The following is a 70,658-nucleotide window of genomic DNA, read 5'->3' on the forward strand; positions in this document are numbered from 1 at the left end:
AAGACTTGAAACCAGAGTCAACTCCAAAGTCCACCATTACTGAAATTTTGCCCAATGGGGTCATAATGGACAGGGAAGATCTCTGGCATTCAGCTTTGGGGGCTGTCTGGGATCCTACTTGTTGGTTAGAGGGGCAACACGAAAGATATCTGTGCCAAGTGACAGTGGCCCAAAAGGAATTTAATAATGAGAAGAGTGTGTGCAGAGGTAATAAAACTGAAAAATGTTCCGTTGAGCGTTCGATGCTTAATGTACCACAAAGCATTCCTGTGAAAATAAGACCTCGTAATTGGGATTCATATGGAAAAGATTCTAAACACAATTCTGAGTTAATAAAAACTTCAAGAATGTTTGTACAAAAGAAAATATATGAATGTGATGAGTGTGGGAAACCCTTCAGCCAGAGTTCATCCCTGCTTAAGCACCAGAGGATTCACACTGGGGAGAAACCTTATACATGCAACGTATGTGACAAGCATTTTATTGAACGCTCCTCCCTCACTGTACATCAAAGAACTCACACAGGAGAAAAACCCTACAAATGTAATGAGTGTGGGAAAGCCTTTAGTCAGAGTATGAACCTTACTGTTCATCAAAGAACTCATACCGGAGAGAAACCTTATCAATGCAAAGAGTGTGGGAAAGCATTCCGTAAGAATTCATCCCTTATTCAACATGAAAGGATTCATACTGGAGAGAAGCCCTACAAATGTAATGATTGTGGAAAAGCTTTTACACAAAGCATGAATCTTACAGTGCACCAGAGAACTCATACTGGAGAAAAACCCTATGAATGCAACCAATGTGGAAAGGCCTTCAGTCAAAGCATGCATCTTATTGTTCATCAGAGAAGTCACACTGGTGAAAAGCCCTATGAATGCAGTGAATGTGGGAAAGCCTTTAGTAAAAGTTCAACTCTCACTCTACATCAGCGAAATCACACTGGAGAAAAACCCTACAAATGTAACAAATGTGGTAAGTCCTTTAGTCAAAGTACATACCTTATAGAACATCAGAGACTTCACTCTGGAGTCAAACCTTTTGAATGTAACCAGTGTGGAAAAGCTTTCAGTAAAAATTCTTCCCTTACTCAGCATCGCAGAATTCACACTGGTGAGAAACCTTATGAGTGTATAACCTGTGGAAAGCATTTCACTGGAAGATCATCCCTAACTGTACATCAGGTTATACACACTGGAGAAAAGCCCTATGAGTGCACTGAATGTGGAAAGGCCTTCAGCCAAAGTGCCTATCTTATTGAACATCAAAGAATTCATACTGGTGAAAAGCCCTATGAATGTGATCAGTGTGGGAAAGCTTTCATTAAGAATTCATCCCTTATAGTCCACCAGAGGATACATACAGGAGAGAAACCCTATCAGTGTAATGAATGTGGAAAATCTTTCAGTAGGAGTACAAACCTTACAAGACATCAGAGGACTCATACGTGAGAAAAGTTTTCACCAACTCCTTCATTTTGATTGATCTTTTGATACTAATCAGATGTCACATTGATATAGATACTTTGTAAATATAACTAATGTGGTAACCTTTTAGTTGAAGTACAATATAGCATACCAGGTAATAAAACCATAGTGAGTAACCATATGAAAGTGATGAACACTTGATTCAGATCTGAGTGAACTTCAGATTTGTGTAGCTCAGATGTAAATGATGAAGACATAGGCTAAAGATAAGCTCTGTGTGTCACACTGGGAAATCATCACAGAGTTCACACTGAATGGATCATGTGCTAGTGATTAACTGGACAGCCAAAAATCTGGTTGAACCCAGTTCTAACCTCCCATTTGCTTGAACAAGTCACAGTCTCTTTATCTGGTAATGAGAGATCTGGCATATAGAAGGTTTATAGGAGCTGTATTAACCAAAATGCCCAACACGAAAATGCAGGGAATTTTTTGGTAATTGCTGTTGTATTTGCTATGGAGTATTTTGGGGTGTTTTAGGTTAAAGTTTTCTACCTCTGACTCTTATTGTCCTTCGATCCCTAAATTTCTAACTCTCTTAAAATGTAGGCTAGTGGCTTCTAGGTGGCAGATAAATTGTGCATATTTTAATGCCATAGCATGCTGTTTTGAATTCTCAGCTAATAGTCATTAAACTGCTGATAAATAAATGTACTATATTTAGATGACAATGTGACTTAAATATTGTCTCTAATTCCCTAGGAATCAAATACATATCATTGTGTCTTATTGGACAGACATGGAAATGCAGATGAATTAAATACAGATGAATTGAACATTAACTGTGCTGGACAGTTTTATGTCAACTTGACACAAATTAAAGTCTTCTAAGAGAAGGAAATCTCAATTAAGAAAATGCCTCCATAAGACTGGGCTGTAGGCATGCCTGTAGGGCATTTTCTTAATGAGTGATTGATGTGGGAGGATCCAGCCATTGTGGTTGGTGCCATCCCTAGGCTGATGGTCTTGAGTTCTATAAGAAAGCAGGTAGAACAAGCAGCACTCCTCCATGGCCTCTTCATGAGCTCCTGCCTCCAGGTTCCTGCCTTGTTTAGTTCCTGTCATGACTTTCTTTGGTGATGTACAGTAATATGGACATGTAAGCCAAATAAACCTTTTCCTTCAAAAGTTGCTTTGGTCATGGTGTTTCATTACAGCAATAGAAACCCTAAGAAACTAATAGACATAGGAATTAACAAATTAATAAAACCTTTGCAATTCAAAACCTACTCAGAACTGCCACAGTAATAGTTTACACATCATTATAGTATTAGATTTATTAAGCATATATTGACTAAGTCCTAAGAGATAGATTTTGTGGGAAAATCTCTGCAGGCTTTCTGGATTTCAAGGACTGTTTAGTTCAAGAGACATCATTCATAAGGGTGAGTTTTATGGCCTAGAAAAATGCTCACGGTTTGGGGGGAGGAGAAGTCTAGGAAAAACAAACAGTATTGAGGGATATGGGAGGAGCTTGGCTCAACAGTTAGCAAAAGATTACCAGGTTGTAAACTACATTTCAGCATTTCAGGAGAACAGACAAATATCTTCTCCCTTTGGAGAGAGAAGCTTGGCTTCTCCAGTCTTATCTCAGGGCTTATCTGTGTGCTTATTTTTTGCCCTCTACAAGATATAATGAAAAAACTAAAATTAAGTTTATATTTTTTCAATTTTTCAGCAGCTATGAATGTGGCAGTGTGATGAGAAGAGAAATGATACCAAAATGATAATGACACAGGACCCAGAAAAAATTGCCAACTGGTTAAATATGACTATTTGAACAAGAGGAGTCTAGAGTGATTTGAATTTCCTATCTTGTTGAGTTGGATTTTGTAATTGTAAACATAACATATCGTGTTTTGTGGGACAGTGATTAAGGCAGAATTTAGCAGAACTATTGACGCTGGAGTAGTGCACCTAAGCTTTGAAGTAGCCTTTTGTCAGGGATTGTTACCTGAGATTTTATGTGATTATTCTTTTGAAGGATTCTCAGAGCCTGTGTATATCTTGGTCTCCAGACATGCTTGGGAAACCAGGAAGTCTCATATGGCTGAGTATTACTTGGATGATAAAAATTGCTTACATGATGGCTCTTTCATGACAACCGATAAGTGCCTGAGAAGAGCTTCTAGGAAGCTGTCAGTGTTCAGCCCTTGAGGAACTGATCCCCCTGGTGCTGAGAAGCCTAAATCCATCCTGCAGTGTCTCTCTGTATTTGATCAATTGTCTTGCATAATGCAAAACGCCCCCAAGTGATGGTCTTAGTTTGTAAGTGTTCCTGCTTGGGTGAAATTGTATCATAGGACTCAGAAAGAAGCCCAGGAACCACACAGCTATGAAGTGAGAAGGTATCTCAATGGTAGGGCATCCTGAGACATGGAATCCTAGGGACTACACAACCCTTGGGTTTCCCAAGGAACAATTTCTCAATGGAAGGGCATCTTGAAACATAGGAGCCCAGGAACCACACAGCTCTGAGTGGAAGATTCCTCAGTAGAGGCAGTGTAGCTCCCAGGGGAGGGGAGCCCCAGCTGAGCTGAGGCGTTCAGGAGCCTCAGCTCCACTCCCCTTCTTCAATTCTTTCCTCCTCTTCATTGCCTCTTGGCTTCTTTGGATGAGAGGCACACCAGGCAGTCCATCTCATAAAAAAAATTATTTGAGGGCCCATGGAGATGAGGGATGAATTAGGAGTGGCTACTTCTGCTCCTGGGAGTAGACAGCAGGGAATTGAACAAAAGCTGAGAGTTATACGGATTTCTTATGGGGCAACTTTTAAGGACAGGGATTTCCAGAGTGAGGTTTGGTGGGCTCCTAAGAGTGAACAGCAGGAAATTGAACAAAGGCCAGGGTTTATATAAAAAATTTTTAGGGGGCATGGCTTTTAAGGATAGAGATGTCTAGATTGAGGATTGGTGGGATTTCAATTCCGGAGCTTGGGGAGCTCAGGGATTGGTGGGGTTTTCTGTCCAGAGATTAGTGGTTGTTTCTGTTCATCAATTAGTGGTTTGCTGAGGTCCATCCTTAGCGTGAGGGGTGTCCTGGGAAAGGCAGGAATGGGAGCAGTGCTAATTCAATAATAACTCAGAGTCAGTAGTGGATGCAAGTTGTCAGTTCAGGTTCTCTCTCTGTTCCAGAGGATTCTCGTCATTGTTCCTCCTTCTCTTTCCTTCTCATTCCTTTTCCTTTGCTCTCATGTTTCAGCATTCTCCTGACCAGAGAGTCTGAACCCAGTCTTTAAATTTACTAAAGTTATGTCATCAAGGCTTTGATTATTATTAGTAATATTTTTAGAAATTCTTAAATTTACATTTATTTTATGAATCCCAGATCATTAGTTTCAACCCTTGCTTCCTTAAAACAGAGAATAAACACAAAGCAAAAGCACATTTCCTTATATGTTCACACAGCCTGTTCTTTACAGGTAGCTGGGCACAGCTTTTGTAGTTTCCTGGTGCAGCAGACAGCAGTCTTATTAACTACGTTCATGTAAGAACATAGAGGTGACATACTACTAGGGTTAAGATGATTTCTTACAAAATTTATGCAAGTAAAGTATCTAGCTCATGGATTGGTGGGTTTTCCTGTTCAGGGATTTCTGGCTTATTTTCACCACTACCACTCCTTTCCCCGCATCAGGACCATGGGTTAGGATGGGAAGTCCTTTCTGGCCACAGGTGACTTTGACTAAAGCTGTTCAGGGAGGCTGGAAAGGAGGTACTACCAAAGTGGATGGATCCTGTGAGAGAGATTTTACTGTGGTATCCGCATCAGGACCATGGGTTAGGATGGGAAGTCCTTTCTGGCCACAGGTGACTTTGACTAAAGCTGTTCAGGGAGGCTGGAAAGGAGGTACTACCAAAGTGGATGGATCCTGTGAGAGAGATTTTACTGTGGTATTTCATAAAGGTCTTAGGCTGATGCAAGAAAAAAGGTACTCCCCTCTCCCCCCCCCCCCCCCCCAGCTCTTGTACATATAGAAGGCAGCAGACTGAGTTGGGAAATGATGTATCAGCACCAAGGACAGCGGCAGGCTGAGGCATCACTGTTTTGACAAATACCATTTTAACAACTTCTGTGGGTGCATCATGAGGTAGCCATAAATTGGGGCAAGAAGGAGGGTCCTGCCTGTGCTTTTATGGCTCCTGTGACACAGCCTCCAACATTTGGCTGTTAAGAGGTCCTGCATCTGGTTCTTGAACGTATTGCAGACTATTTGATCACACTGTGAATACCAAAATTGTGTTATTTACTGAAAATGGCTGTTTCTGATTGTGATGTGGCTTGGCCCTTAGTACACCTTTAATTCCAAACGATGAAGTTAAAGTTAGTTTGTATAAGAAAGCAGCCATGTTTGAAAGTGATATAAAAATTTAGAGGCAAAGAGATTAATCAGAGAAAGATTTGACAGAATCGGAAATGCCCAACTCTCATGAGAACAGAGAGGAAAGGGAATCTACTTAAGTGGCAATGCAAAGGGGGAAAAGAAAGGAGGCAATTTGCTGGAAGAGATGCACAGAGAACGTTGCAGAGAAGAACAAGCTAGACACCAGTGAAGACAGAATGAGCCAGAGAATGAGAAGGATCCAATAGATCCTTAGATCCACTGGACAGATTGCCAATGTTAGTATAATGCCAAGTAGAGCAATTCAGGAGAGGCTGAGAGAGAAGTCATATTGAATCAGTCAGCTTGGAGAGGAGTTTGAGCCAGAACAGCTGAGTTGAATCAGCGAGCCAGGGATCAGAAAGAACAAGAAAGGATGAGCGTATCCTGCAGTAAGTCTCAGAGGCTGAAAACACTCTAGGCCTAGGTAAGATTGTGCAGAGGCTAGAAGCCTAGGACTCCACCCAGGTTAGCAGATGGAGGAAGTAAGCCTCTGAGGCAACAATTACTCTGGCAAGTAAAAAATAATTTTACCTGAAGAAAGGAAGAAAGGAAGGCAGCCTGTATAACCGAATTTTAGCATACCCATTGTATCTGCCATGAACTCTGGAGTACTAAGACCAGGTAGCCTTTGTAGAATGTGAAGTAACCTTTGGAAATAGTGTTTGTTACTTGAAATTTATGGAGTTCCTCTTCCCAAACGAGTCACTAAAGTTTGTCATAATTTATTCCCAAGAAGTACCTGGCAAACCAGGAAGTTTTGTGTGTCTGAGAATTGCTTAGGTAATGGTTCCTCAAAAAACTCCTAGATGAGATGAGATGTTTTGGTATTTGGAAATTGGCTTCCTAAAGGCACCTTTGTGTAACAATGAAGAGGCAAAGTGGGAAATTCAGTCCTTCAGAGGATGATCAACCTGAAAGGTCCAAAAACTTGGGAATAAAAGTTTTCAGTTCCCCAGGAAGCATAATGGGCTCTTCGGGAGGAGCCACTTGTTCCGCGCCCCTTTTTGAGTCCCCTCGCCCGCAAAAGAGACATGTGAGGCAGTGTTCAGGTGGTTACTACAACGAGGCTTTATTCTTGTATCAGCAGAAGCGGAAAGACCCAAAGCCTGGGAAAGGCACTGCTATATGTACCCTAGAGTGGCATGTTCACTTCTGATTGGCTGTTCACGCATCATCCCATATTACGCCCCGGGGATGGGCAGTGACTTTGGCGCGCTTTTGCCTTTTACACCTGTGCAGATAGTTGTTTACTTGTGGGAGCACAGGATGCCCGCGCCATCTTGTAATGGTGAATGTTGTCACGCTCACTGCGGCTCCTAACATCTCCCCCTTTCTATTTTATTAAGATGGAACAGCCTTTTGCCTATCAAGCGCAGCACCAACTCAGTGAGGGAAAGCAGAGGCCTGATCCCCTGTGCAAAATGAGATATTGTAATGGGTTTCTTCTCTTGTCGTCGTGCAATGAGTAATACTTCCCATACCCATCTCGATGCCTTTTGACGGGGAAAGGGAGCCTGCGCCCTGGGGCGCCACCAGGAGAGGAGGTTTTTGGCATCAAACCTTTGTGCAATCAGGCATACTTTCGGGAAATCTATCCACGTTCGTGGAACATTCCCTGTTGAGTACCCACTCGCAAACACTTCTAAATATTCAGGTACCACAGTTATTCAGGCAAGGGCTGGCTGGACTTAGACCTCTCATCGACCCAGTGTAATGGGCTGAACCCTTGGGGTGCATCAACTGAGGGTCTCAGTCATCAGATACTTTCTTAGCATAAATAGCCAAATTTCAGGGGGAGATCCTTGCTCCAAGGCTGCGAGTGCTTGGGCGATAGCGGCCTTGTCACATTTTTGTTGGGCTCTGAGCTTACAGACCAACCATAACATGAACACTAATCCACAACATAGGGCTGCACCAAACAGACCTATCCCCACCCTTTAAGAAAGAAAGAAAAGGCAGAGGTAAGCCAAGAAGTAAAATCGCCAGGGGTAACAGGGTCCACTCGTGTTCCATCAAGGCTCAAGATCCGGATCTGCAATTGCTGCTGCATCTGGTCCAGCTCCCCAGTCCAACTCCCTTGTAAATAAGCAGAAAGATTATGGCTTTGAACAAATGCATCATTCACAAATCTCAGAGGTATACTACATAGACGTGGGGTTGCTGACACGCAGCTTATTTGAACCACATCCGTGAGCTGCTCCACATGGGCTTGGAGCAAATCAACTCTCTGATTAACCAACAGGATGCCTGATGCCAGGTATGCATCCACTTTCTGTAGAGTGCTCAAAGCCTCAGAGGTCTTTTCTGAAATTTGATTAAAAACAGTAGCTGCTGTAACCTGATCAGCCAAGGCCATGCCAGCTGTCACAGCTGCAGCTGCAGAGATGGCAACAACAGTGATAATGGCTGCAGTTATATCAAAATCTCTCTTCTGTCGAAATAAGGTCAAGGTCCCAGACGTCTGAACCGGGAATAGGGATCCAAGTGGTATACTGGCTATTAGGGGCTGCTTATAGACAAGAGCAGACCGGCACTGGGACATAAAGCAAGTTACATAGGTAGAAGTATTAAAGGAGTTGTTGGATAGGATGAAAAGAAATGGAGGATACACACAAACTGGAGTGAGGCATTACAGTTAAGGGTATAGGAGAAATTCTGTTTAGCAGAAGCGGTGCCTTTTAAGAAGGCAAAGGCATAGGTTTTGGAAAAGCAGTTAGGATAGCCATCTAAATTCACTATATATACTAGGAACCCAATTTAGGAGAGTCCAAATGAGAACTGAGAGCGTCTGCAGATGAATCCTTCGGGGGTCATTTTCAGGAACCGCGAGTCACCGCATGGTTGTCTTCTTCCTGTGGAAAAACACAAACCGCTCCCCTGGATCTTATTAAAATAGGATCCGGGCCTTTCCGTTGACCAGTCAAAACATCTTTCCATTTTATCATTTCTTTTGGCCTAGTTGGTTTTAGGCAATGGCGATCAGCCGCTGTATTGCCCTGATTGTCCAAATTCAAAAAATTGAGAGTAAAAAATGCCAGAGAAACAGTAGCTCATGGCAGAGCTTCCTCAACTTCTCCTTTTTGTTTTATCAAATAAGTTTTAAGGGTACGATGAGCATGCTCAATGATGCCCTGTCCCTGAGGGTTGTAAGGAAGACCCATCAGGTGTGTCACCTCCATTTGGCAACAAAATTGTTGAAATTTTTGAGAAGTGTAGGCTGGTCCATTGTCCGTTTTAAGGATTTTAGGCTTTCCCCAGGCACTCCAAGCCTTGAGACAATGTTGAATAACATGGGCCGCCTTTTCTCCGGTCAATGGAGAGGCGAACGTAACTCCAGAACAGGTATCAATGGAAACATGCAAATATTGTAATTTGCCAAAGGATGGGATGTGAGTAACATCCATTTGCCAGATCTATAATGGCCTAATTCCCCGAGGGTTAATTCCGGTATGGGGAACAGGTAGGAATTGACAGCAGTTTTGGCATTGAGTCACAATATCTCTAGCCTCCTTTCTAGTAATGTTAAATCGACCTTGTAGCATCTCAGCTGTCACATGAAACCTTTTATGAAAGGCTTTAGCCAAATCTAATTTTGGTGAAAGGGCAATTGCAATCAACTTTGTGGCTCGATCTGCCAGGTCATTTCCACAGGACATAGGTCCTAGTAAGCCTGAGTGAGCACTAATATGAGTTATAAAGACAGGGAATCTTCGCTTAGCCAGGGTAAGCTGAATCTTTTGAAAAACTTCTACAAGTCTGCTAGATGTCTTAATTAACCCAGCAACTTCTAATGCTTTCACTGCATTAACCACATAGAAGGAATCTGAAACAATATTTAAGGGACCTGGAAAGATTTCCAGAACCTCTGACACCACTAGGCATTCCACAATTTGAGGTGAGGTTTCATGGTATTGTTTGGATGTAACCTTATCATTAACCACATAGGCACCCACTCCTGTTTTAGACCTGTCGGTATAAACTACCATTCCATCTGGGAGTGGCTCCTGAGACACAATATGTGGAAATATGATAGCTTGAGTTAAGGCAAATTGTAAGATGGAATGCTTAGGATAATGATTATCTATTTGACCATTGAAGGAAGTAACCAGCACTGCCCAAACATCAGAGGTCACCGTTAGTATTTGGACTTGATGGGCAGTATAAGGCACTATCAAAACCTTAGGCTCCCTTCCAAAATGGGTAATGGCTGCTTTTAGTCCATGAAGGGCAAGCTGAGCGACTGAATCTGGATACCTTTCAATAATCTTTGCGGGAGAAGCATTGGGATGAATCCATAACAAAGGCCCCTCCTGCCATAATACAGCGGTTGGTAAGTGTCTAGTTTTAAAAACACATAAGTCAAAGGTTTTGGTTTCATCTATGTGTTTTAACTGGGCATCTTGTAAAGCATTTTCTACTGCTTGCAGAGCACGGCTCGCAGCCAGTGTTAAGGCCCTCTGTGAGGAAATATGAGTATCTCCTTCCAAAATATCAAATAAAGGTTTCAGCTTGGCCGAGGGAATTTTTTAAAAATGGTCTTAACCAATTTATATCACCTAATAATTTCTGAAAATCATTCAAAGTATGTAAATGGTCTCTATGAATCTCCAATTTCTGAGGAATTATCTTTTCTGGATAGATAACCGTCCCTAAAAAGGAGCCAATTTCTGAAAATTGAACTTTCTCAGTAGCAACATGTAGACCCCACTGTATGTAAGTAAGTAAGTAAGTAAGTAAGTGGACCTCCCAAGCCTCGACAGGCTCTCAACCAGTCTTGTAACCCTCTGGCTCTCTGAGGAGCAATGGCTGCATGGCATTCAGCTGTGGCATTTTCAAAGATCATCTGTTCAATTAATGGCATTGCTTGCTCTGGTTCCCCAAAGATTCTGCCAGCTGCCTCAGTCATGCGGGCCACAAAGTCAGAAAAAGACTCATTAGATGTCTGAATTATCTTGGACAAATAAAAGTTACTACCTTCCTTCCTAGGGAGAGACTTCCATGCCTTTATTGCAGCTGATGCTATCTGTGCGTAGACCTGCCCGGGATAAGTGATCTGGTCGTTCGCGTGTATGCCAACTCCAGCCAGCATGTCAAAAGTCCATAATTGCTGTCCCTCAGTGTTTGCATTAATCTTGGCTTGTGCTTGCAGTGCCTCGTGCCACAAGGCCTTCCACTCTAGGTATTGGCCCATATTGTTAAGTACCGCCTTCACTGTGTCCTGCCAGTCTCCTGGCGTCATAGCAGCTGTACTTAATCTCTCCACTTGGGATACAGTAAAATTAGCTCCAATTCCATATGCATGTACTGCCTCAGCTAATTCTTTGACCTGCCTATACTCTACTGGGGCATGAACACGAGTGCCTTCTGCTGCTTCAAAGACCAGAAATGCAAGCTGTAGCTGTCTCCGATCTCCTGGGCTGAGAAATGAATTAGAGACACTCCCCAGGGCATAGGCTGGAGGCAAGGGCGGGCCCGAGGGATTCAAGGTCTTTCTTAGTCTTATCCCAGAACGGCTATCCTTTGCACAGGCAGCTGCTTCCTCCTCTAGGCTCTCCTCCTCGGAGCTGCCAAGGTCTATGGAGGCAAGCTCCTTAATGGGGTACAGGGGGGTCCCCCCGAACTCCACTCTCTCTTCACCAGCCGGTGAAGGGTCCTTAACCTTAACAGGCCCTGCAGTGGCCCCTGTTCCTTTTGAGTACTCTTTTCTATGACCAGGCTCCTTGGCCTGCCTCTGTTGCCCAGGCTTTTTTGCCTTCTTCTCCTTTCCAGGCTCCTTGACCTTGTCTTTTTCCCCAGGCTCCTTGGCCTGATGCCAGCTAACACGCCCTGTTTCTGATACTCTGGAGTGGACCTCTCTTGAAACCTCTTGACCTGCACTATTAGCTGTGCTGCGAGCTGGATCCCCACAACACAAGCTAAAAGCAAAAGCAACACAAGCAAGAGGCCAACTAGTGCGGCGGCGGCAATGGGTGACAATCAGCTCACAACAAAGGCTTCCACCCCAAACATATCTCTCAGAGACGTACCTTGATCCTGTAGTCTTTTAACCCACCCTGAATCTGGGGGGGGGGGGGGGACGGGTCTCCCGCGGCGCCTTGAAATTCCCGGGTTTCGGCACCAAATTGTTCCACGCCCCTTTTCGAGTCCCCTTCACCCGTGAAAGAGACATGTGAGGCAGTGTTCGGGTGGTTACTACAGCGAGGCTTTATTCTTGTATCAGCAGAAGCAGAAAGACCCAAAGCCCGGGAAAGGCACTGCTATATGTACCCTAGAGTGGCGTGTTCACTTCTGATTGGCTGTTCACTCATCACCCCATATTATGCCCCAGGGATGGGCAGTGACTTTGGCTCGCTTTTGCCTTTTGCACCTGCGCAGATAGTTGTTTACTTGTGGGGGCACAGGATGCCCGCACCATCTTGTAATGGCGAATGCTGTCACGCTCACGGTGGCTCCTAACAGCCACTGACTGGGCCTTTGCTCAGTTATGGCCCTGACTTAGGGAAGGAAGATAAATCTGGAGCTGACTGAGGTCCAGGGATAATTTGCTCAAGGAAATAATAAGGCCCGAACTGGGCTGGCTTCCAAAATTCTTCAAGATATCACCAAATATAAAGAAACTAGCATAGCAACCAATCAAAATGGTGCTACTGTCATTGCTTTGCCCCCTACCAATCATATTAGAGGTTACATATTTCTTCTGGAAAAATCCCCCTACCCCTGCATAAAAGGGGCCTTCAAGCCTCTCAAGTCATCACCATTTTGATGAATGGTTGACCCCTTAATACTGGTTATTTATCTCTGTTTGCCCCTGTATATTATTTGAGTCTAAGGTCTTCCTTCAGCAATTCTTGGACTCTAACAGATGCTGCTTCTGAAAAGCCTAAATTCATCCTACAGTGCCTCTTTCTTGAAATTAATCAATCAACCGAGGTAACGCTGAACACCGACAGCCCTGAGAGTTGACTCCTTAAGATATTGTTGAGGTAGTGCACTTGCCTATATTTACACTAATTGGCCTGGTTCCATATCTACCCACAATACCAGGCTAGAACAATAACTTAACTGCAAACATTCCTATTCACAGTACAGTGAGTAAAGGACACCTGGTCCCGGTTGTCAAATAGCTCCTACTTCAGGGTGCCCAAGGGAGTGAGCCAGCTGATAGCAGAGTAACAAGAATAATGGGAAAATGGCAAAACCACGAGTACACCTAGGAAATTCTGGGGGTTTAGTTATCTGAGAGCAATTTTGAGTGACAGGAAATGGAGCTAAAGAAGATGTTGTACCCTACAGCAAAAGTCTTGATGCTAGGCTCTGCAACACAGCACTAAGAACTAGGAAAAAGTAGCCAGTCTTGAAGAAGTCAGATTGGTCCTCTATAAACTTTAATTTGCATATCTATAACTCATAGGGGGAACAGGCTGGAAAACAGTTTTGGTGTTTCCCAACCCCTTTCTTAGCCTAGATTCTAATAAAAGAAAGTCCATAAAGGAAATGGGTGTGGCCTGGTAAATGCTGGGAATAGTAAGAAAAGCTCATTAAGGAATCCTAGCTAGAGCCATTTGAGAGCAAAGGTGTCACTACACTTTGTTTTCAGTTGTTTTCACCTTTGAGATAGCCTCATCCAGGCTGTTGTTGAACTCAGTGTGTTGCCTGGCTCTATTTCCTGAGTTGCAGTTGTACTAGGTATCAAAATATATTCCTGCAAGCACTCTACCAACTGAGCTACCCGCTAGTGTTGTTTAGAGGTTGTGAGTGTCTGTGTGTGTGTGATATACACAGCAGGTACCTGTGCGCGCGCACACACCCCCATACACATACATGCAGAAGGCTACCCATAGGATAGTCATTCCCCCACTGACTTCCACTAGCCCCAGCAGAAATGAATCATATAAATGAAAGTTTCACTACGTTCATCAGAAAATCTGGAAGACATGTCTCCTCCTAGATAGCCGAGGCACACACTGTGGATGCCCTGTCACCTTTCTTCATCAGCAGGAATGGGATTCCTGGCCCCACCTACTTATCAGGCCCTTGCTCAAGGTATTTCATAATCAGTGACTGTTTTCTTCTTTCTTAATGGTGTAAACCTTAGTGCTTTTGGTTGTTTTAGATAATAAAGTGCTTAGGAAACTGCCTAACACAGCTACTGCTAAATGCTGTTTAATTGTCAATATATCTGAAAACAGATGTCTAAATTTATGAGCTTGCCATCCAGAACTGACAGCTCCTAGGAGAACCACTAGACTCTCAAAGCCAATGTCTTAGAGTAGAACCAATTGGATTTACTATGACCCAACAGCTTCTCAATAATGCCATGGTGATCTCATATCAATTATAAAACCTTTAGTCCTTACCTTCCTTGTTCACAACTAGCTCTTACAACTTAAACTAAGCCACTTATGTTAGTCAATGCACTGCCATGTGGCTGATTACCTCTCCTCAGTTTTGTATGTCTGTCTTCCTCCTTGTCTGGATAGAAAAACCTTCCCTCTCCTGGGTCTAACTAAAGAATCTCTCATCTGTGTCTCATTGATGAATCTTACTCCTCAGACTCTCCCAGAGCTCCTATCTCTGCCCGGAAGTTCCATCTATCATATCCTCCTATGCTATAGGCTGTTCAACTCATTGTTATTAAGCCAATCAGAAGGTGTTGGAGGATGTTTACAAAAATAGATGGTGCTTAAAAATACGCAAGTCTGGCCTGTACTCTTATCTCTGCTGGTACAAAAATCACCATTTGAATACTACAAAGACAATCTTACACAGTGCACAAAAGCAAATCACCTCCAACAAGAGGTATATAATCAAGCAAGGGTATACCACACACTGCCTGTTGCACAAACCTCCAGGTCTAGTGTCCTTTCTCCCCCTCAACCACACCATGATCTGGGTTTTTAGTTTATTTTGCTGATGTTTCAGGTGAGATTTGATTGTCAGGAATCAAGCCAACATAAGTTGTCACTGTCCTACAGCCAACCCTAACTCAGCCTGAATCTGTCCTGCCCAGAACAGACCAGAGTCTGTACAGATAGCTTCATCTGTCCATGTGGAACTTCCATTGCTTTCTTCTCACACACAATCGAATCCACATTCCCACCATGGTGGTCAGAGCCTCAGAGTCACACACACTGTCATCCTCAGCTCTCTTTTCTTTCCCTGTCCCTGGAGAACATGCTGGTCTTGCTAAGCATCAAATACCCTAAGCCAACTTCTTTGTGGGCAGCTCTTCCTGTGACAGTCCAATCTCCCAAGCACCCTGCCCCTTCTCACTCTGTAATCCCCTAACATAGCTCTGCTGACCTGTCATTCACTCCCTGATGAATATTTTCTGTTTGATGGACCACCTTCCGTAGTCACACCAACCCTGCAGTGCAGGGTTCATTCGGTTTCTCCACCCTCTGCACAGTGCATGGACCTATGACCACGCTAAGTGAGAGAATGACATCTCTAAAGCCCAGGATAGAGTCACTGACATTGCAGCCTAAAGGGTGGCCAGCAATACCAGAAGTGTCGATCTCAAATCATATTTTTAAAATTGAATTTGGTTTACTTTTTTACCAACATGAAAGTTCCTCCATAAACTCTTATTACATATTCAAAGGCAACTAGATATTTTCAGGGAAAGATTCTGGTACATCACTCAATAACCACAGGTCCTGCAAAATACAGTCATCAGAAGCAAATCCGAACTTCTCTATATACCATCCCGTGCTCCTAGAGAGACTTGTTTACGTTTTAGAGACCTCCAGAGCCTTTGTCCTCTTCTCCTGCAACCCTGCTACCTCAACCCTCACTGCACTCAGGGACTACCATGCCTACCCTGTCCAGCTTCAACAGAGGCTGTAGAATCTGATTGTCTTTCCAGCTGTTTCTCTGCTGCTAGACGCTATTACAAAGTTCCTGGACGTTCCCTAGCTTTGCTTGCAGATCCTAGGGTCTAGTTCCCTTGATAACAGCATCCAGGACCTTATTTCACCACTTGTCTGCCCAGCTATAGGATAGCGCACCGCAGAGGCTTCTGGGAATTGTAGTTTCGCTCGCAAAACAACGCGACGCAAGCGCACTTCATCAATTTTGCTCTTGGGCTCCCTCTGAGAAAAGGAGTCCAAAAACCCAAGTGCTGCAACAGGGAGATTTGTGGGAATTAGGCTTCCTGGCTCCTAAACGAATGCGCAGGCGCAGCTCCGCGTCGGGCAGCAGGCTCCAGCTCATTGTGTCCTGACTGCTCTGTCGAGGGTATGCTTTGTCGCCGCAGTGGACAAGCTTCTAAGGAAGCCCCAAGGTGACCTGCAGTGTCCAGAGACCGAAGGTCAGGTGTGGGAGTGAGAACGGAGGGGACCCAGACTAAGGGTGGGTTGTGGTCCGTTTTGGATGGCGTGGATCCCATGTCCGTAACTTTGCAGCGCATGTACTGAGATTGAATTCCACACAGAGAGAGGACCAGCAGGTCTGTCTTGTGGTGGAGCTAAGGGATGGGAACTTGATTGCATGTGAAGGGTGGGTCAAGACGTCTAGCTTATCTTGCAGCAAACTCAGAAATACAGTTCCGTCCAGCTGCTGGGTATATGCCTAAGTGTGGCTCCACGTTCTCTCTGAGGAACTCGAGTACAGGACATTTTCAGTGCAGCCCCTGCACTTGACAAAACTGTGGAGGGTGACTTATGTGAATGATTCATTCTCCCCAAACCCGACCCCCTACACTCTCCCACTCGAAACACCCTTCTACACACACACACACACACACACACACACACACACACACACGGGGGGAGGCGGTGGGAGGGAGAGGGAGGGAGGGAGAGAAGAAGGGAGAAAAGGGGAGGGAGGAAGGGAGGGTGAGAGGGAGGGAGGGAGGGAGGGAGGGAGAGAGAGAGAGAGAGAGAGAGAGAGAGAGAACAAACACACTGCCTGTTGAACAAACTCCTGTTCACTTAAACCAACCCAGAGAAGGAGAATCCTTAAGCCACACAATACTTGCGCTGCAAGGCTTCCAAGGTGAACATCTGGCCTGCTTAAATCCCCTTCCCTTTCAGGAGAGAGTCAACTCTCTCCCTCCTCCTTCCCTCTAGTTAAGATCAAGCTGTCCCAGGAGGAAAGAGTGTCTTAAGTCTCCAAAGCACAGCTGTAGGGGAAAGGACAGAGCATGGGTAGTGTTTTAGAACTGGGCTGGGCAAGCTTTCTGCAGGGGAAAGCCAAAGCCACACAAAACAGGAAGGCATGGAGGGTCTGACTAAAGGAAAGATGCAAATGGCATAGGAACAGTCACTTTACAGGTTAGGCAAGGACAGCCACCTTCAAAGGCAGCAGGGCGCCAGAGTAAACTGAACAAAGAACTCATTGCTTTAGGGGAACTGAGGAAGCCAGGATGTGGATGTTGAGGTGCATCCCTGTGACCTTTGACCTGGCCCTCTCATCACAGGTGTGCAGATATCTCTTGTCTGAGGAACCCTGCAGTTGTAAAGTTCCTCCCCTGCCTCCTCCCTACTCAGTGTTCCTCAGCTCACCAGAGAAAAGAAATGGCTGTCAGCCACCTCCCAGCCCCGGTCCAGGTGAGTGGGAGAGGAGCCTTGTGAGTCCTCACCATCCAGTGTCATCCCCCTGTCCCCCAGTTGTGTTCTTGACTTGAAGAGTATGTGTTGTTTGCTCTAACCAGAAGCTGTCCTTATCCAGTCTCCCCGAACACCTGACCCCACTTGCTCCCTCCCACCACACATCTCCTCCTAATGAGCTTAGCGCTGTCTGTGAGGCATGTGAATGACACCGCTGAGCAGAGTTCTAGGTTAGCATGAAATGAAAACCTTTCCACTTCTCTGAGCCAGTAAGATGTTAGTCCTAAATGATAAAGGCAGGAACTGACACAGGAGCTAAAAGGAGGAATTTGAACTGTTCCCTGTGAACATGGGGTTTCCTGGACTCCATTTATTTATTGATGTCTTTTAAAGACAACATGTAACTTCTTTGAGAGGAGTCTATAACACTACATCTATATGCTAGGGGAATTGCTATATAATAGAATCGTTGTGTGGCATGTGTCAAGCTCTAGGATAAGTCACATGCAACACACACACAAGACTTACTGAAGGCAGTGGACATGTGCCATTGAAGGACTTGGTCCATTCTGAGAAGTGCATCCTGTAGCTGTTTGGTCTTCATGTGAACACACAGAGGGTATTTGTGAGCACCTACATGGTCTGGGTCAGCTATTCACCCTAGCCTCCTTGTGTAATCCAGGGTTGCAGAAAACACAAAACATGTGAGGTTGCTGCTGGTGAGATGTGACATAGAGTATCACAGGAAAGATTTCTTGAGTGTATTGGAGTGTTATGCTAAAGTAATGATTTAAAAAGAGGACACTAAGTGTATCAGTGTGGTGTGCTGTTGTTATCCAGTGTTAGCCGCTGTACAGTACTGTGCGCTGTATCCTTTTACACTTCTGCCAGTGCCCTCTGTTCATCTACACCACCATCACCACAAACACGGAAGTGTGCGTTGTGCCGAGAGGTTGCACCAGCTACGTTATGGCTGTGGAGAGTGGGAGACGTGGGCACAGTGGACAAGTGCACAGTCTCACTGCTTCTCTACAGTTGGGGACAAAGTTTGTCTGCAGCACAAAGCTCGGCCACTAGGAGATGCTGAGGAAATGCCTAGCTTGTCCCTGAACACCAGCTTCCTGCAGATGGATGATCCAGGAGAGGTGTGGAGACAGCCAGTATGAACTTCTCTGTGGTGTGGCCTGGGTGGTAAGGAGGGTTCTGTGTTACAGGACTCGGTGACCTTCGAGGATGTGGCCGTGCTCTTCACCCAGGAGGAATGGGGTCGGCTGAGCTCTGCCCAGAAGGCCTTGTATCGGGATGTAATGCTAGAGAACTATAGTAACCTGGTCTCACTGGGTAAGCTGGACAGCACGGGACTCAGGTTCACCTTTGGGGGACTCATTGGGGTCTCTGAGGTAAGGCAGATAACACAGGGCTCAGGTTCACCTTTGGGGGGCTTATTGGGGTCCCTGAGGTAAGCTGGGCAGCATGGGGCTCAGGTTCACCTTTGTGGGACTTGTTGGGGTCCCTGAGGTAAGGCAGATGGCACGGGGCTCAGGTTTACCTTTGGGGAACTCATTGGGGTCTCTGAGGTAAGGCAGATAGCACAGGGCTCAGGTTCACCTTTTGGGGGCTTATTGGGGTCCCTGAGGTAAGCTGGGCAGCATGGGGCTCAGGTTCACCTTTGTGGGACTTGTTGGGGTCCCTGAGGTAAGGCAGATGGCACGGGGCCCAGGTTTACCTTTGGGGGACTTGTTGGGGTTCCTGAGGTAAGCTGGACAGCACGGGGCTCAGCTTCAGCTTTAGGGGACTTGTTGGGGTCCCTGAGGTAAGCTGGACAGCACGGGATTCAGGTTCACCTTTGGGGGACTTGTTGGGGTCTCTGAGGTAAGGCAGATGGCACGGGGCTCAGGTTTACCTTTGGGGGACTTGTTGGGGTTCCTGAGGTAAGCTGGACAGCGCAGGGCTCAGGTTCACCTTTGGGGGACTTTTGGGATTCCTGAGGTAAGCTGGACAGCATGGGGCTCAGCTTCAGCTTTAGGGGACTTGTTGGGGTCCCTGAGGTAAGCTGGACAGCACAGGGCTCAGGTTCACCTTTGGGGGGACTTGTTGGGGTCCCTGAGGTAAGCTGGACAGCACGGGGCTCAGGTTCACCTTTGGGGGGACTTGTTGGGGTCCCTGAGGTAAGCTGGACAGCACAGGGCTCAGGTTCACCTTTGGGGGGACTTGTTGGGGTCCCTGAGGTAAGCTGGGCAGCATGGGGCTCAGCTTCAGCTTTAGGGGACTTGTTGGGGTCCCTGAGGTAAGCTGGACAGCACGGGGCTCAAGTTCACCTTTGGGGGACTTGTTGGGGTCCCTGAGGTAAGCCGGATGGCACGGGTCCCAGGTTTACCTTTGGGGGACTCGTTGGGGTCCCTGAGGTAAGCTGGATGGCACGGGGCCCAGGTTTACCTTTGGGGGACTTGTTGGGGTCCCTGAGGTAAGCTGGACAGCACAGGGCTCAGGTTCACCTTTGGGAGACTTGTTGGGGTCCCTGAGGTAAGCTAGACAGCACGGGGCTCAGCTTCAACTTTGGGGGACTTGTTGGGGTCCCTGAACAACAGAGTGGGTTGGAATTGGGCTGGCTCATGATTCTGCCTTCACTCCTAGTATATGTCTATCCCCTTGGGGTTCCCAGAGCTCTGTTTAAGTCTAGAGATATGTCACAAGTTAAAGGTGTGTGGGAACAGACTTTCTGTGTCAGGTCCCAGGCCATCTTGCCCCACCCCTTAGAAACATGCTCACCTTCCTCTCTAATCACCATTTCTAGTATATTCTGGGGACCTGGTCTCATCTTTACAATGACTTATCTCGATTATGCACAGATAAGGTCATGGTTTTCTTCCTCCTTCACACGCAGGTCTCTCAGGATCCCGACCAGATATGCTCTTTCCCCCGGAAGAAGTGGAAAAATGTTTGTCAGAAGAGGCTCCCGAGGACTTTGTTCTGGGTAAGGGTCATGCATGTGGGAGACTGTGGGAGGAGCCCAGGTAGTGGGGTCTTAGCAATGTGACATGCCTGAGCCATATTGTCCCAGCATGCATATCCAAACTGACATTCTGTATGGAAGTCTGTACTGAGGACTTCCTTCTCTCCATGTTTCACATAAATTAGTAGTCTGTGGCTAGAGAGGTGGCTCAGCTGTTAAGAGCGCTTGCCCTCTTCCAGGGGACCCAGCTTCAGTGCCTAGGCCCCACATTGTGCAGCTCACAATTGTCTGTGACTCCATCTCCAGGAGATCCAGCATCCTCACGTGGCTTCCAAAGGCACACTGCACACACGTTCATATCCATCAATAAAATTGAATTTTTACAAATTAGCAGTCTAAGTCTTGGAGAGATGGCTTTGCTGTTAATAAGAGCACTGACTGCTCTCCCAGAGGTCCTGAGTTCATTTCCCAGCAATGACATGATGGCTCACAAACATCTGTAATGGGATCTGATGCTCTCTTCTGGTTTGAAGAGGATGACAGTGTACTCACATACATAAAATTAAATAAATCTTTAAAAATACGCCCCCCCCCCGCAAAAAAATATGGCCTATTCTAAATCCAACATGCAGGAGCTGCCTGCAATTCTCCATTGAGGAGCCTCCCTGGTGCTCTGGAGATGGTTTTGTGCTTGCTGACACAACTTTTTTTGTAGTGAAGCAAACACTCATATCCTCCCATCTCTTGTTCTTCGACCACATGGAGGTATATTCACCCGGAGTTTAACTGTCCTCCTGTGCCAGGCTTGGTGCTTGCTACAGGTGCCAGAAGGGCCAGGATTATCATATTCTTTGCTATATTGCTCACACTTAGAGCAGCGTGTGCCTGCTAGTGAGACTCGCTGTCTGGAATGTGGAGAACATGACAGTTCAGTGGCTGTTGCTTGTCCTGTGGAGTCCCCTGGGGCTTCTGACTCAAAGACTCGGGATATGTCTTCCTGCTACTTTGAAGTATTCTAGGAACCTCCCTTGCCTTACCTAAGATCCTGTAACAATGCACTTTCCTATAATGTGATACAGGCTATAAAATATCTTTTTTTTTCTTGAGATAGAGTCTTTCTACATAGCCCTGGCTGTCCTGGAACTCCCTATTGTAGACAAGGCTAACTTGGAACTCACAGGGGATCCCCCTGCCTCTGCCTCCCACATGCTGAGATTAAAGGCATGTTCCACCATATTTGTCCTGTAAAGTATCTGTTAAGACCTCTTACTATTTTTTCACTATAATCTAGTGAAATAGGCAAAGGTTTCTATATTATAGTTAATATCTACCTACCTCAAATGTCTAGGACTCAATGTTTGATGGAATTTAACTATCATAACTCAAAATTGCAGTTATTTACAAAAGTATTTAACTTACAACTGATGTATCTCAGTGGTAGAGCTTGCATGGTGTCCTAGGTTCAATCCCCAATATGGGGATATAAAGAAAATCTCTAACTCACCCCTATAGAATATTCTGTAGATTTGATCTTCTTTGACAACCAAATGCCTTAAGTCAAAGCTATCTTACCAGCCCAAATCCCCAACGTTTCAAGTACTGACAAACCACCACACCTGACTTCAGATGACAGGTCACAATTAAAATTCAGACAGTGAAACTCTCCTATATAATTACCTTCAGTTGTATGTACAATATATATATATATATATATAAACATAGAGGGTTTCATATTTAATATTGAGTCCCATCCCAAAGACATGTCATTATGCATGTGCAGATATCTCAAAATGCAGAACAGTGGAACACTCTGCCCAGGCATGTCAGTCAAGGGCGGCTCAGCTGTTTTAGATTAAAATTTCCCCGTGGTCACACCTATCACTCTTGGCTTAGCATAGACTGGTAGTTTCAATTAGCACACACAGCATCAGGTTTCATTATAGTATTTTCAAACAAGATTTGTTGATTCCCATACTCTTCTCCTCCACCCCTAGCCCAGACCACCCTGTGTGTCACTTAACTGTTACTCTCTCTGTCAGCCCATGGCCCAGAGGACAGAAAATATAAAAAGCAAAGCCATCTATCATGATGTTTTTCTTTCTGTGAGTAAAAATAACTGTCTAAGAATGACTGCTGGCAAGAAACTGGGCAAAGAGAAAGCCTTATTTGCTCCTGATGGGAGTGTAAAGCACAGCCATACGGAAATCAGTAAGGATCTCTCAAAAAATTAAATATAGAATTACCACATGATAGCTATCTCATGCCTGAACCGATCCCCAAGCATCCCACCATAGCCCATCCATGTTTACTGGAGCTTGATTTGCAATAGTAAGAAAATTATCAGGGGAGGAGGGGGCCAGGTTGTATATGTGTGTGCAGTGCTCCCAGAAACCATAAGAGGGCATCAATTTACCCTGTAGCTAGAGTTAACAGGAAGTTGTAAGTCACTCCAACACATACAACCCCGCCACCACCACCACCACCCCACCACCACCACTACCACCATGGCTACTAGAAACAAAACTGAGATCCCCTGGGTGCTGAGCCGTCTCTTTAGCCCACTAGCTTTGTTTTCTGCCAAATTTCCTGGGTTTCTTTTCTGAGTCACATTTTCCTGCTGTGGCAAGATACCTGAGAGGTATAATTCAAAAGGAAGTAAGGCTTATTCTGGCTCAGTTTCAGAGTCTGTAGTCGATGGTGAGCTGACACCGTTGTTTGTGGCCCTGCAACAGGACAAACACCATAGAAGGTAGGGGAGGAAAGCTCCTGCTTCATGACAGCCTGGAAGCTAAGAGACAAAACAGGAAGGGGTCAGGAACAAGATGAACCTTCAAAGACATACTCCCAGTAACATGTTTCCTCCAACTGCACTGCCTCCTAGTAGCTCATTCTACTGGGACTAAAAATTAATAAGGTTTCTTAGGTTGGGTTTCATTGCTGTGGAGAGACACCATGACCAAAGCAATTCTTATAAAGGAAAACATTTAATTTGGGGCTGGCTTACAGTTTCAGAGGTTTATTCCGTCACCTTCATGGCGGGAGGCATGGTGCCATGCAGGCAGACGTGGTGCTGGAGGAGCAGAGAGTTCTACATCTTGATCCACAGGCCGCAAACATTGAGCAGAGCTTGAGTATAGGAGACGTCAAAGCCCGCCTCCACAGTGACACACTTCCTCCATCAAACCCACACATACTCCAACAAGGCTTCACCTTCTAATAGTGCCACTCCCTATGGGCCCAGCGTTCAAACCATCACATAAGGTTAAGACTTGGGGATGAGGGGCTTAGTGTGTAAATGCTTGCCTCACCAACGTGAAGACCTCAGATCCTTTTTTCTTGGATAAAAGCTAGACATGACAGCATACATCTGTAACTCTAGCATTGACTGGAGGCAGAGGTGGGAGGATGCCAGGGAGCACCCAGGGAGCACCCAGGGAGCAGTCCCCAGCCAGTCTCTTAAAGCAGCAAGCTCCTCGGAGCGTGAATCTAGCCACTGTTACTACCATTACAAGTCATTGAGCAATCTGTCTTGTTGCTGCTTTAACATGTGGGGTACTATACACTCTAAGCCAGAAAAATGCAAAGAATATCCATGTAGGGATCTCCCATGAACACTACTGAAAACTGACATAGGTGACATGGTCTTTCATGTTTCACTTGTCTTGCTAAAGGTATATCGGGTTTTTTAATTCTTGCTTTTTAACCTCTTGGCAGCTTGTTTTCTGTATTATTTCCCTCTTCATTAGATTTAGTTTCCTCTTTTTCTGATCTCTTCAGATTGATAGTCAATATTTATATGTTTACTATATTTGAAAGCTTTAGCTGTCCTGTGAGCTCCTGTTCATGTCTGTATTTATAGCACATTTCAGTTCGGAAGACTTAAAATTGGTGTCGTGATTTCTCCTTTGATGTGTCAGGAATACAGAAAGGCATCACTTTCTTTCTCTTTCTCTGGTTTTGACTTTGAACATTTGGATGTTGGAGATGTTCCTATTACACGCCCAGAGAATTGCCCCTTTGACAGAAGCCCGTTTTCTCTGATGTTGTGGAATTTGTCTGATACTAACACAAGCGTCATCTTTCTTTTACATTTTAAATCCTTTCTATTCTTTTAGCTTTACTATTTCAGTGCCTGTGTTTTCCTGTTTCTTTGCTCCTGGCCTGAAGCTGGGTTGTTTATTTAGCTTACCCCACTCTGTGTGGGGTTGGTGTCCGCACTCCTCTTCCTACTGTTCACTCACCTGCTTTAAATCCCTTTTTATCGTTCTGCCTTTCTCTTGGGTTGTTTTAGTTTTTCCGTGTTCGGCCTGTGTTAGCTCATTGACTTACAATCTTTAGACTTTTAGTGGTAAGTGTGATATTTAGAAACTAGCTTTTTATTATCCAAACTAATAATGTTCTCATGCAGGATGGGGAATGTAGCTCAGTGGGTAGAGTCCTTGCCTAACACACTCCAAGCCCTGGTCAATCCCAGCACTGCATAAACCTGGCTTTCTGCTGCACACCTATAACCCCAGTGCTTGGGAGATGAAGGTGGGAGGACTTAAAGTTTAGGGTCATTGTCAGCTGCATAGTGAACTTGAATGCTGTCCCAAAACAAAGAAAATGGAATTGTGAGGGCGGGCTCATGCGCCTTTCCGTGTTAAACTGCTTCCTGTTCCCCCTTTTATGTTGCCTGTCATATATTTTTTCTGTGTATTTTAGTTCTACAAATGTCAAGGTATTGTAATTATTATATAACATGATCTATATTTATTATCCAAAATTTACTTTCCTAACTACTTATTTCTTATATTTGTGTATTTTTACACATTTGTTCCTTTCATCTGTCAGGGACACTCATGGTTTTCTTTGGACATAGGCACAGTCTTTGTTTATTTGTTTATTTAGTAGGCAGTTATCTACTTTCTTGTTGACTCTTTGGAGATGTTTTCTCTTTTTGGTTGACTTCCTCTTTTGAGTTTGGAAATTCGGTTCTTTTAACTCTTGGCATGTTATGTCATTGTCTTCTGGGTTCTGTGGTTTGCCTCAACAAGACTTTTTCTACCTTTACTGGTGATGGAACTGCACTGAGGCTTTCCATATGTTCTTTGCCTTTCAGTCACTCTTCTCTGTTGTGCCTAGATGGATTTTAGCTTTGACCATGTTCATTTACAGTAAGGATGTGTCTCCCAAGCTCATGATTTAAACCTTAAAATGTACCTGTTTGCTTTTCCCAGATATTTGTTAGCATAGTATGGTCTACATAGAGATTTTTAAAATATTTTTTATTGTATTTTTGTGTGCTTTCTTTGTAGGCATATATTTTATATAACCTACATTAATAACTGTACTTAAATGCTTAACCTCTGTTGGCATTCTTTCTAGGCTCCACCCAACAGTTACCTGGTAAGAGCCAGGTAAGCCTGGCTTGCTATAAAAAAGGCTGTTGGGCCTCTTCTCACTCTCAGACTCTCTTCTCTCCCTGACCCCTTTCTCCCTCTCTCTCCTTCCCTCCTCTCTCCATATGTTCCTGGCTGGCCTCTCCTTTTTCTGTCGCTCTCCCTCCCCTTCTCTCTCTATCTGTCTCTACTTCCTTCTTAATGCCTCTTCCCATACCCTAAATAAACTCTATTCTACACTATACTGGTCCTAAGGCTGGTACCTGCTGAGGCACCCCTCCCACCTCACCATACCGCACTCTACAAAACATATCTTGGCTTTTTAAATAAATAAATAAATAAATAAATAAATAAACCACAACAACCTCTCTTTTAGCCCATCACCATAGGAGGTAGTGGAAAGGGAAGGCTAATAAGGCAAAGAAGGATGAGGACCTGTTTAGAAATAGTCCTCTGGGGTGAATCGAGTCTGCTTGTCAGGATATCGGCAGTTTAGTTCACTTGAGTCAGCAGCAGTAGCTCAATCCACTCACAAACACCATTCACAAATCAGCAATGACAGTTCAATCCAGAAGAAAACATGAGGCTGTGTCGATCGGCCTGAGTCCAAGGAAATGGTAAGAAGCTACCAGAACAGCACCAGAAATTCTTTGGAGCATTTCTCTCTACTAAGTCATAACAAATGATGATCAGCAAAGAGTGGCAAGGTGAACCAATGCCACACAGCTTCATCCACTGTCTGTTGGGTTATGTTTATACCCTTTCCAAACATCATGTGTTCTCTCAAGTATCTGCTCTAAACATCACATGCCCCTTTCCAGGCAGCTTACAGAAAAACACCATGTCTGTTCTGAACAAAACATCTTCCACATGTCTGCTTCAGCAAAAAATCCTCTCATAAGACAATTACTAAAAAAACATCAGATGACACTGAGTCTCAAAAAAAGCCCCCAAAATTTCCACTTCATTCTTTGATTAAATTTTTTTTATACAATATATTTTGATCATGGTTTTTCTCTCCTTCCCCCACCCCAGATCCTCCACATCTAGAGATATCTCTCCCTAAAGAATTTTTTTGAGACAGAATCTCTTTTTAAAAACTTTTTATTATTCATGTGTGTGTGCATGTGTGTTCATTATTCATGTGTGTGTGCACGCGTGTTCATGTTTAACTATGTGTGTGTCCCTGTACTACATGTATACTTGGTGCATGCAAAGCCAGAAGAGGGCATTGAATACCTTGGAACTGGAGTCATATACAGATGTTAGCCATTGTGTGGGTGCTGGGAATTGAACCTCAATTTTGTAGAAGAGCAGCCAATGCTCTTAACCACTAAGCCATCTCTCCAACCCCCAAAACTTACTCTTTAACCTAGGTTGGCCTCAAACTCATAGCGGTCCTTCTGCCTCAGCCTCTCAGATGTTGGGATTACAAGCATGAGTTAGTTTTTGTGGTCTATATTGGATATTTTTGAGCTTTGAAAATCAGATAAAATCTACTCAGTCACAAACAAAATAACTGTTCTCAGAATTCCAACCCAGATGCTCTGAAATTGGGCTCCCAACACTTGTGCCTCATGCACAGCATCAACCTCTAATGTCCTCCGTTCATTTCATTCCATCAAGCCATTTCACCAGAATAAAGGTGACATTTCTGCTTTTAATATCTTTCAGGAGGGATTACAATGGCCATGTGTAAGAAATTCCTCAAGGCAGATATCCCTAAAAAAGAATCAGATCAATGGATAACAAAAGAAAGAGCCACCAGAGAGACTCACTGGGTATGTGCTAACCTGTTAGATTGGCAATGCCAGGAAGGTCAGGAGGTCAAGTTGCAGCAAGTGGTCCTCACCCAACAGGACACTCCGTCAAAGCTGAGTGAACAGAAAGTCAAGGGTTCTGACAAGAGCCGTACAGCAAGCTCGTCACCCATCCAACGTCAGAGATCTCAAGCAAGCAAAAAAGCTTTTGAATGCAGCAGATGTGGAAAAGGCTTCTCTAAGAGTTCCACCCTTAAGAAGCATCAGAAACTTCACACTGAGAAATTCAATGCAAGTCAGCAAACAATGAAAGAAAAACGGTATGAATGCAGAGAATGTGGGAAAACCTTCCACCAGAGTACACACCTCATCCATCACCAAAGAGTTCACACTGGCGAGAAACCATATGAGTGTAAGGACTGTGGCAAGACCTTCTCAGTGAGCTCTTCCCTTACCTACCACCAGAAAATCCATACCGGAGAAAAGCCCTTTGAATGTAATGTTTGTGGAAAGGCCTTTATCCGGAACATACATCTTTCCCACCATCGCAGAGTACATACTGGAGAGAAACCTTTCCAATGCAACATTTGTGACAAAGCCTTTGTTTGCAGAGCACATCTTACCAAACACCAGAACATCCACAGTGGCGAGAAGCCCTATAAATGTAATGAGTGTGGGAAAGCCTTCAGTCAGAGTACAAGTTTTCTGCAGCATCAGAGAATCCATACTGGAGAGAAACCCTTTGAATGCAAAGAGTGTGGCAAGGCCTTCAGGGTGAATTCTTCCCTTATTGAGCACCAGAGAATCCACACTGGGGAGAAACCGTATAAATGTATCGAATGTGGCAAAGCATTCAGGGAAAACTCATCCTTTGCACGGCATCGGAAAATTCACACTGGAGAGAAACCTTACAGATGTGGCTTGTGTGAGAAAGGTTTCAGGGACCAGTCAGCCCTAGCACAGCATCAAAGAACTCACACCGGGGAGAAGCCTTACACGTGTAACACATGTGAGAAAGCCTTCAGTGACCAGTCAGCCCTTACCCAACATAAGAGAATTCACACAAGAGAAAAACCGTACAAATGTAAAACCTGTGGGAAAGCTTTTATCCGAAGCACACACCTCACTCAACACCAGAGGATTCACACGGGAGAAAAACCTTACAAATGTAACAAATGTGGGAAAGCTTTCACCCAGACTGCAAACCTCATTCAGCATCAGAGGCATCACACTGGGGAAAAGTGATGGGGAGGCAGTTCATAAGTGCTGTGGGGATGCTGTCATAATTATTAAATAGAAGATAGTACATGATCACAATGAAGTCTTTTATCATCATGGTTGTGTTTACTGGGGGCCAGGTTTCATCATGCCTAGGGTCTTGAGAATCTTAAGAATGGTGAACACACCTTACTCTTCAGCCTGCCTCAGTTGGATAGTAGTGCCTTTTTGTTGGCTTGAATTACTACTATCAGAACCAAAATGAAACTTCATTAAAAGTATAAATGCCAGTTTATCAAATTTACAATTTTTAAAGATAATTACAAAGTTATGAAACTTGAGATTGCGAAGTGAAGGAACAAAAAAGTTAAGTAAATAGTCTATAAGTATTTTGTTCTAGATTTTCTCATGTAAGAAAGGTGCTGTCTTTAGTAACAGAACCCTTTGTCTCTCCTCACCCCCATCCCTGATGCCCAGTGTGAAGCAGGTAATCAAGTAATTCAAGCAGGAGTCAAGAGTCAGTTACATTATGCTTCTCATGTTTCTGCTACCCTTTGTCAGTCTCCTGGGTCTGCCTGCCCACTTGCTTCTTACCTGTGTTCAAGGAAGGTTCATTTGACTTGTGTGACAATCTTCTGACTTAGTTCCAGTTCTTACCACCATTTTCCTTGTTATCACCACCCTGGACCTCATTCATAATGCAAGTCAGAAATGCAAAATCAGCAGGATCCTCACATCTCCAGCTTTCACGACTCAAGGTCTCTTTCTGGAGGCAAAGGTCATCAAAGGTACCGTATCGCCCATTTGTACCCCCCTCAGCTAAATATGATGCTGGTGTGATACCTATGTAGGGGGTTTTCCATGATAGCCATTACCCTCTAGCCATTCAAACCATCATCAGTTTTCCTCCATCCTAATGAGCTGCCTGGAGGGCATTCACCTCAGAAGTGCCTGTGGCATTCTGCTCAAGGAGTCTAAAGTTTCCTCACGTTTGTGGAATCCCACCAACAGACACTGGAACTACCTGTCCTGTGGAGGGAAAAGTCCCCTTTCAAATTTCTCTAGTCTTTCTCTTTGTCAGGATTTCCTCAACTGCCCTGATTTTACACATGGGTTCCTTTCCCCTGTTTATCTAAGATTGGGTGACCCTGGCCATCATAGGTTGTGTGTCTGACCTGCCACCTTCTTCCATATCCACTGACTGCTATCCAAATGACCTTTTGGTGGTTGAAGGTCAGCTCAGAGGGAACGAGCACTTGCTGTTCTTCCCAAGGACTGGAGTCAGGCTCCCAGCACATCAGATGGCTCACAAACTGTCTGCAACTCCAGCTCCAGGTGATCTGATGCCTCCAAGGAGACTAGCCTTGTTAGCTGTGAGAAATTAACTACTTTGGCCCAGGTCATCCATCTAGAAAGTGGTAGACTGTACCTAAGCTTGTTTTGTTTGTTTGTTGTTTATGTGTTTGGTTTTTTTCTTTGCATGTTTATGTGAGTTATTTTGCACTTGCCTGATGCCTGTGAAAGCCAGGAGAGGGAGTTGGAGTCCCTGGATGAAGTTATTTCATTGCCAAAGGTATCAGCGTTTCTTTTCTGTTCATCTGACACTCAGAGCAGGCCCCGCCTCTAGATCCAAAGAGATGAAAACTATTTAGGGAAATTTTCGAAGTTAGAAATAAAAGTATTCAGAAAAATAGAATATTTCACTTTGGCTATTGATTTTCTTTGTTTCTTCAGATAAGGGTCTCATGTAGCCCAGGTTGGACTCAAACTAACTATGTAGCTGAGGCTGGGCTTTAAATTCCTGATTCTCCTGACTCTATTTACCAAATGTTGGAAACACAGGTACGCGCTACCATGCTGAGCAGTTAAGGGTATTTCTGAAGCCATTTCACACTATCAGATAATGGAAGAATATTTACAATTGAATATTTTATTACATTTTTAGAAGAAATTTTGCAAACTGATAACTAAATCAACAGAAAACTAAAGTCAAATGGGGAAATGTTATATTTGTTAACTAGAATTTACTCAATACACTGAAAAGTAATGTGTGTGATGGGTAATTGGGGTAAGCTTGCAAGAAGCAAGCATGTCTTAAAACCAGAATAAGTGTGACAAAATTTTCATGGTGTTGAGAAAGTACAAACATATCATTAACATAAGAGGTAATAAAACTCTTACCTGCAACTCTCAGCAACTTCCATGGGAAGAAAGGTTGAGAAGAGGTGAGTGAAGTTGGTCTTACCCAAGTCACAGCCTTCCTCTGATGTGAGCAACTCAGACTGAGCAGAAGAACTAATAAAAAATACGGACTAAGCCTCCGATCCAAACCTCAGATTTTGCTGGACCTGATAATTCCAGGAGGGATAACTCAAGGGCAGGTGATACAATAAAGCCTTCAGGTATAGTCTTGCTCTTATTTCTGAGGAGACAAAAACCTATACTGGCAGAATCCCTTATAAGATTCACAAATTTGAAGAAAAAAAAACATTAAAAACTTTATTTCTATTTGATTGACCAGTTATCTGCTCATTCAAAGCTATAAATTCTCATTAAGACTCTCAAGGAGTTGCCAGTCCCCCAATGAGCACAAAAAAAGAAAAAAAAAAAGGAGAAAGAAAAAAATAACCAAGTAGAGGAATTTCAGGAGGAGATGAGATAGATATCTCTTGTCAAAGTCACAACTTGGATACACTGCAGAATTCAGGAAGGAAAGAAACCTCATTGTTACAGTAAATATGAAAAGTTCCCAATAACAGAGGACCTACTACCCGTTACAACATTGGTCATCATATGGAGAAAGTCAACAATGGAATGCTTGAGAAAGAGCCGGTAAGAGGAAGGTGGCATGGCGGCCATTGCGTATTAAGGAATTCGCACCAGAGAACAAGATTGACTGGACCCGAAGTGGGGGCCTTGGCAGGAAGCCAGAATTCTAGTCACTAACCTTAGCTGGATCTGTGAAGTGCAGTCTGGAAAGACTAGAAATCTTTCTAAATCAAAGAGTCAAAGCCCAGGAAAACCATATGGATGCAAAAACAAAACAAAACAAACAAGCAAAAAACAAGAAGAAAAGAAAAAAAAAAGCTTTCAACTAGAAGGCAAAACTCACTGCATATCAGAAACACAAAGAAAACAGTAAGTGCAAGAAAACCTTTATTCAGACTGTGGCTCACCAACTCTAGAAAAGATCACAGAGGAGAAAAACACCACGAAAACAGTCGCATAGACAATGCTTTCTCACTTTTCACACGTTTGAGGATTCAAATAGTACAGAAGCCTCAGCAAGGAGCATCAGAATGCACTCAGCAGTAAATGCCTGAGCTGTGCTTTGCATTATGGGACACTGGAAACACATTAAGTGAGGACCGGCTAAACAGCACAAATATTCTAAAGAGAAGCCTGCTGTCTTTACAATGATAAAGTATTATATCTCAAGGTCAAAACTTGTTATAGCTAGGAGCATCTGTCCATTAAAGTGCAGCTCACTTTCAAAAATTAACTCTACCTTAAATACTGGAGAATCCACAATAAATTAAAGCATTAAAGTCAATACATTAAAAGAAAAACAAGGAAAGAAAAATTTTCTAACTAAAAAACAGCTCTATTTTTTAAAAAAAAAAAGTAAAAAATAAAGCCCATGCATGGTATTCCAATAACTTCCTCCATATGCCTCACACCCACCGTTTAGGTGGGTACTCCAAGAGTATATGTGGGGGAGCTTTTATTCTCATCCTAATAATTAAACATTAAGCTGAGTATAGTGATACACACCTTTGATCCCAGCACTTGGGAGACAGAGGCCAACAGATCTCTGTGAATTCTTGGCCAGCCTGCTCTACATAGTGAGTTCCAGAACAGCCAGAGTTACATAGTGAGACCCTTACCCTGGATGATGACTCCTAAGTGCAGAAACAAGACAATTCATGGACCGAAGCCCAGCTAGACGTTATCATCCCTTACCCACACTAATGTTTTGGCATTTCTTCAGGTTGGAGCAATTTATGGAAACATATACAGCAAAGAAAACCTACCAAGTCTTTTGGATGACCCTGAGGAAAAGACCACAGGGGAAGCCACCTCATAGACGCCTGCCCCAGTTCCCTTATTGCCCCAATCTCTGATGCAGGTTTACACTCGGTTTCCAGAGCCCTTGTACAGCCTCTGCTCAGGAAAATGATATTTCCCCAAATACAGACCTCTACTCCCAAGTTTCCCACTGTGGCAACTGCACCCCCTCAGCTTTAATCCTGGATTTCATATTGGGGCTTTCACTTTCTGACAGACACCCTGGCCAGCCCCTAGAGTCATGGTGTTGGATCAAGATAAATCTTATCAAACCTGGGCAAGCCCTGGCTTCACCATGGTTTTGAATGCCCGACCAGAAGACGTCAGTTTTGTCTGTCTTCAGCAAGAATCCTGGAAGTAATTATTTCTTACGGTGGGTAGGAAGGGCGGAATGATGAGGTTGGCATGCCCAGGAAAGTACAATTCCAGCATGGATCAGGGTTTAGCTTTCTGAAGGCATGCCCATCCAAGCTGGGCATGATCTTTACACATTCCTGGTCTCTGATGGTCTCTGTGGATCTTTCACAGCATTCACTTTGAAGCCAGGAGAAGCAAAGGAAGGGCAGGGAGCAACCTGTGGCACCCACACTCAACCTTGCTATTTGGCATCATCTGTGTTCTCGCTTTTGGGTGGGGCCGCCACCGTGGAGGCCTTCTTGAGGCTGCGCTTGCGCTTCTGCACGTTCTGCTCTGGATGGAATAGGATGACGTAGGTTTTGGGCACGTAGAGCATGCCGAGGGACACTGAGGCGCTCAGGCTCAGGGATACAGTCAGTGTGGTTGTTTGGATGTAAATCTAAGCACAGAGGAAGGAACAAGACTGGACTTGACCCTGATAATATCTCTCTCTCTCTCTCTCTCTCTCTCTCTCTCTCTCTCTCTCCCTCTGTCTCTCTTTCTCTCTCCCTTCCTCCCTCCTTCCCCCCCTCCCTTCCTCCCTCTTTCCCTCTTCCCTTACTCCCTCCTTCCCCCCCACACACATATTCCCTCCTTCCCCCCTCCCTTCCTCCCTCCTTCCCCCCTTCCCTTCCTCCCTCTTTCCCTCTTCCCTTCCTCCCTCCTTCCCCCCCACACACATATACACACACCACCACCACCACTACCACCATATAGACTGGAGGTGAGTTACTTCAGTCTAGTGAATGAAAAATCAGAACAAAGGAAAAGTTAGTAGCAGAAAGGCCAGGCACAGTGTGGATTTGGTGTGGGCAGGAAGATGGAGTGACACAGACTGAGCAGACTAGTAAGAAGGAAGAGAGTCTTGACTTGATAGGTGGCTCAGTGGTAAAGGCACTCACTTGCCATCATCTGTAAACCCGAGTTGGACTCCCAAATGTTGTCTTACAATCTACACAGTTTGGACTGTGGCACATACGTGCATGCTCTCACACACACAAACACACAGAGAGAAGCCATAAACCTTTACATTTTCCTTTAAAAAAGGAAAAGGGGCTGGACAGGTGGTTTAGCAGTCAAGAGCACTTGCTGCTCTTGTAGAGGACATGGGTTCAGGGCAACACTAGACAGCTTACAACAACCCGTAACCCCAGTTCTAGGGGTGATCCTGTGCCCTGTCTCCAAGGGTACCTGCATGCATCTAATATATATACAAACAAACACGCACACATATTCTTTTTCAAATTACCAAAAAGGAGGAGGGTAGCACTTGGGAAAAGGGTCCCACTCCTAAAGAGCCAGAATGTATTACTGAGTAAATGAATGAACATGCTTTCAAATATAGAAATGAGGGAATAGACAAGGCTTTCAAAAAGTAGTGCATAACGCACAAAAAGATGGCACAGGTAAACAAATGTTCTGTAGTCCTAAATAAGTGACTGGGGAAAGCCAAGCACTCAGTCAGTAGATTAATAAGGGGCATAAACTATAGGACAAAATCAAATGAAAAGAGAAAGAGGAAGCATGAAGGCTGAGCAGTTAGGAGAAACACTAGAACATCAAGTGAGCAGAGGGCAAGAAGAATGGCTGGACAAACAGGCCCAGGGCTCCGAGGGAGACCACTGAATGAGTACAGTCAACCCGCAGTCACTCCAACGAGGCATCAGAATCGGTGGCCCAGCTCCTGGACAATCCAGACCTTCAGTAGGGAGTGAGGGGAGGACCCAGTTACCTTCTCAGCTGACTGGGCGGTGCCAAAGAAGATGGGAACAAAAGCCAGCCAGATAATACAGGTGGTGTACATGGTGAAGCCAATGGGCTTGGCTTCATTGAAGGTCTCAGGCACACCTCGGGCCTTGATGGCGTACACCGTGCACGTGACCATGAGCAGGAGACTGTAGCCCAGGCAGCCAATGAGGGACAGATCAGACATGTCACACTTGAGCACACCCCTGGCCTGCTCAGGGTCCACCGTCCTCTGCTCCTCGTAGTCAATCACGCTGTGTGGAGGCTGGGCCCCCAACCACGCTATCACTCCCACCACCTGTGGGAACCAACACAGTGTCAGGGATATATTCTCTTTTACCAACGAGTCTGTTCTAGCCCCTCACCCAGGTCTCTGGCAGGTTAGATTCCCTGTGATGTTCTTGGCCTATTGCGTTGGATGCTCAGTCTTAAAATATGCTCCGTGAAGTGGGATCATCCAGAGGTGTGTTCTGACTTGTGATGGGGTGGGTACGAGGACAGATGTGCTCGATGCACATGTGGACCAACCACATCAGGGCTGGATGGGTAAGCAGAAACCGGACCAGCCGGAACTGAACTTTTAACAGCAATGTCATGCCCCTGAGCACCTTCAAGGTTCTAGATCCTCCTCCTCAGCCTCGGTTTCTCCATATGCAGAATGGAGAACCCACATAATCTGTTATGAGGACATGGTGGTGTCTTAGGGAAACAGCTAATTCAGGTGCCACCAGTAAGGACCAGTCCCTGAAAGGCTGTCCTCTCCTCACACCCAAGCCAGGCTTGATAGCACTGTCTTGTACACAGCTAGCAACACAGCAAGGCTGGTTTCTAGGGACCCCCCTCCCTCTCCAAAGCTAGGGAACTGTGAACAGGATGCCATAAGCTTATGGGTAAATGTGTAATGAAGCAAATATACCCACATCATAGGCCAGAGAAACAACCAAGAGTAGTAGGAATGTGAACTGAGGCTAACGCCCAGGCCCTAAGAGAGAGAAGATGAAGTTTCAGCTACTTCCTAGTGATAACAGACAGACCCTAAGCCAAAGGACTGGGGAATAGGAATCAAGATGTCTACATAAAGGTGGGACCCTGAAGGAGCTGACCCATGAGTTAGTTTTGGCTGTTCTCTGTGCATGAGTGCCAGATGAATGCATAGGTGGGGCTGAAATCTAGCTAGCTATCCAGTGTTGTGTCCTCTAAAAAAGGGGGATCTCAATTGAAGAGTTGCCTCCATCAGATTGGCCTGTTGGCATTCTGTGGGGACATTTTTTTTTTTGACTGCTGATTGCTGTAGAAGGGCCAGCCTGCTGTGGGCCGTACCCTCTAAGAAAAGAGCTGAATGCTTGCTTGGTAGCCAGCCCGTAAGCAGCATCCTTCCATGGTTCCTGCATTGACTTCACTCAATGATGTACTATGACCAAGAAGCACTGATGAAATCACTTTTAGTCATGGCGTTTCTCACAGCAACAGAAGAGAAACTAGAGCAGGACCCTTATGCTAATTTGTCCACTGAGAAGGAACACTGTGGTAGCAGCTCCCGGAACTAGGGCCTAATAAAATAAACCCACCCCATCTGACCAGCCCAGTAACATTGGAAGCTTCTCTTAGAGTGGGGGAAAAGTCACTCAAAACACTTCAGAGGCAGAAGCAGGTAGCTCTCTATGGGTTTCAGGCCAGCCTGGTCTACAGGGTGAGTTTCAGGCCCACAGGGCTTCATAAACTCTATCTCAAAAAAAAAAAAAAAAAAAAAAAAAAAAAAGGCAATGAAATACCACTACAAATCCATTGATAGAAACATCTAGAAGAGCTGAAGGTGTGAGGAGTCCAAATTTATGAGGCAAGACAGATGAGTCTCAAGGAGTTAGGGGAGCCAGAATCTCCTGTAAGCATCTCCAACCGGTGAGTAATGGGAGTCTCAGAGCACCTTCTCAAGATGCTCAGGGCATGGTATCTGAAGAAAGATCTAGCATCTTCTAAGCACAGAGAACCCATTGCATGGACCCATGCCAAGGGAAGTGAACATGGGGATACAAAGCCAGGAAGGAAGAGGGGACTCATCTGCCCAGGAGAATGTGCCTTGTCAACATGGGCCAGGCTGTACCAGCATCCAGAGAGCATGGCTGGGTACACACAGTCACACCAGCCACCACAGACCTTCATCACGTCATTCACCTCTTAGTTCTCTCTCTATAGAAAACATCCAGCCTATGGAGTCTGTCCAACACTGTGATAGTAACATCTAAGGAGAACCCGCATGGGGTAACAGTGGCCGCTGGGATACGTGCAAGTCAGGCTGTGGGAGAGCTTGATTAACTGAAGCAGATAGATGCATGATCAGACAGGTGGGGGCTCAGTTTCCTCTACAGACTCAGCAATGGATACCGTGGTTTAAACATGAATTGCTCTCAATTCTGAAGAAAAAGAGGGTGCATTGTTCTGCTGGTTATTTCAACAGTCTCACTGTGTCATCCTGGCTAGCCTCAATCTCATAGAGATCCTCCTGCTTCTGCCTCCCAAGTGCCGGGATTAAAGACATGGACCACCATGTTTGACCTATCCTTTTGATTTGTAAACACAGGATCCAAAACGGGAAAAGTTGATTCTATAAAGTCTCTTCTTTGAAGACTTTTAAAAAATATAAAAAAGACAAGGTCTCACAGTGTAGTTCAGGCTGGCCTAGAACCCTCTCTATGTATGCCACAGTGTGCTCTATCTTTCAAGTGCTGCATTTAAAGGTTTGTGCTACCATAACTGGCCCGAAAATTGCTATGTGCCAAGGATGGCTTTGAACTTCTGATCCTCCTACTTCTGCATCCTGAGTGCTGGTATAACAGGTTTGTATCACCATGCTGGGTTTATGCTGCACTGGGGGAATCAGACCTAGGGGTTTTGCATGTTAAGAAAGCCCTCTGCTGAGTGAACTGCAGCCCTGGTCTCTTGTTCTCTGAGCTTTAAGATGAGGGACTTTATGCACCCTTTATGCACTCACCATGTTACTGGGGAATCTGGGGACCCACCTGCAGCGAGGTAAGGCCAAAGGTGATGACTAGTTGAGACGTGGGGCTGATGAAGGGTGGCGGTGTGACAGAGCGCTTCCCTTGCTCAAAGATGCGGTAGATGCGGTTGGTCTTGGTGAGCAGGGCTGAGTAGCTGAGCGTGGTGCCCAAGCCAAGCAAGAGTCTTCGGGAAGCACAGACAGCTGCACAAGGCTCGGCTACCATGAGGAAGGTGATGGCATAGATCAGAAAGATGCCAGTGAGCAGCACATAGCTTAGCTCACGGCCAGAGGCGCGGACTATGGGAGTGTCATTGTGTCGCATGAAGGTGGCTATAATGGTGGTGGTGGCCATGATGCCCAGGACAGCCAGGAGGAGGGGCAGAGCAGCCCATGGAGAGGACCAAGTCAGGCGCACCACGGGTGTGGGACGACAGCCAGTGTGGTTGGGTGTGGGTCTCATGTGTCCTGGACAGGCCTCACATGTGAACTCGTCCACCTGGAAGCGGTACCCGTCGCAGGCTTCACAGTGCCAACAGCAGGGGACACCCTTCACCATCTTTTTCCGTTCACCAGGCCCACAGGGGAGGCTGCATTGAGAAGAGGGCACCTCATGGGGGTCCCCTGACCACTGTAGAGCTTCCATCTGGGACAGATAAAAAACACAGGCTGGTGACCTCTGCCATCAGGAGTTCAGAGCCCTTTACCTTCACCTGCAGCAAGGTCCATGCCACTTACATCCAGTCTAAGGGCCTCTGCCCATTGGCCCACAGCCTGGTACCCGCCACTGCTGGCACTTCCATTGGTTGCCTGGTACTGGAAGATGTCATAGCGCCCGGGGGCATCTCCATTCTCATTGAACATCACTGGGGTTCCTGCGCTACCTACAGGGAGAGGCCAGTCATCCCAGGCTGCTTTTCCAGCCCCAAAAGCCATCTTCCTGGGAAGTCTCAAAGACCAGCCAGGATAAAAGAAGAACTAGACAGACTCCTGGCAGGATACTCAGCATCACTCATTAGCAATGGATATAGCTTCAGGGCAGGGGATAAATGCCGCCTCACAGCCATGAAAAGGACATGGGACAAAGCATGCCTCTTCCTCGGAGCTCAGTGGGGTAACAGCCCTTGCTACTCAAGCATGGGCACCTGAGTTCAGATCATAGCACTCTCTCCCAGTGCTCAGGGGCAGAGACAGGAGGACCGCTGAGTCTTGCTGGACCCTAGCCTAGCTCCAGTTTTAGTGAGAGGCCCTGCCTCAAAGTAATAAGGTGGTGGGGAGTGATAGAGAACGACACCTGATGTAACTCCATAGCTGTGCACCGAAGGTGTACACATATACACAAGTCTCAAAATAGCAGGCATCCCAAAAACCTGGTACAGACTGTATAGTTTTATGCAGAATAGTAACTGAATATAATAAGCACCATTCCTACAAGCCACATACACATTTCTTTGGGTCTGTTCAGATACATTCCTTAGAGCCTGGACTTTACCCAGCTTCTGTTGGTGCAGGGAACATGTCAGACCCATGCCTTTTGATCCAGCAGCTCAGAGCCTAGCTGGGGCTACATTTGGAAGCCTGTGACTCAGAGTAGGCTGTGTATCCACAACAGGGTGCTTCCAGGGGTCTGTACTAGGCCCCTGGCCTACCACAGAGCCTCGATCTTTTAACAGCTACCTGCAGTAGACAGGAAGTTCTATGTGACTTGTGGAGTCCAGATAGATGGATCAAAGAGCAGTTCCTCAACATCGAATTTTGAAAATTGGCTCTAAAGGTGAAGCCCCTGGAGGGTTGAAAAAGTAGAGGCCTACACTCGGCTCAGATCTCCAGGGACCAGTCTTGGTGTGTTCTCCTCCATCTTGTCCCTTTTCCCACTAATTGGCTATCAATCAATCCATGGAAACTGGCTTTCCCACCCTGTGGGTCCAGGCACCCACTCACCATTAAAGCGGACTGCTCGGATGTAGTGCAGCAGTGTCCGGCCATCGGTAGGCTCCATGGCTGGGCAAAGACCTGTGTGGCCTGGGCAGAGTGCTTGGTGCATGCTGTGCAGAGCGTGAGCGATGGCATACACAGCATCTATCACGAACTGCACCTTTCCCTCCTGTTCATAGGTGGAGTCCTGGCCGATGCGTTCCTCACCTGTCCCAGGAGGCCCAGAGGAAGTGTGCCTGGCCCCTAGACACCAAACCTGAACTCCCCACCCTCTCCGCCGTCACCTTCCCCATCCTGGTTAGTGCTCACCTGTACATTTCCGAGTGGAATCATCTGACTGGCCGCCTGAGCTGATTAGTTTGCAGTTAAAATTCTCTTCCCAGAACTCGGCAAACCAGATGTTTCTGCGGTTGTTCTCCAGGGAACGAGTCATGAAGTATTGGTCAAATCCTAAGAGGTAGGAGGGTGGTGACCATCTGGCCCAGGTGTGCTTCTCTCATGTCCTTTGGTCACTGGCCCACTGTGTATCCAGAAGTGGCCCTGTGACCAAGATCTGGATTCTGAAGGCGGAGACGGGAGTCCACCAGAGCAAGCTGACTAGCAAGACTAGCCATATGGGTTGTCTCTGTGTTGGACCCAGAGACCCTGCCTCAGTGAATAAGGTGGGGAAAGAATTGAGGATGATTCCTGAATCAACCTCAGGCCTCTACATGCACTCACATATACTTTCATCATGTATAGCGCACACACACACACACACACACACACACACACACACACACGAAAATGGAAAACGGGGGGGGGGGGGGCAGGGAGGTACATGTCGGTTTTGGCACACTATTTGCATCCTTGAAGAATTTTTTACTGCCCTTTAAGTCATGGTTAGGTGCTGCTATGGCTGTGTAGTGGACAAGGCTTCACTATCCATCTTGTGAATATGAAAAAAAAGCTTTAGGAAGAAATCTAACTAGAATCCAAGGCTCTGAGAACACCATTGGCTCATTGCTCCACACTGGCACCACCCACTTCCAGATCCCTTCAAATGAAATGCCTTGACTGCGAACACTCTTCTCAGACCAGCTTGTCCACTTGACAATTCTTTAGCATTCTAGGTAAAAGGGTGTGAAGGTGGGCACCCCACAAAAGCTGGAAGCCTGTGGGAGGCCAAGTGCATGCTCTGCTGGGTCCCTGAAGCATGCCATCAAGGCTTCAGTTTCAGTTCCCTTTTCAGAGAAACAGGAAAGACCCTCACAAAGTGAACCCTCACTGATGGATTCTTCGTAGTGCTCCCAGCTGAACATAGAGCTGGCAGGGAGACAGACAAGGTAAGGTGCCTCACTTCATCACTAGGATCAGGATAGTCTATTCCATGACCTTGGTTTCTCTCCTGCCAATTTTCCCACTTAAATCACCTTTGGTACAACCAAAACTACGTGCACTGAATTTTAAAACAACAGCAAAACACTAGGGGCTCTTTGCTCTGGACTCTGAGCTGAGTGTTCCCTCATATGCCTCATTCAAACACTGCTTGCTGGGATGAGACTACAGAATCTCAGAGTTACACAGCCGGTGGGACTCCTGGAAGAGAGTGGTACCTGTTAGACAAAAGTGGAAATGAACATCCCAAAGAAGAAGCATTGGGAAGATGAGTGGGGCGGGGGACTTACCATCGATTGAAGCCCTTTTGGGCAAGATGGTAATAGCCCCCACAGCCTCTTCCTCTAGGTTCAAGATGGGAGAGATCTTGGATCCCCAGCTGTCTGAGCCAACCCACAGGAAGTGGCCAGTCAGGTTGGCCTGGCGTGCTGCCTCCAAGACCCTCCTAATAGGAACAGAGCTAGAAGTGAATTACAACCTAAGATCGTCCTCCAGTTTGGTCTTAGCCACCTCCCATCCTGCATCCCTACATCCTTCTCCACATCAAACATCACATCCCTGTTTATCAGGGCTCTGCCCTTCATGTGTATAAGTGTATGTGTGTGTGAGTGTGTGTGTGTGTGTGTGATGGCCAGGTGTCAACTTTAGGTGACCTCTATACCTTACTTATTATTCATGTATTTATTTATTTCAGACAAGATTTCTTTGATGCCCTGGAGCTTCTGATTTGAGTAAGCTGGCTGGCCAAGGAGCCCCAACGGTCCTTCTATCCCTGGCTCCCCTGTCTGGGATTACAAGCAGCATGCTTCTGGGGTTGAGCTCAGGTCTTCATGCTTGTGTAGCAGGCATTGTACTGGCTGAGCCATCTTCCCAGCCCTCTGTCTACTCTAACCCACTCTACACTGGCCCTCAGATGATACTATAGTTTGCATTTGTTTGAGTGTTTCTATCTGGTGGAAGCTTGCACCTCAGTGCAAATGTTGGGAGCCTATAAGCCAGTCCTGACATTGAATGCCCTTAATCTTAGCACTCAGGAGGCCAGCTTGGTCCACATAGCAAATTTAGGGATACACAGGGAGGCTCTGTCTCAAAAAAAAAAATTGTTGGGTCACTGGGGACATTGCTCTTGGCCTTGGGAGAGGTGAGGTAATTCTGTGAACATGAATAGTTATAAAAGTGAACCCTGTCCCTCTTCTTTCTGATGTTCCCTCTCACCGTGCATTTTCTCCTTCTTCTACTCCCTCCTTCCATGATATCATTTGTCAAAATGTGATGCAAGCTAGGCCCTCAGCAGAGCTGGTGTCATGCTGCCTGGACTTTCAACCTCCAAAAGTTTATGTTAAAAATATGTCTTTTCCTAAAAAGTTACCCTGACTTGGCTATTTTATTATAGTAAAGAACAATGAATTAATGCAGAGAGCTCCTTTGGGGAACGTCAGGGGCACTCAGAAGCCATTCCCTCCACAAATTCCTCCACCAGTGTCACGCCCAACTTCCTAGGCTGGAAAAGAGCCTCGTCTGGCTTAAGATAATGTAGGTCTCAGGGTTTCCTGGGGCAGTGTCCCTCGTGGTATGTTTTCTGCTCTTGGGTCTGTCTACCAGTTCCCTCTCCCACAGTGAACAATAAAAACAGCCATGTTTTCCTGTATTCCCTAGGCCAGGCCTGCAGCATCTTCAGCCAGTGAAGCTAGTCTCATTCCCAGAACAGAAGGCTCCAGATGGCAACAGGAAGAACTTAGGGAGAGAAGAGGAGTTGCTTGTGGCTGGGAGTGAGGAAGAAGGTCTCTTAGGAAGAGCAATAAAGAGTACACTTGGTGACTGAGTGTGTCACCTGTCCCACCTGATGTCATCCTCATTGGCAAAGATGATGATGCCTCGGGCGTTGGGTGTCTCCATGAGCCTCCGGATCACTTTGTGGAATTCTCCTGGCTTTGGCTCCCTGGGAATCTTTATTGATTGGGCAATGCAGACGCCTCCTGGATGGCAAGGATACCAAAGTCAACCCTTGTCTCAGCTACCCTCTCACATACTCACCTGCCTGCTGCTTCTGTGACTACATGCTACAAGTATGTGACTTAAACCTTGTGTAGGGCTGAATTGTGGAGTTTGAAGGGTAGAGAGCTTGTCTGGACCCTACCAAGCAGACCATAAGCATGACCTGGATCCCTTAAAGTAACAGTTCTCAACATGTGGGTCATGACCCCCTTGGGGATTGAACAACCCTTCCATAGGGGTCACCTGAAACCATTAGAAAACACAGATATTTACATTACAATTCATAACAATAGCAGAATTACAGTTATAAAGTAGCAACAAAAAATAATTTAATGGTTGAGGTCACTACAACATGAGGAACTGCATTAAAAGGTCGCAACGTGAGGAATACAGCACAGCCTTAAAGGGACCTCACCCTCTTGTTGCACTATCCCGCCTGGCCACAGAGACTGCCCTCCCTCCGCCTATATCCCATCCTATGGCTCCTGGCTCTCCCCTTTGTTAGTTGACTGTTGCCTGGAAACCCAGTGCCAGCTCCCAACTCACCAGCCTCACGGGAGATCTGCACAAAGGCCTCAACCCCGCTCTCGCCATAGTTGCCCTCAGAGGCCAGTGTAGACACATAATTCCATCCCAGTGCCCGCACAATGTCCACCATGGCCTGGGCCTGGTAGGAGTCAGGAGGCACCACTCGGGAGAAGAAGTCATAGCGTGTGGAGTCACTGAGCTCTGGGGCTGTGGAGGCATAGCTGATCTGAGGTATCTGAAGCAGGAAGGACAGATAGCTAGGCTGTGGCTGCAGAGTCCAAAAAACCAGGGTGGCATTGGGGACTCAGGACATGGATAGGTCACAGACAAGTTGGCAATAGCTTTGCGGGGACAATAGGGACCTGTGACTCAGATGAAGGATGGCAGGTCTGAGGGGGAGAGTTAGAGGCCAGATGGAAGGGCCACACACAAATGCTAAGTGTATGGAGCTAGTGGGCTATCTGTGAGAGCATCTGGTGACGGAAAGGTTGGATGGGCTCAGAGCAGGGTTACCACTGAGAGTTGCAAAGGCTACAGGATGAAGAGGATCCTGGAGCTTAGGGAAAGTCTGCCCTGGTCTAGGGGAAAGGGTGCTCTGTTGGCCCTAGGTCCCAGAGGGAGAGCCGGTCTTTGTCAAACGGCAGCTCCCTGCTGGGATCAGAGCAGATTAGAGCTGGAGAATCAAGCTACACAGTCCAGTGGAAAGGCTTGATCAAAACTAGGTTTGCTCTATGACCATTAGATAGATTAACAGCGGGATTATAGGACTAAACCACAGACTACAAGGAAGTGGGACCTAGGGTGGGGGTGGGAAATACAGCTGAGAGAACGGGAAAAGGAGGCTGAGCACTTCGCCAGGAAGTAGATCTGCATTAAAACAGATAGCAGATGTGGCCCTTCAGGAGGTAAACAGGGACAAGCAGACAGCCCAAGGTGCGGCCTGGAAGTCTTAGGAAGCGAGTAGGGGGTGGGGGGATGGGCTGGGGCTGTTCAAGAACGTGTTGAGTGTGGCAGCAGTACAGCTACAGGGAAGGGGAGTGGGAGAATAGAAAAGTGGGAGCAAGGGGTGGGGGGAGAGCTGGCGGAGGGGTGAGGCTTAACTAGAGAGGGTCAGAGAGACAGATGGAGTGGAGATAAACAAGAAAGCAAAAACCAGAGGAAAGAAGGCAGAGAAAGGCCTTCTAGCTGCTATAGAGATGCCCTCTCCAGAGGCACTCCAATCCCTGGATCCTGAGGTGTCCAGACTACAAAGAACACAATGCCCTTTGTGATGAAGAAGATGCAGAGCTTTGTTGATAAGCTGTATAGAAAAGGGGAGGGAGTTCTTGAAGTCTTTAAGAGCCCACAACCCCGCACCAGAAGGGGTTAAAGGCAAGCATTTTGAAATGAAATTTAAATGGAGAGAGAGAGAGAGAGAGAGAGAGAGAGAGAGAGAGAGAGAGAGAGAGAGAGAGAAACCCTCAGTACTCTTTGCTCCCTTGGGTAGCTCTGGGCCACTTTCAAGGACTTCTAAAGAAGGGTCTAGTTCCCGTGAAATCTAAATGTCTTTATCACCTACGGGTGTTCATGGGCAGGAGCACCTTGCAAGATTGCAGAAGGTGTCAGAAGTGAGGAATGGGTCCAATTTGACCTTAGCCAACCCGGTTCGGGACACAGACTTCCGGGGAAGGGGGAACCCTTCACACAAAGATGCCAGACCAGCCAGGCTGGGAAAATTGATCTGCCTCTGTGGACAACAGCTTTTTAATCTGGATGATCGGGAGAGATTGAAACAGACTTTTCCAGAAGGAAGTGAAGGTATCGAACACCTGGGAGAGACGACGGGTGGCAGACGCCCTCCCTCACCGCAAACAGGCGCAAGACGTTGGCGACCATGATGGACACGGAGCTAGCCGATGCGCCCACCACCGCCACCACGCGCTCTGGAGGCGCGGCGCGCAGCGGGGGGAGGCCCCCAGGGCAGCGCACGCTGGCCTCTTCGCCGTCGCCGCGGCCTCGGATGAGCGCCTGCACGAAGCTCAGCGCCTGCTCCAGAGCGTAGGTGTCCCGCGAGCAGGTGTCGAGCAGCCGCGCGCCCAGCCGCACGCCAGGCAACAGCTCCGGGTCGGCGTTGACGCGGTCCAGAGCGTAGAGCATCGCCTCCAGCCGGTGCACGCCCTGCTCCTTTTTCAGCGCCCCGCACGCGCGCCCTGCGGCGCCCCGCGCGTGCACCGGGAACAAGCCGCCTAGCGTTAGGCCACCCGCCAGGCGCACCGAGCCCGCACCGTGGGCTTTGCCCGCCTGCGACAGCCACCAGGCTAGCCACAGCAGCAGCACCCGGAGCCGCCCCATTTGCTCCTGGGCTGCGGGAAAGGAAGTTACGGAGTCGCCTTGAGCGGCTGCGGACGCAGCTGCCACCCAGTGCTCAGCTGCCACTTCAGGAATCTGGCCAGACACTGAGAACGCAGGAAAAGTTGGTGACTTGGTGACTCGCGCGCCGGCAACTCAGCAGCCTCTCCCAGGCCTCCAGAGGGTTGCTCTCATTCTCCCTGAAAAGGTCCCCTATTGATGGTCCTCACTACCCCTCCGGTCCCACTCCTTTCCCCGACAGTTCTGGGCACCTCTTCCCCTGGACCAACGTACTCTGGCTACTTCCCCAGGGGTGCTTACCTGAGCCAACCTCTGGCTAATAGGACGAGTCTGTGACAGCTGTAAAATCAGAGCTTCAGCCTAGAGGATTTAAGGATTCTGGGGAGGGATGAGGGTGAGGGCAGAGACCCCCTCCAGAGCTTGAGAGTGGCGGAAGGGCTCTGCTTCTCTGGCTCCCTAGGTTTGTTTCTCCCCTAGACTGTCTTTAAATTGCGTCTGATCCAGCAACACCAATAAGCGTGGCCACTCATCCTAAATACGCCAATTAAAGAGATAATAGTGAAAGCTGGAGATAAGAGATTTACACAATGTGTCTGGCCACACTGAAAAGAGGAACGAAGAGGTCCAGGGACCCAGCCCCCCCCCCCCCCCCCCCCCCCCCGCCTCAGGTTGGTCTTCAGAGACTTAGGTTTAAACAGAAAAGGACATTCATAGCCAAATGGTTCTAGTCTTGGCATCTAGTCTCTCCTGCAAGGTAGTCTGACCAGTTGTGAAACTGTAATCTCTGACCGGGAGGCAAGCTTCCTCTGTGGCTGCATCAGGCTTCAGGGAGAGAGCACACGAGTGTCTCTAGAACACCCTGACCTGACAAGAGGGTTGCAGACGCTCTGACGCTGTTCTTTTCCGTCTCACTGTGTTCTGCATTTCTGTACCTACCTAGAAGTTTTCCAAACATGCCTTTTTCCACTCTAATTGTCTCCCTACCCTGCTCCCTATGTTCTCCGACTCTCTTGTCTTCCCATCATTCTCATTCTCTGTCCTGACCACTAGAACCTTTTCCCTTTTAAGATATTTGTATATGTATTTATTTATCATGTGTGTGCGCATGAGTGTGTGTGTGTGTGCACATGTGATATGTGGCACATGCACTTGCACGCTAGAGTTAGTTCTCTCCTGTTTGGTTTCTGGACCGGGACTAGGTGCACATTTTGCATATCAAAGCAGACTTGACTTCCAGGTTCTCCCAGCATCCCTCAGTCCCTTCCCGACCCTAGGCCTGAGCTTTTCAGTCCAGGGGTTCTTTTCTACATAATCCAGACATTTTGGTCTCTCCCTCCCTCCACCCCTTCTCTCTCTTCTCCTTCTTTCTGCGCAGCAAACACTTTTACCAACTGAGCCATCTTATGAGAGCCTGGCAGTTCTTTTTAATGCAGTTGAGTAAGGGCCACCCCAACTTTCTCTGGGGCAAACCCATAAGTGGCAGATGATAGAAACTGAGCCAGGCAGAGTGTGCCAGCACAGTGAGTCTGAAGGACAGGTGTGAGAAGGCTTGGTAAGGCTGGAAACTGCTGAGCAGACCCTCAGCATCAGCAAACACACAGAAGCCTTGAGAGAGTCTCTCCATCTGCAGACAGGGAAATAGACACCTCAGCAAGTGATTGGCAGTTTAAGGCCATGCAGCTGGCCTTTGCCAGCAACTAGATTTGCATTTCAGAGTGGTGTGAAACACCAGCCCACCCGATGGTTTGGTGGGGAGAAAGATGGGGTTAGTTTACTCTGCAGCTCCCATCTGGGTCAGGAGCCCTCAGCTGTCCTCCAGGTCATTTCTGAAAGCTTCCTAGCTCTCGGGAGCTGATTCCCACTATGAAGCTGTTCCGCCCGAAGATACTTTCCCATCACTGCCAGCAGAGGATAGGATTGAGCTCTCTGATGCTGGACAGCAAAGGCATCTTGGAGACAGTTGCTGAGCCCCAGCCTCCAGGGATTAGTGGACTCAGGGCCTGAGCCAGCTTGGGCTCCATTAGTCAGGGTGGATTAGGGTGGCAGCAGAGATCTGGGCATGGCTAGTGGAGAAAGCAAGCAGCAGAAACATACTACCATTCTCTGATTTCTCTCGTCATACCCAGAGCAGTTCACTCCTCTGATGGAAGCCAGCTTTTAGTGGGGGCATTTAACGATCAGATGGTTTTCCATATAGAATTAACTTAAGACTATATCTTTGAGAGTTTAATGAATGGGTGGTGTCAAAGCTTCTGCCCTCTAAACTAGGAGTGCTGTGAACTGTCCACCTTCTCACTTTCAGAGAACATGTAGGCAGGAGAGTTGGAGCATCCCTCATGGTCTCTAGCACAAGGATGTTGAAAAGCATGGTGTCTGCATTTGTGGATGCCCACCTAGGCCTCAGTGTCCTTCATGGACCAGTGTGGAGCATGTGTAACTAAGTAATTCCATATTGGTTATGTTTTTCATTGCTATGACAAAATGCCTGACAAAAACAAGTGATACAAGCGAAGGGGTATTCTGGCTCACAGCTTGAGGGAACACAGTCATTCATGACAGCAAGGTTTGCTGGGAAGAGTATGAAGCTGCCAATCACATTGTGTCCACAGCCAGTAAAAAAAGAGAGATGAGTTCTGGTGCACCCCCCCCCCCTGCCAGCTTTCTTCTTTTCCATTTGTATTCAAATGTATTCACATCATTGTATTTATAGTGCCACACACTTTCAGGATGGGTGATACCCCCTCAGTTTAACCTCTCTTGAGAGCCCCTCACAGTTACACTCAGAGATGTGTCTCCCAGGTGATTCCAAGACAGGACTAGCTACCACCCCATCCTTCATCCCACTGCTGCTTTGACAGCCTGTCTTTCTGCTAGGCTCCTCTGCCAAACCCAGGGCAACTGTAGACCTTTCAGTGCTAGCAGGATGGGTTGTTTAGAACAATCTGCTATCGGCACTCATTGATACCCACCAATGCAAGCTTCCTTCAGTACACCTTTGCACCATCAGAAATGCCCTTCGGTTCGATTGCCACATGAATGTGCTGTGCAAAGACCGGCTTGTCAGCTACAAGCACTCAGTGATGCCACCGCAGGGTATCCTGCTGGCAACCAGGGAAAATAGCTTACCAAGAGTGAATGAGGCACCATATAAATGGAATTTTCTTTCTATAACTCCTTATTTTGAATAGATATTAGTTTAAAAATAATTTACAGGCCCAAGATTCATAGCTTACTCTTGGAAATTTTACATTTTAGTAGTATGAAACTGGGGGTTGAGGTAGAGATACCTCTCCCGTAAAATTACTTAGCTTGATGGAATACAGTAAAGCAACAAGGAGACTGTTTTGACACTCTTTAAAACTATTTTTTGAGGGTTTTTTTCATCTTTATTGATTCTTTGTGAGTTTCACATCATTAACCCAGTTCTGCTCATCTCCCCATCCCCCCATACCCTCTTTTCACTCTTGCAACTGTAAGACCCCCACAAAGGGAGGACCTCCCTCAAGTCTCAGGAATTCGCGGCCACTCAATAACTCACAAGACACCGTTCTTGATGCAAACAGCAAGAGGTATATTTCAGGATCAGTCGACCGAGGCCGAGACTCATAACCCACACAGGGGCAGAGGAGTGTCGACCCGAGGCAGGGGAGTACCGGATATATAAAGGAAAAAACTACAAACCAGGGAGGGCGAGGGGGAAACCAAGGAAACAACATGAAAACAGTAGAAAGTCTTAAAAAGTCTCGGGCGGTGGTGGCGGCACACGCCTTTGATCCCAGCACTTGGGAGGCAGAGGCAGGCAGATTTCTGAGTTCGAGGCCAGCCTGGTCTACAGAGTGAGTTCCAGGACAGCCAGGACTACACAGAGAAACCCTGTCTCGAAAAAAAAAAAATTAGATTAAAAAGTCTCAACCCATAATTCAGTCAGGGTCATGGGAAAACATCTTGTACACTCATCTTTTGCAAGAATGTAACCTTGCCCAACCATCTGTGCTTTGGGCCTTCCCCACCCACAGGTAGGTTCTCTTCCCTGAGGTCTGAGGAATGTTAATCAGCCTCTCTTTTCCTCTCCTGAATGTTAATCCAGCAAGTGTCCTCTGACTCAGGGATAATGTACCCCTCCCGGAATGTAGAATGTATCCCAGGACATTGAAGACCTAAAATCTCACATTTAGTTCTGCTTTCTTGGTGGAACTAGTGAACCGGCCTTCTTTTCTCAGGTCTAGGGGTCATAAAAACTTTCTATATTTTTCATAAGTTTTTTATACTTTTCACAACAAAATAATACACACACCACCACCAACAACAACAATGACAACAAAACAGTACAGAAAACATCTCACTGTGGAAGCTGTAGTGTGTCACAGTGTGTTCCAGAGTCTGTCCCTCTGTCCACACATCTTCACTTGAAGATGTTCATTGTAGGTGTCAATGGTCTGGGTCAAAGTCTTTGGCTTCTATGACACCATCAATATTGGATCCTCATCAGGCCCCTCTAGTTTATCCTGTTGTCACCCTGTGTCATGGAGATCCTACAGTTTTGGAATAGCAAGACTGTCCCTTTCATGCATCCTAATTGTTCACAGATGATATTGATTTGGAAGATGGGCCAGTTCAGAGCCCTGGATCTGGGCCTGGGTGGTAGCTGAGCTGGGCAGCCTGCCAGCTCTCCCTTACCCACACCAACAGAGTGAACTCTCCAGCACTGTTCCAGCCAGGCCAGTTGATGCTGCCATGTCATTCATCTCACTCAGAATAGAAAGTATTCATGTGAAGCCTTCCAGGGAACAACAAACTAACCCGTGAAACTCAACTGTTACAAAGGAATTTCTCTGTTAACAAAATATCACAGAATAGGAGAAAATGACAACACACATAGTGAAATTAATTATAGGTAAAATAAAAAATAAAATTAATGTTTAGGACAAACCAAGAAGCAGAGGGACAGAAAGAGCCAGTCCAACATTTACAACCTGACAGAGACAAATCTGTCATGTTTGACCCAGAGATGTACTTTAGCAGATTAACGATTTGGGGAATGTAATGATTTAGGAAATGTATTTCTGTAATTCACTACATTAACAGATTAAAGGCAAAAACATGATTATCTAAATGGATGCTGTAAAAGCAATTTGGTAATATCTACTTCATTCATGATTTAAAAGTTTAGCCATCTGGGGATCTTTAGCTTGACAAAACTATCGACTAAAAGCCTACAGAAAGTACCATACCTAGTGTGGAGTCAAAATAATCCGTAAACTAAAGTGGTATGTTTTAGCATGTGTATTGAATGCTTTGTCTCTTGGTGATTTGGCGGGTTGTTTTGTTGTTGTTGTTGTTGTTTTGTTTTGTTTTGTTTTGTTTTGTTTTGTTTTTGGAGGGGGTAGTTCCATTCCTTCGGGTACATTTTGACAGGAATAGAAGCAAGATAGAATCTTACAGCATTTGGTGACTTTCAGACCTTTGCAGAGTCTTCTAATGATGAAATTCTCCCACCTTGGTTCAGCAGAAGCCCTTCAAGTTGGCTCCTGGGACACTGGGATATGTATGACCTTTTGCTGACTTCCTTTCAGGCACCGGTCTTATCTTGTGCCCCGTCCCCTGAGACTTCCTTAAGGAGTTGTGTTAATTGCTACCTAGAGAACATAATTTGGATCTAATTGAGGCCATGTTGTCATTCTTCAGAACCTGGACAAAGACAGGGATAAAATTTTGTAAACAGCTATACACTTCCAACTCAAATAATGAATAAATAGTATTTCTACCTTTTTGCTTTCCCTGAAAATCTGAGCTGCCCGTGGCAGTAATAATATGACAGTTTATTTTTTAATATTGAAGTATGATCCAGCAATGAAAAATTGTATAATGTATCTTTTGTAGCCTAGAAAAAGCATAATTTTCTATTAAAAAATTAAAGAGGACAGTATCTGAAACTAAGCAGCCAGCGCCTTATTCTTCTACATTTTTAATGCACACTCACTTTTCCCTCTTTAGTAGTATTGTCATTGTAATTATGAATGAAGCCTGTACAAAAAAAGCCTGAAAGCTCGTGGCAACTGAAAAGCAGACTCTCAGCCTTCAGGCGGGGTCGCCCTCTCCAGATGGTCCGGGGTGGGAGGGTGGGGTGTCGCAGTGCTTTCTGGGAAGTGTAGTCCACAATGAAAGCCAGGTGGCTCGCGCGCACGCTCAGTTGAACCTATTCGCACTAGCTTCGGAGCATTGTGCTTATTGGGTTTTCTGGCAGAAATTGGCGTGGCCGGGAGCTTGCGGGGCAGGGCTGCAATCCTGGTGGGAGTGCGCAGAGGCCTCGGCGGCAGGTGCCGGCCTCGGGCCCTGATTCCGGGTCCCGCGGCCCGAGCAGCGGTCAAGGAAGCCTCCGGCTTCAGGTTAGGGAGTCAGATCGGCCTTGAGCAGATCGCCTGCAGCCTTTCCATTTGAGAGCTGAAACTTTGTTTCTTCATTTCTGTCAGTCTTCGGTACTGGACAGTGTCTTACAGTGAATTCCACAAATCGTGTTTCTTGTTGGTTTGTTTGTTTGGGGGAGGGGGGGTTCTGTTTGTTTTTTTTTGTACCTATGCTCTAAGGTTTTACTGTTGGACAGAAGCAAAAGGATGCTGGGCATGGAGCCCAGAACGAGTTAATATCTTGTGCTCTACAGGAGCTGTACCTCCAGCCCCTTTTCTCTAAAATTTAAATTGAGTTCTGGCTAGTGATGCTGTTCCTCGAGATAGTGTGTGTGTGTGTGTGTGTGTGTGTGTGTGTGTGTGTGTTCTTGTTAATTTGAATGACATTCTTTTGACCAGAGGCAAAGGCCCATGAGGAAGAGTGGACTAATTTCTAGTTAGTGGAATCTGAAAAGGACATGCATTCTTTCTCTTGCAATGTTGAAGTGCAGATATGTGGAATATTTGTGCTTTTCTCTTACCTCCATGAGTTGCACACAATGGTGTGCGTTACCTCGCTAATGAACTTCATAGCTGTGACTGCTTAGTTCAGTTCATCTTTATTCATAATCTCTAGCAAAAAGGTCACAGGCCCGCTAATAAAAGTAACGTGCTTGTCGCCCACGTCTGGCTTTGGTACACATGCCCAGGTTCCCTTGGCCCAGGGAGGTTGGGTTGCACATAAGCTCAGCAGGTGTTTCCCAGCCTGGTCTGGCCCAGTGAGGACTGCAGAGCAGCCAGGATGAGTAGACCTCACAGCTTCTTTCTCTGCCTCAGGTGTCTTCTCAGGAGGAGCTACAGAGGGAGAGAAATGACCAAGAGGTTGCTGCCAGCCCAGGTTCAGGTGAGTAAAGGCCATTTCTTTTTTGAGCTGCCTTTGGGCTGCAGGGTGGGGGGCAGATTTATTCCATCCTTTCCTGAGCTTCTCTGGGCTTTAGAGGCTAAGGGGGAACAGAAGCTGCTACAAGATGAAGCCCTAACTCCTGAAGGAAGGCACTTTTTCTATGCCTCAGGCCAGCTTCCAAGTAGTGTCACCAGGAATCAGTTAGCAGCCGTTGCCCAGGAGTTAACTGCCCTCCCTCACCCCGTCTTATTGAGCTGAGGCTGTTGTCTAGTCCCCTGGTTCTTGCATCCTCATGGAGAAGATTTCAACAAGACATACAAAGAACCTCCGTAAGCAAGGCTTTATCAGAGGAGAAGCTTCCTTGTACAGGCAGAGGAGATGGAATCAGGCCATCGGGTATCAGTACAGTTTTTTTTTTTTTTTTTAACACAAAACACTTTATTTATCAGTATTTGTATATACATATATACTTATACATGTATACATATATACATACATATATGAACAATAATTAGATAATAAGATGTATTTGAAAAGTGTGGGGGGTTGGGAAGAGTGGGAGGAAGGAGAGAAAGGGAAAAATTATGTAAATACAGTGCTCATATATGAAATTCTCAAAAAGGAATCCAGTTTTTTAAAATGTTCAACAGATTAACTAGCATTTTACAATATGAAAATAAATATGACCTATAATTATGTTGAAGGACATTTTAACTCACTACAAACTTTGAAGTTTAAAATGAAATCAATAAAAATTATTTTACCCAGCATACTAACAAGAACTACAATAACATTTTATAATTCAAAGTATTTCTGAGAACAAAAAAGTGGATTGTCAGAAGCTAAGTCAGTTGAGCCAGGGGGACACTGTGTGTTATTTCTTTTTTTTTTTCTTTTTTTTTTCTATTATTATCAAATCATAATTTTTACTTTTTAACACAGGGGTTATAAACACGAAAATGCAGGATGTGGGGAAGGGGATGGCACAAGAGCATAGGTGTTCAGGGGGAGCACAGATATCTTTCAGAACAGGGTATCAGCTGGGTGAAGGTTCAGGGGTCAGGTCACTATGACTCTGCCTATGATTCACTTATCCTTATCTAATTTGGTACTATCCACCAAGGCTGCCTATTTACAAGGTCTATGACTACTCAGGCTGGTAGATTTCAACAAAAGCTGCCTGTTTACAATAGCTTATAGCCATCTGTTTCAGTGTTTTTCCATAGAGACCCAAGACTTTGTATTAGCAGGCATGTATGTCAGGCCTATTGCTGATTTTAGGCTTATGGCTGATTTTAGGCCTTCAGTGTATAAGCAGGGCTGCCCCTGACATCTCCTCCCTTCTCCAAGTATAGATGGGCTGTGGCGATTCTAATCTTGCCAAGGCGGGGATAGAGGCCTGACCTCCAGATCAGTACAGTTTTTAATATCGTTTTCCACGTAAACCTTTTGACTAGTGAAAAGTTTACCTCTCACTGATATGTTAGCCTACTTGAGGTCTCATGACCTGATTATAGGACTGGTCTCATCATCACTTGTCTCATTAATGCTCGTTGGTTCCAGTATCCTGAGCTTAAACAATAGAATGTTGTCCCTATACCAGCCCCTACCTTCGCACGCATATCTAACTTCCTCCTAATCTTTAGAAGTGATTCTGGGCTACATCCAAAGGAACAGAAAGAAAAGGTTACATAGGATGAATGCAGAAGCAGAGCACAGGAACTGATAAGTTCAAGTTTTGTTTATTTAGACTTGTTCCCATGCACAGTTCTGCATGATGCAAGCCAAAGATGCTGTATTTGAGCTTTCGGAGGGCACAGTGTCACCTACTGTCTACATGAATTTATGCTGGAGAGTGAAAGTGATGTCCAGAAGTACTTGCTTGGTTTGATACACTCAGTATCCTCACAGGATTGCTTCTCAGTCATGCTATTTGTGAGCACAGTCTGGGGTAAGCAGGGATGGGTTTGCTGTTCCAGGAGCCTGTGACATTCAGGGATGTGGCCGTGTCCTTCAGCCAGGATGAGTGGTTGCACCGGGATCCCTCTCAGAGAAGCGTGTACCGTGAGGTGATGCTGGAGAACTACAGCAACCTGGCCTCTCTGGGTAAGGAGCTTTCTGGGGCATAGAGTCTGCCGTGGAAGCACGTGATCCCCACCTGCCACCTGGGAGGACACATGCAGGGTTTGGCTAGGCCGGGTCTGTGGGTGGGCTCAGTAATGGGTGCTCTTTCCCTGGGCTAGTCTGAGAAGTCTGAACACAGCTGAGTTGACAAAGGGTACCTTCTTTTGTGTTTTTCCTGTTGCTATGGGTCCCCTAAGATATCCCACCAAGAGGAGCACTGAGCCAGAGCCTGACTCAGATCCTGAGGCTTTTCTGGACATCCTCTAGGTGCCCAGTTTTAGGCTGCTTTCTAAACAAAGTTTCTCCTCCTGTGCATGGTACCCCTACCTTATGGTCTACTTGGGCTGGATCTCTGTGCCAGTATGGCCACTCATGTCTTCTTGTTCGTGAACAGGGATTCTGTTCTCCAAGCCAAAGGTCATCTTTCAGTTAGAGCAAGCAGAAGACTTCCAGATGGTAGAAAGTGGACTGTTTCAAGGTGTATACCTCAGTAAGTGGCAGAGGGAGGGGGACTTCAACCTGGCACTTCCTACATGCCTGGACACATCGGGTTCAGAGGGAGAGGTGAATTGTCCAAGAACGAGTTATACTTTGACAAGCGCCTCTTGTCATTTGAAAGCATGTGCTGCCATGTGATGTATGTTGAATGTTTATCATTCTTGATCCTTCTACTGTTCTAAATCTCTGCCTGCTGGAATGCTCTCTTATGAATTTGTCTGTCACTGTGTCTGTGTGTGTCCCTAACAAAGGGCTTTGAAGTGGTAGTTGGCTAATCTCTCCAGTAGCAGGTTCCTGCAAGCTCCTTGCTACCTGCCCAAATGTTTTGGATTCAAGAATGAAACACACACACACACACACACACACACACACACACACACACACAAGCACACACACACACACACACACACACACACATACACACACACACACACACACAATCTTAAGTTCTTTCTCCTCTCCTTTAGACATAGGTTTTACAGTAGAATTCTGACATTAGATTTCTTTTTCCCTATCAGTAGTGTCCACACTTGGCTCCATTCTACTGTCTTTGAGCAATTTTGTGTTGATAACAAGCCCTCTGTCTGATTCTGTTTCTCAGTTTTTCTATATCAGCAACTTCTTTTGTAATCAAGAGGATGAAAGCTCTTTTATAAAATATATTAATTTCTTATAGTGTATCCCTACTATCCTGGCTCTTATTTAGATTTTATCATTTTTTTACATTAATTTATTTATTTTGTGCAGGGCGGAAGTTTGGGCATGAGCTCAAATGAGTGTGGAGCTGAGGACAGCTTCCAGGAGCCAACGCTTTCCTTCTACCACTTGAGTCTAAGATTGAACTAAGTTGTTGAAGGCAGCATGATCCATCCAGCCATCCTGGGCCTAGATTTTATCTTCAATTCATCTTCCTACCACTCAGTTTAAATATCAGTAGAGTTACCTTCACTACACATTGCTTTGGTTTTGTTTGTTCTTATATGCTTCTCATAAGGCCATAGTTACCTCTTTGGGAATTTGGTTACATGGCTGTTGAATGGAAAGTTTGCTCTTGCCTGGCTCTTCCCTGTAATTCACAGAGCACTGGCCTTTGCGAGGTCTATTGAGGGAAGGCTCATTACAACATTAGCACTCTGACAAGGGCCAGAGTAGCACTGTTGAGACTGACACTGTTTCACAGAGTTCTTGGGGCAGGGGCTCCTCCTCTCCTTTTCCTTCCCTTCCTCTTCTTCCTCCCTGCAGCTTTCTTTTGGGATTTACCTGAGTATACTGACCCCTGACCTGGGTGATGAAGTTGAATAGTAACATAAGCTGTGCTCAGAAATACCTCACGCTTTGTTGCTAAATCAAGACTGGCACCCCTTCCTACTGTTAGAGCTGCCATCTGAGTTCCTCAACCCACCTTCACACACACATAGGCACACAGGCACGCACACACATACACAGAGACACACAGGCACACACACACACATACACACACCCAGAGAGAGATGCAGGCACATACACACAGACACATACACATACACACACTGACACACACACGCACAGAGACACACAGGTGCACACACACATACACAGAGACACACAGTCACACAGAGAGAGGCACACAGGTCCACACACAGACACAGACACACACATACACCCAGAGAGAGACACAGGCGCACACACACACACACACACACACACACACACACACACGTTTCTTTAGACCTTTTCCTTCAGGCATGTCTACCCTCCTCTATTTTTTGTCCTTGTCCTAACCTTCCCTAAGATTTTGAGTTTGGATTTGCTAACTGTGTCATGTATTTTTATATCATTTTCTTTTATTCTCTGTGCAAGAGTTGCTTACATTTTGTTTAATTTAGGATGGAAGCGTTTGTTTGAACCCATAGTTTCCAAAGAAGAAAATAAGGAAGTCTTGAAAAACCAGAGAGTGGATGGCTTTTTTGACTTCATTTTGGGGAAAATGTGTGTGAATAAGGAACAGTTAGAGGAGCAACCAGGCAACGAGAAAAACCCTTTCAGCGAAAAGCTGCTTTCTGTTGGAAGAGACTATATACAAGAGAGGAGCTTTCCAGGGATCGAACTTGTGAGAAATCCTCTGTTTCCTAGGAAACCTGGAGTTGTCTTCAGAGGAAGAAAGCCCCGCTCCCACCAGTACTCAGTTCTGTTCAAACAACTGGGATTCAACACAGTGCGCAAGATTTATACATGTAACATCTGTGGGAAAGTCTTTCTCCACAGTTCTTCCCTGAGCAAACATCAGAGGATTCATACTGGAGACAAGCTCTACAAATGTAAGGAGTGTCGGAAGGCCTTCAGCCAAAGTTCGTCCCTGACACAGCACCTGAGAGTCCACACTGGAGAAAAGCCATACATCTGTAGTGAATGTGGGAAGGCCTTCAGCTTCACCACCTCTCTCACTGGGCATCAGAGGATGCACACTGGAGAGAGACCCTATAAATGTCATGAGTGTGGCAAAGCCTTCAAAGGCAGTTCATCCCTTAATAATCACCAACGGATCCACACTGGAGAAAAGCCTTACAAGTGTAACGAGTGTGGGAGAGCCTTTAGCCAGTGCTCATCTCTCATTCAGCATCATAGAATTCACACTGGGGAGAAACCATATGAATGTAGCCAGTGTGGGAAAGCCTTTACGTCAATATCACGGCTGAGCAGACACCACCGCATTCATACCGGAGAGAAGCCCTTTCACTGTAATGTGTGTGGCAAAGTGTTCAGTTACCACTCAGCCCTGATTATACATCAGAGGATTCACACTGGAGAGAAACCATATGCATGCAAGGAATGTGGGAAAGCCTTCAGCCAAACCTCAGCACTTATCCATCATCAAAGAATCCACACTGGAGAAAAGCCATACAAGTGTGACGAGTGCGGGAAGGCCTTTTCCTGGATCTCACGGCTTAACATTCACCACAGAATCCACACAGGAGAGAAACCTTATCACTGTAAAGAATGTGGGAAAGCTTTTAGTTCCCACTCTGCAGTCAATACTCATAGAAAAATCCACACTGGTGAGAAACCTTATAAATGCAATGACTGTGAAAAAGCCTTCAACCAAAGCTCAGCCCTTACTCAGCATCAGAGAATTCACACCGGAGAGAAACCGTTTAACTGTAAAGTTTGTGGGAAAGCCTTCAGACAGAGTTCGTCACTTATGACACACACGAGGATTCATACAGGAGAAAAGCCTTATGAATGCAAAGCATGTGGGAAAGCATTCATTCAGAGCTCATCTCTTGCCAACCACCGGAAGACACATTATTGAGAAAAACCATATAAGTAAAATGCATGTGGTAAATCTGCCTTGAGACATTCACTCCATAATGGCTGTAACAGAATTCATCTGGAGAGTGATGAGTGGTAGTCAGTTGGGGGTGAGCATGAAGTTAGGTTTCAACAAACATCAGGCGTCTGTGATACAGTATAAACTTGTGAGTGTTTGGAAAACATAAATAGAATCTTTCCCACGAGTTCTGAAGCTTTACTGGCACAGGAGAATTGACACTGAGATTGAAGGATTAATATTTTCTTTCTAGTGATGCAGACTTAATAGCCACCAGCTTTTTAAAAACATCACTAGGGACCTGCTGATTTAGGTAAAAGTGCATACTTCAGACCAGTCTAGGATCTATGTTGGACAATGCCTTTGAATGTGAATGCAAAATAGCTGAATTTTAAAAAATGAGAAAAGAAGTCTACATAGGTAACTCAAAGCTGCCTCATGGTCACTAAAGTTTGCTTCTTAATACTCTGGAAACAAGTTCTTGTTTGTTGTTAAAATTTTTGGTTCATTTCCCTTTCTCTATTGCTGGATTTTCTTGGTCCTGCCAGCAACATGAAGATTTCCAGTATAATTTAAAGCTTAGGTCTTTTGCTGAGGCAGTCTCCCAGATGCAGCTTAAACTTAACCCAATTATACTAGCTTGAGAACAGCCACAGAGCTAGTTCTTTACCCCCCCATCTCTCTCCAGTCTCTGTCTATTTCTGAATCTCTCTCCCTTCTTGCCTCACCTGTGTTACTCTCTCTGACTGGAAGTTCCGCCTTCATGCTTCTTGCCCCAGCTATTGGCCATCAGATCTTTATCACAGCCAATCCACCACATGACAATACCTGATACATCTCTTAGGTTGCTTTAGATAGGTGGAGAAGGGTGAACATTTACAATGTAGAAAATCCAGTAATGGGCATAAAAATGACAATGTCAAAATCCTACCAGCACTTAGTTGTCTGCCTGTACAGAATTGGCAATTAAAAATACAGAGACAAACCTTAATATAATTTGAGGAAGGTCAGCCCAACAATTTCACTAAGCTAAGAAGAAAAACACCCTGAGTATGCAGGTGTATTATCCCTTGCATTATCTTCCCACAATTTCCCACCTCTGGTTCAGACCTGAAAGCGCTTTAAGGCACAAAATACATGGTGTCTCCACTTGTTTTTCTCAGAGAGTAATTACCTTTGCTGTATTAAATTGTGAGGTAAAGATTCCTCAGACAAATGCTTTTGAAATTTTACTTACTTACTTACTTACACACACACACACACACACACACACACACACACACACACTTCATTAGAAATGAGAAATTATGTCAGAGTGTAGCACTGTGCTCCCTGTAGCAATCGTGCACTGTTTATATATAAACTTCTAGAGTCAGCTTCTTAAGCCTGTGAAATATTTAAAGCTTCCTGAGACTTGCGAGTCATCTTTTTCCTGTTTCCATTCAAGGTAAATTCAAAGCATAGAACAGCACCCTCTCCTTTCTTCCTCTTCTGCAACATTCCCAGTGCCTTAGCGTAATATAGATGTCTGATTGTTTTCTTCCATTCATGGCTGAGCACTGGGTCACTATGCCACAGCAACAGTTGGTATTCTTAGTACCAAGACCAACTGTGACCCACAACAGCTACCTCCCACTGGGGAGGGGTGTTTCCCAGGTCAGGGGAGATTGCAATCCCATGGTTAAAACAGTTTACTATGTAGTGAGAATTTTGGTTTCTTTTAAAATATAGAAATGTTTGGGGAATATGCTTTTGTTTGAATCCCAGGCGTGGGATATGGCTTCATATCTGCTTCAGATAGTCCACAGCAGCAGACTATGATTTGCCTCATGCTCTGGCAGGGGCATGATTTTGCAGGTGCAGATAGTTTCTGCCAGTGTATGGTGGTTGGAATTCTGGGGACTCTTAAGAGGGTATATAAATGCAAGAGCCCTTGAGAGGGGTGTGGCAGCTCATGCCCTCTTGCTGTTTGCTGGTTTCTGGTTGGAGATATCCTGACTACAACAATCAAAATTGCCCTAAGGAACTCAAAGCTCCTCATCAGCGGGAAGGTGTCTAAGGATATTCACACCCCTTTTCCCCTCTAGCCTTTTCTCTCCTACTTAGTGTTGGGGGTTTGGAAGGGATAAGGGTGGAGAAGGTGGGAGAAAAAAAGAATGGACAAAGTAGCCAAAAGTCAGGATATAGTACTACTCTTGCAAAAGGCCCTAGTTCAATCGCTAGCACCCATGTTGGGTGATTCCTAACTTCCTGTAGCTTCAGCTCCAGAGAATCCACAGCTTTTGGCCTTCATGGGCATGTGAGTATACACACACTTAAAAAAGTTTTCTCCCACAACCAGTGTTAATAACCGTGGTAATGTATTCCGATAATCACAAGTGTTTCGAAGGTATATGATACTTATTAAACAAAGTAATTGCAGTAGTTTCCCCTACTGGGGACTAGGATCTCCCCAGCCACAGGTTTTGCCCTGGAAAATACAAGTTTTCTCCTGTGGAGCAGGCTTTAAATGAAAATGGAAACTCCTGGCTGTACCCATACTGTGTTCGTAGCTGAACAAGACTGTTGGCCTCCACTCTACCCCAGGAGCCTGCACAGTGCTTTTGAGCACTTGCAAGTGAGCTAGCATGGAGGTATCTTCCACCTCAGGCCAAACCTGATTTCTCCATGCTCCACATTCTGCAACTAAAGTATGTGATCTCTCCAGCAACAGGGACTTTCATTTAGTTCTGGAAACAAACAAAAACAACAACAACAAAAACAGATAAAACTGCTTTTCTAGAATATGAGGATATAGGGGCCTCTATGGTCAATGATACTAAGAGAGACAACACAGGCCTGGAACTGGGATTTTCACTCAACAGACTATGACTTCTGAGAGAGCCTAAGTTCAGCCATGGGGGTGGGGGGTAGCTCTATTTAACACCTTCACTGCTGAGTTTTTGTTGTTCTTCAGGCTGATTTTTACAGAGCAGAAAGATACTTGAGAGAGTTAAGGTTATATATTTCTTTTAAACAAGCAAAGAAAAAAAAACAAAACAACAACAAAACCCCCCCTAGAGGTTAGGGATAGGCAGGATCTCTGAAGGTCCATTACTGTTCTAACCAAATGGCAATTGATCTTAGAATTCAGCGGCTAGCTGGATTTAAAAAAAATAATCAAAAGGCATTCAATCAATTACTTTTATTTTCTAATCCTTTTGCTTTCTGAAGCCATCCTGGGCTGCATATCAAGGCCCATGTCACATTGTTCTCTGTGTATTGTATATGGTAAAATAATTTAAATTACCATGATTAGTGATGTGGGCTACACCAGCTTCTCCTAGAGTGTTTCTGTTTGTTTTGTTTGTTTTGGGTTTTAGTCTCGCTATGTAGTCCTGGCTGTCCTGCAACACCATATATAGTCAATCAGGCTGGCCTGGTACCTATAGGTACCTCGTTCCTAAACCCTAAATTCCGGTTTTGTCCTATCACATCACTTCACCCTCCTAGCAAACAAGTCTGAGGACTAAGAGAGCCGGGACAGGTTTGCTGGGTTTGCAGTGCACTACTACAACTGGATTCACTTTCAGAGCTGGCTCGGTCCCGATGCCTTCTGGGAGGTGTAGTCAGAAAGGAGCTGAGGCATGCCGGGAGTAGTAGTTCTCTGGGGCTTCTCCCGGTGGCGGGGCTGCTCGCGGCGTTTTGGGGGGCTCCTGGCCGAGGTGATCCTGACTGTCCCGGGAGAGCGTGTCTGGGGCCGATATCCTCGAAACTGCTCGTGCTGAGAGCAGCGGGAGCGAGCACCGGCGTCCGTGAGTGGGGCGAAGGGGGCGGGCGGGGCGTAGCGGGCGGTGGGCTTCCCGGCGGGCCCGGCGCGGCCTGGCTACTGCTTTGCGGCCTCGGCTCGGGGACCCTTCAGTAGTCTCGGCCCGCCACGGGGCGCACCTGGGCCCAGACTGCGGAGCCGGAGGCCTGTGCATCTTCTGTAGCATCTTAGCGATGCAGATCTTAAAATCAACAGCCGATACCTAGCAGTCTACTCTAACTTAATGAATTAGCGCATCTAGTACCAAGTTACAGGCCCCTTGGCCCTTCATTGTGCCTGTGATGCAAATGAAGAATCCAAGGCACATTGTGGCCGGAGCATTCGCTGAGTCTTGATCGGAGCCTTGGACTGGAAGCAGAATTTTCTTCCCATCTGTACTGCTTGCTATGTCTTGTCACTTTGGGCAGGCTGTGAACTCCCTGGCTGTCCACCTCAGCCACGTCGACAGCACAGCCCCACCTCTGCTGCAGAGGACTGGTTCCAAGAATTCCCAAACAGCTAACACTCAAGTTCTTGAGGTAGACAGACACAGCATTTGCAGAGAACTTGGACACGTTATCCTTTGTATTTTAAATCAGTCATATCCAACCTTTTGACATTGCCACGATGTTTGTACAAGGTGCTAACAGGCCTGTAGATGGCTGTGGAGGGATCCGTGTAAGAAAGTAGAAGTATGATTAATGTACAGAAGGGATATAGTTTTGACAGTTTGGCTTGGTCAGCGTTCTTATCATTTGGTACCATTATGGGTGGGTTTTAAAACTTTATTTTTATGTGTGTATGTATATGTGTGTGCGCCTGTGAGCACATAGTACCTAAGGAGGTCAGAGAGGATGTTGGATTCCTTGGAGTTACAAGTAGCTGTGGATAGCCCAGTGTGGGTGTTGATAGTCAAACTTCTCTTCGAACAAGGGAAGCAATTTTAATCACCCAGCCACCTCTCTAGAGCCCCTTTGTGGGTGGCTTTACCCTCCTGGCTCTAAGCCTTCCCTTTTTACCAGAATTCCTTACTACATCTTTTTTCTTTCCAGGCATACTTGGTCAGCACTCAGCTCTCCTTTGGCAGGAAAACTAAGAAGGGAAATGGCTGTGGATTTGCTGTCTGCCCGAGGCGCAGTAAGTGAAGCTTGTCTTTGTGTAAATGCTTTCTGACTCAGATGTGGATGTGCTTCCATTTTTTTGCCTCTGTCACTTTTCTCTCTTGCAAAATTAGCATTTAATAGGGGTATGCAAACTCCAGATTGAAGTTGACCCACAAGGAAAAGATACAAAAGCCTCCCTCCTTACACTTATCAAAGGATTCTGCCAGGTCTACAACAGATGATAGCCTATAATGACCATCTCATAAAACATCCCAGGTGCTTTCTTTTTTAAATGGGGAATCCTTTAGATGGAATGTCTACCCCATTTTGTTAGCCAAAGAGAGAGGAATGAGGGTCTCTACCATTGGATCCCTCCTCTGGCTTCATCCCAGAATTATCTCTTCTCCCTGTTGTCCCACTTCCTATTCCCTAAGCTAGAGGCCATTAGATTTATTACTGATACATCCATACAAATTTATTAATTATTATAATTAAATTATTATACATCCATAAAAATTTATTATCGATATATCCATATAGACATAAGACATAATTTAAAATGTCTTCTGTGGCCTTCGTTTGCCAGGGAAACTTGGTCCTTTCTTTTGGGTTCTTAATTTCAGTAGTAAAAGAATCTAAAAATGTACTCAGAAGGAAGTGTTAAGAAAATGTTATTAGAGTTTGAGAAAAATAACAGGGCAGGCAAGTTGTAAGTCTTGGCAGCTGCCAGGAGGGGTGAGATAGGGTCCAAGAAAGGCAGGTTCAGCAGTAGAGGTCAGCAGGCTGCATGATACGCAAGCTGTAGACGTTAGATCTGGGTCTTCCTCCCAGCCCCATGCTCTCAGAAATAAGACTGAGACTCAAAATATATTTACAAATACCTTGGCCATATAGCTAGGCTCTTCTCTGACTACATCATAACTGAAATAACCCAATTATTTTAACCTATATTCTGCCACCTGGTACCATGTATCCACCTCCTCACATCTTCCCAAGTGGATCGATCTCTTGCCTGGCTCTATCCCAGAATTCTCTCTCCTCCCGGATGTCACACTTTCTATTTCCTGCCTAAGCCATAGGCCATCAGACTTACTGACAGATACTATATCCATTCAGACAAAAGATATTCTCTCTACAACAAACAGTTGTATGGTAGGGGAGGCGGCTTCAGAGAATGGGTAAGAAACTCCAGAATGCCAAGGAAAGCATGTTTAGGATTTTGGCCAAAAAGAAAAAAAAATTAAAAGGAAAAGTTAGAGTTTTCAAAATAACTCTGAAAATTGGGCAAGCTCCAAGGTGGTGCATGATGCAAACCTACAAGACACTGCCCAAAGTCTTCTGGGAAGGCTGAGTACGTTATTTCATTAAGAGATAATTAGTCTTTAGCATGTCTTCAAGTGAATCAGATTTTGGGGGTGAGAAGTGGATAGAGGCAAACTCTAGTCAGGTGATTGACAGGCCCAGCTTAACTAACTCTTTAAATTTTTTGAAAAATTATTATTTCTATTTTATGTGTTTGGATGCTTTGCCTGCATGTATGTCTGTGCACTGTGTGCGCCAGATGCCTGTGGAGGCCAGAAGAGTTTGCCGTATCCCTGGAGCTGGAGTTATACATGGTTGTGAGATACTGTATACTGGGAATTGAAACTAGATCCTGTGAAAGAGCAGCCAGTGCTGAACCATCCCCCCAGCTCCTGAATTAACTTTTAAAGGAAGGACACAGTAGTTTGTAAAGCTACTTAGCTAGCTTCAGGCTAGCTTAGACTTGTCAGGTCTCCGTCCAGAGGTAGAACATCTATTCTCTTCACCAGAAGAAGGAACTCTATTAACGAGTCTTAGTAAAGCCAGAGGATTTCCCCCTTTTTCATTGTGTAATTTAAATCCTGAGGAGTGGCAGAGCTGATGTTTACCTTTGTAGTCTTACCAGAGGACTGGGAGATGGGGCCTAAAGCCAGCCGAGCAGGATGGTTCATCCTCAGTGGTCTCTTCTTGTGTCAGGAACCGTTTGTGAACCCCAAAAGACCACCGGGGAGCCATTTCCAGGTTCAGTTAAGAGGTTCTATCTCAAAAAGTAAGGCAGAGAGCAATAGAGCACGAGACCCACACCTGTCTCTGACCCCTGCACACATGCACAAGTCGAAATACATGCATATGCATACAGCAAATGCAAGTGAAAAATAAAGACATACATTTTCATCCATAGGGATGCGGTTACATAATTTACAGAGTCTGAGTAGTGAAATGTATTGTGCAGTTGAATTGTATTGAGGCAGAGTTTTGTGAGAAAGAGGTTTTCATAAGAGTCACATGTCACTGTCGTGTAATGTGTGAACCACGCATGTAGTTCATGTGTCTAAAGCTTTCTAGTAACAATGTTAGAGTACACAGTAGCAAGTAACTTAATGTTTTGATTAATACAGTATATCCAAATTATGGAGATACTGAGTGTGTATGTGTGTGTGTGTGTGCACGCAACTGCATGTTTACAGGCATGTGTGTATATGCGTGTGTAAACCAGTCTATTAAGCATTTATATACACAGCATATCTCACTTAGAGTAACTGTGATTTGTGGTGATGGCCTCTCATGGCTGCTGTTCATCATATTGAGCTGAAAAGTCATAGACAAATTACAAAAAAAAAAAATCAAAACTTTGAAAACAGACCAAAAAATATTACACAGAAATGATAACCATTGGCTTTTCATCAGAATCAACAGAGTTCAGAAAAAGTCAAATGATGTTTCATATGTGGAAAGAAACTAGTCTGTATCCAGTGAAGACAGTCTTCAAGAATGGAGGCAAAACAGAGGCATTCCCAGACAGAAGGGGATTCAGCTTGTTTGTTGGCAGCAGAACAAGGGCTAATGGTAGCTAAGAAGGAGACTGTGCTGGCTGGGCATTCAGGGTAGAGCATTAGCAAAGTTTCTGTGTAGGTGTGAGGGCCTCTTTAGAGGGCTCCCAAACTACGATCCTGTCCACAGATCCAGGGGTACACTATGATCCTGTCCACAGATCCAGGGGTACACTACGATCCTGTCCACAGATCCAGGGGTACACTATGATCCTGTCCACAGATCCAGGGGTACACTACGATCCTGTCCACAGATCCAGGGGTACACTATGATCCTGTCCACAGATCCAGGGGTACACTACGATCCTGTCCACAGATCCAGGGGTACACTATGATCCTGTCCACAGATCCAGGAGTACTGGAGCGAGGCCTGGTGTACTATTAAGGAAGATCCTTGTTCAGTCTTGCTGTGCTGTCCCCTTTGCCTTTAAACAAAGCTGTACAGGAGTATGCTTTGTACAGTCTCAGAAACTGTACCAACTGGGAACATCCAGCAGCCATAGCATAAACAAGAGATGATAATGTCCTGTATACTTGTAGGTTTCTTCTGGTGTTCTGTGAAACAATGTTTGCTGTAGAGAAGAAATAATGATGTATGCTATAATTCTTAGAAACCGGTGATAATTCAAAGTATATATTAGCTGCTCTTCTTGTTGCTAGGACAAAATTTCTGACAGAAGCAACTTAAAAGAGGGAGAATTTATTGGCTCATGGTTTTAGGGACTACAGTCCGTTATGGCAGGAAAAGGAACACTGAAGCAGATTGGACTAGGACAGTGGTAATGTTTATTACAGCTTGTTCACATCTGGATAAGTGAGGAAGCAGAAAGCTCTAACTGAATCAGAAATGGTATCACCTCCAGGACCTACCCCAGTGACCCACTTCTGCTGGCTAGACCACAGCTGCAAAAGCATACAGTCTCTCGGCTGGGCACCAAGTGAGTGTTCAGACACATGAGTGTGTGACGACAGCTTACATCCCGACTTTCAAGGCATAATATTGAAGTTGATTTAGAAATTTAGTTGGATTCTGACTGTTTTTGTGGTTACCTGGGGCTGATCCTAGAGCCTCATGTTTACCAGGCAAGTGCTCTGCTACTGATCTCTGTTTAGCCCAAATGGTAACCTGAAATAACTCAGGGGCTGAGTATGCAATTCATGGGCAGAGCATGTGTTTAACATGAATGAAGCCCTAGGTTTCATCTCCAGCACTGGAAACAAATTTGAAAGAAAGGAACAAATGTAGAAAAATTATGAGGATGTTAAGAAATTAATGAAAGATTACTTTCCCCCCATCCACAAATACCAAAGAATAATTAGGGAAGTGTCCTGGGTATTTTGTGTGTACCCTACATAGATATATACATGTATAAAACTTTTCAAAAGATTGTTTTATAGCTTGCCTTTTCATATGAGTCAGTTGTATATTAAGATAAAGTCTGGTGCCAGGGGTATAAATTTGCCCCATTTTTGTTTAATGGTTGTACATATTTCATGTAACATGTGTATTATCATTTGCATATCCATTGCTTTATAATAGATATGTACATTAATTATCCTTAAATTTTCACCTCTGTTGAGGTTAGTATTATGAAAGGAGTGGCGGCTCTGCTTAGCTCTGCCACCATGTTCCGCGGCCAGAGGCACACCACAGCTAGAAACAGCCAGCCAGAAACACCAGCCTGGCACACACGAGATGCCATCATGAGAGATGGCTCTGCCAATCTCCCACGGGGTCTCCACAAGGTTGTGCTGAGCCCACACCATCCCACCATCCACATAGTACCTGCTAGAAATGAGACTCTAATGCTTAAAGATTATCCAAAGGCTTTATATGTTTGGTAATGCTCAATTAACAAGATGCCCACACAATTAGAGGTGCATCCCAATATCTAACCTTATGATATAACTTGTTACCCAGGACTGCTCTCAATATATGTGTGGTCTTCCATGGCTCCTACATCTCTCCTTCCTTGCTCCTCCTCACTCCTCTTCTTCCTCTCCTTTCTCCTTCCGACTCCTCACTTCGTCTACCTCTCATACAGCCCTGTCGCTGAGCTTTATACAAATGTAGTGGGAAGATATCCCACTGCACACCTCTATGTTGATTGTTTTATCTGTGCATCGATTTACCACAGATTCAGAGTTTAGAACAGCACAAATTGATTGTCTCACAGTTCTGGAAGTCAGAAGTCTTACATGGTTTTATTGTTAAGCTGTCCACGGGGTGGTTCCTTAGATACCTCGAAGGAAAATCTGCTTCCTTGTTCTTTTCACTGCCTAGCAGTTAGTTATGTCACAGCTTCTGTGATCACGTGGGCTTCTCTTACAGCTGAGTCTTCTAGTAAGGACCATCGTCACTACAGCCCTACCTGCATGTTCATCTACAGAGTCTGCTCATGTCTCAGTCCTTAAAGCAAACAGAATTGCAGAGTCGCTTTCTTTATGCAAGTCACATTCACAGGTCCTGTAACCAGTGTGCCAGGAGCCGTTAATTAGAAGTAGTTAATGTTACATTCAGCACCCAAGCGAATGTCCCTACCTAGTACTGATATTGTTCCTTAAAGCAGAGTCAGTCCCAATGGTAAATGTGTAAGGCTAAAGTGACGTGACTTCCCCATGTTGATGGATTCTAGTAAAATACTCACCACAGTGTTGTTCCAGAGCTCACTACCTTCATGTGTTATAGTAGAATCTCTGCACTCTGTCATATTTAGGAGCTGTTTCTTTTGGCAGAAACTACTTTGCTGTCTGTCTGTCTATCTATCTATCTATCTATCTATCTATCTATCTATCTATCTATCTATTTATCTATCTACCTACTTACCTACCTACCTACCTGAGACAGGGTTTCTCTGTATAGTCCTGGCTCTTCTGGAACTCACTGTATAGACCAGGCTGGCCTGGATCCACTTGCCTCTGCCTCACAGGTGCTGGGATTAAAGGCGTGTACCACCACTGTCCTGCTGAAATTACTTTATTAATGACTCTCTGGCACATACATAGTTTTGCAAATTCTGTGGTTCTTTTGATTTTCATATTGAATAGAAACCCATCTGTAGTAGCTCAGAAGTCTGTTTACTTGAACTCAATACCAAATTTTACCACTTTCTCCCAGTAGTCTCTCGGGAAGATTACGTAACTTCTTTATTTACTTTTTTATTGTGTGTGTATGAGTCACAATACAAGTGTAGAGGTCAGAGGACAACTCGGAGTTGGCTCTCTTCCACCGTGTGCTCAGGGAGGATCACACTCAGGTTGGCAAGGCTTGGCAGCAAGTGCTACTGAGTCAAGTTGCTGACCTAGCTCATTTAACCATTCTAGACCTAGTTTTCATTTGTAAAATGCTTTAACTGTACCCTCCTCCCTAGTGGGTTTTCATAAGATTTAAAGAAGATAGTCCACGCAGAGTTCCTACCACCATCCCTAACATACTTAATAAACCATAACTGGTTTTTCTGTCCATGAATTTCTTTCTGTTTGGTTGGTATTTTCCTCAGCTTTCCTACACTGCTCTACATGTGTTCTGATTTATATTGTTTGTTTTTTCATTTACCTAGATTTTGAGTGAGAGAA

At 45.4% G+C, this 70,658-nt stretch overlaps 4 protein-coding genes across 18 annotated transcripts in view; 3 read left to right on the forward strand and 1 right to left on the reverse strand.

Moving 5' to 3' along the window:
* The window catches only part of LOC117710171 (zinc finger protein 354B), a 36,275-nt gene extending 33,660 nt beyond the window's left edge, over positions 1–2,615 (forward strand). For 11 of the 12 annotated variants that reach the window (XM_076936906.1, XM_076936911.1, XM_034504850.2 and 8 more), the window contains one exon: positions 1–2,615. This exon is cut by the window's left edge. In XM_076936906.1, the coding sequence (XP_076793021.1) occupies positions 1–1,451 (1,451 nt within the window). In that variant the 3' untranslated portion in view covers positions 1,452–2,615. The other variant, XM_076936912.1, reaches the window with a different exon arrangement.
* A 12,897-nt stretch (positions 2,616–15,512) lies between these two features.
* Positions 15,513–31,851, forward strand: Znf454 (zinc finger protein 454). The gene is made up of 5 exons (XM_034504848.2): positions 15,513–16,183; positions 17,294–17,423; positions 18,638–18,764; positions 20,308–20,397; positions 27,432–31,851. The coding sequence occupies exons 2-5, from the start codon at positions 17,391–17,393 to the stop codon at positions 28,760–28,762; spliced, it is 1,581 nt and encodes a 526-aa protein (XP_034360739.1). The 5' UTR covers positions 15,513–16,183; positions 17,294–17,390; the 3' UTR covers positions 28,763–31,851.
* A 22-nt stretch (positions 31,852–31,873) lies between these two features.
* On the reverse strand, positions 31,874–46,752 carry Grm6 (glutamate metabotropic receptor 6). Of its 2 annotated transcripts, none has more exons than XM_034504839.2 (11): positions 46,425–46,752; positions 45,621–46,303; positions 43,794–44,010; positions 43,093–43,228; positions 41,543–41,712; positions 40,185–40,325; positions 39,882–40,082; positions 38,679–38,824; positions 37,963–38,586; positions 34,932–35,243; positions 31,874–33,599 (listed from the first exon to the last, which is right to left on the reverse strand). In XM_034504839.2, the coding sequence occupies exons 2-11, from the start codon at positions 46,104–46,106 to the stop codon at positions 33,402–33,404; spliced, it is 2,631 nt and encodes an 876-aa protein (XP_034360730.1). In that variant the 5' UTR covers positions 46,107–46,303; positions 46,425–46,752; the 3' UTR covers positions 31,874–33,401. The 2 variants fall into 2 exon arrangements, with proteins under 2 accessions (XP_034360730.1, XP_076793016.1); XM_076936901.1 differs by having other exon boundaries at positions 41,543–41,697; positions 46,425–46,751.
* A 5,540-nt stretch (positions 46,753–52,292) lies between these two features.
* The window catches only part of LOC117710168 (uncharacterized), a 25,628-nt gene continuing 7,262 nt past the window's right edge, over positions 52,293–70,658 (forward strand). The window contains exons 1-2 of one of the 3 annotated variants that reach the window (XM_034504845.2): positions 52,293–52,510; positions 53,345–53,411. In XM_034504845.2, the coding sequence (XP_034360736.1) occupies positions 53,379–53,411 (33 nt within the window). In that variant the 5' untranslated portion in view covers positions 52,293–52,510; positions 53,345–53,378. Of the gene's footprint in view, positions 52,511–53,344; positions 53,412–55,396; positions 55,518–62,698; positions 63,135–64,179; positions 64,265–70,658 lie in introns of those variants that run through there. The other 2 variants (XM_034504846.2, XM_034504844.2) reach the window with 2 other exon arrangements.

Source organism: Arvicanthis niloticus, chromosome 6, assembly GCF_011762505.2.
Source record: "Arvicanthis niloticus isolate mArvNil1 chromosome 6, mArvNil1.pat.X, whole genome shotgun sequence".
NCBI classification, from domain to species: Eukaryota; Metazoa; Chordata; class Mammalia; order Rodentia; family Muridae; genus Arvicanthis; species Arvicanthis niloticus.

Excerpts from the sequence above, each read along its gene's own strand:
- Znf454 (XM_034504848.2), top strand. The coding sequence starts at position 17,391 with ATGGCTGTCAGCCACCTCCCAGCCCCGGTCCAG. Across the intron at positions 17,424-18,637 it reads ACCTCCCAGCCCCGGTCCAG|GACTCGGTGACCTTCGAGGA; the intron begins GTGAGTGGGAGA and ends TCTGTGTTACAG. Across the intron at positions 18,765-20,307 it reads TAGTAACCTGGTCTCACTGG|GTCTCTCAGGATCCCGACCA; the intron begins GTAAGCTGGACA and ends CTTCACACGCAG.
- Grm6 (XM_034504839.2), bottom strand. The coding sequence starts at position 46,106 with ATGGGGCGGCTCCGGGTGCTGCTGCTGTGGCTAGCCTGGTGGCTGTCG. Across the intron at positions 41,713-43,092 it reads GCCAATGAGGATGACATCAG|CTCTGTTCCTATTAGGAGGG; the intron begins GTGGGACAGGTG and ends ATTCACTTCTAG. Across the intron at positions 38,587-38,678 it reads CAGAGGCCCTTAGACTGGAT|ATGGAAGCTCTACAGTGGTC; the intron begins GTAAGTGGCATG and ends TATCTGTCCCAG.